Source organism: Hydractinia symbiolongicarpus, chromosome 9 (assembly GCF_029227915.1).
Source record: "Hydractinia symbiolongicarpus strain clone_291-10 chromosome 9, HSymV2.1, whole genome shotgun sequence".
Lineage (NCBI taxonomy): Eukaryota > Metazoa > Cnidaria > Hydrozoa > Anthoathecata > Hydractiniidae > Hydractinia > Hydractinia symbiolongicarpus.
In genome coordinates, this window is record NC_079883.1 from 18,746,502 (window position 1) to 18,818,590 (window position 72,089).

At 33.2% G+C, this 72,089-nt stretch overlaps 3 protein-coding genes across 9 annotated transcripts; 2 read left to right on the forward strand and 1 right to left on the reverse strand.

Annotated features, from left to right (window-relative positions):
* Nucleotides 1–1,186: 1,186 nt before the first annotated feature.
* On the forward strand, nt 1,187–4,449 carry LOC130656804 (uncharacterized). 2 transcript variants are annotated; one of them, XM_057459731.1, is made up of 6 exons: nt 1,187–2,410; nt 2,493–2,698; nt 3,057–3,166; nt 3,240–3,398; nt 3,484–3,594; nt 3,676–4,449. In XM_057459731.1, exons 4-6 carry the CDS (start codon nt 3,260–3,262, stop codon nt 4,023–4,025), a joined length of 600 nt encoding a protein of 199 aa, XP_057315714.1. In that variant the 5' UTR covers nt 1,187–2,410; nt 2,493–2,698; nt 3,057–3,166; nt 3,240–3,259; the 3' UTR covers nt 4,026–4,449. The 2 variants fall into 2 exon arrangements, with proteins under 2 accessions (XP_057315714.1, XP_057315715.1); XM_057459732.1 differs by having other exon boundaries at nt 1,187–2,698.
* Nucleotides 4,450–6,443: 1,994 nt separating this feature from the next.
* On the reverse strand, nt 6,444–7,573 carry LOC130656803 (uncharacterized). The gene is made up of 4 exons (XM_057459730.1): nt 7,497–7,573; nt 7,255–7,402; nt 6,978–7,182; nt 6,444–6,779 (listed from the first exon to the last, which is right to left on the reverse strand). Exons 1-4 carry the CDS (start codon nt 7,571–7,573, stop codon nt 6,454–6,456), a joined length of 756 nt encoding a protein of 251 aa, XP_057315713.1. The 3' UTR covers nt 6,444–6,453.
* Nucleotides 7,574–29,534: 21,961 nt separating this feature from the next.
* On the forward strand, nt 29,535–50,935 carry LOC130657816 (inositol-trisphosphate 3-kinase B-like). 6 transcript variants are annotated; one of them, XM_057460813.1, is made up of 9 exons: nt 42,169–42,523; nt 42,881–43,519; nt 44,276–44,375; nt 45,249–45,465; nt 48,294–48,339; nt 48,555–48,704; nt 49,004–49,105; nt 49,255–49,326; nt 49,720–50,935. In XM_057460813.1, the coding sequence occupies exons 2-9, from the start codon at nt 43,448–43,450 to the stop codon at nt 49,927–49,929; spliced, it is 969 nt and encodes a 322-aa protein (XP_057316796.1). In that variant the 5' UTR covers nt 42,169–42,523; nt 42,881–43,447; the 3' UTR covers nt 49,930–50,935. The 6 variants fall into 6 exon arrangements, with proteins under 6 accessions (XP_057316799.1, XP_057316794.1, XP_057316797.1 ...); XM_057460816.1 differs by lacking the exons at nt 42,169–42,523; nt 42,881–43,519 and adding an exon at nt 29,535–29,585; XM_057460811.1 differs by lacking the exons at nt 42,169–42,523; nt 42,881–43,519 and adding an exon at nt 31,085–31,933.
* Nucleotides 50,936–72,089: the final 21,154 nt, after the last annotated feature.

A 72,089-nucleotide genomic window follows, 5' to 3' on the forward strand; every position in this document is an offset into this window, starting at 1 on the left:
ACAATAAAAGAATAAAATAAATTTCTCTAATTTTTTTGGGATCTTCACTGCTGCCTTCAGCGAAACATCTAAAACAACCTATTTTTCCATTGCCCATCTGCCTAAGTGGATTTCTCCACGGGCTTTATCGACTAGTCTCTTAAATAATAGCCGTAGTCAGTCTGTCTGTTCGTGCGTCTTTTTGTTACGGAAACACGAAATGCGATATATTTTAGAATGCGCACGAATATCAAATGCGATATATTTCTGTCCACTTTGTTGCAACGGGTTAATTTAAAGGACGGGCGACCCCGTGAATTTTACAACAGGCTAACAACGACTAGTCTCTTTAATAATAGCCGTCGTCCGTCTGTCTGTGTCTCCGCGAAAGCCGTGTACCGTGGCGGAAACACGAAATGCGATAAAAGGTCGGGCGACCCCGTGGATTTTTCCACGGGCTAAAGACTAGTCTCTATAATAATAGCCGTAGTCCGTCTGTCTGTGTGTCCGCGAAAGCCGTGTCCCGTAACGGAAACACGAAATTTTTAGAATGCGCACGAATATCAAATGCGATATATTTCTATCCACTTTGTTGCAACGGGTTAATTTAAAGGACGGGCGATCCCGTGGATTTTACCACAGGCTAACGACTAGTCTCTTTAATAATAGCCGTCGTCCGTCTGTCTCTGTGTCCGCGAAAGCCGTGTCCCATAACGGAAACACGAAATCTTTAAAATGCGAATCAAATGCGATATATTTTTGCCGACTTTGTTTTCACCGCTCGCGCGTAGTATACTAATCACGACACCTGATTCTTCAAAAAAACAATCCAAGATTTTCGCGACCAGAAAGAATCCAAGATTTTCGCTTAAAAACAATTCGATATATTTTCGCGGCTGAATGAACGAAGGGCATTTTGATTCTTAAAAAAACAATCCAAGATTTCCGCGACTGAATGAACAAAGGCCATTTTGATTTTAAAAATGGTCGTGCATGGTTAAGCTATAAGAATGCGTGTACCCAAAGGGCCATTCAATTTTTCGTTGGTAAAACTTGGTTTTTTGCACAGAAAATGTCAATATCTTCATCTATTCAACACTTAACTCACTTTAGATTTCCAATTTTGGATTTCCAATCGTTGGAAATCGAATTTTGGATTTTTTCATTTTTGGATTTTTCAATTTTTCAATTTCGAATTTTGGATTTTTTCAATTTTGGATTTTCAATTTTTCAATTTCGAATTTTGAATTTTTTCAATTTTGGATTTTCAATTTTTCAATTTCGAATTTTAGATTTTTTCAATTTTGGATTTTCAATTTTTGGATTTCTGACTTATTTTCAATGTTTAATATATTTTTTCAACTTTCTGTATTCTTTAATTCGACATTTTTTTATTTTTTTGGATTTTCATTTTGTTATATTTTTATCTTGACAGGTATTTCCGTCCCTTCTTTTTTTTCCTCTTCCTGTGTCTCATTTTTTCACCAGACACTGTCTGAACCTATTCTAGCCAAACACTGGGCCTAACACAACAAACAATACTCCACCCCATGGCACACCATATAAGGCGTTAATGTTCTTTGTCTTAAGGCCGTTTCACATTACAGCAATATATAGAAAAATATTGACAGCAATATATTTATGAATAATGATATCAATTGAAAATTATTGAATTCATTATATTGGAAAATATTTCGAATTATTGCAAATTGTCTCTTTAAATGTCTCTTTAAATGTCCATTTAAATTTTGTTGTAATTCAAAATGTCTGAGGAACAGAGAAAAGCGGTTGCTGCGATTATTATTGCTACAACTTTACTTCCGACAAACTTTTCCAAACCTAAGGTTACGCGTAGAATTTGGGTGAAGGAGTGGATGAAAAAACGAAAATCGATCTTATTGTTATTTTGCTCCATCTTTTATCTTCGATCGTATGTTTCATTTACTGTTTATTTCAGACAGACAAATTTCGAATACTTTGCTGATTCGATTTTTCTATTGTTCGGAGAACAATTGAGTCTTCTTACAACAAAAGAATTTCCCTTGCAATATTTTTTAATTCAAACCGTGTTTGAATTAAAAAGTCTTGACAAGTATTGAAAGCGATTGCGTAATGTTTTTTCGAACGTGTCTCAAAAGTTGGTTTCACATTATGTCAATTAATTGAGGCAATATTTTTCAATAGTTATCAATAATTTCCAATATATTGGATTCAATATATTTCTGTAATGTGAAACGGCCTTTAATTGTTGTCGGGAATCCACGCGAATTCTGCCAATAAAAGGCGCATCATGGCACATTGTTCCAACACAACACAGTCTGACGAAGCCATGGATCCAACGTTTACCTTTCGTATTGATGGTGAAAGAGGCATGGATAGGACTTTAAGAAGATCGCAAGTAACAGTAGAACGACTCGCAATGATATTTAAGGTAAAATAATCTGTCATCTAATGTGGCTTACACCCACTAACTGAACTTAACTTTCCTCTGACATACTCAAATTATGTTATAGCTTTAGGCGGATACAGTATACCTTACTGAAGATTTCGGTAGCTCTGAGTTTCCGAACGAGGACGGCACCTTCCAGTGTTTGTCACAGGCTGTCGAAGGAACACTTTACACAGTAGAGGGAGAAAGTATTGTAAATGCGCAGCATATAGATGCTCCATCCCCACAGTTTGGGATTTTTCGAACTCAAGCGAGAAGAAGCGCACCTGGGTAAAACATCTTTTTACATAGTACACATTTTTTTACATAAGAACAAACCATATAAAAACATAAGGCATTGAATAACAATTTAAAACAAGTTAAGAACATTTTGAGTTTTAAATGAGTTTCTAATTCTTAAAAATATTGTTGAAATAATCAAGAGCTCTTTAAGTAATTATTCACTTTGTTGTTCTAAGAGGCGAACGTCTAAAAAAAATTTAGCTTTTTTTTAATGAACCCTTTAATTGTGAGTTATCTGCAATAATTCTGAACATATTTTTGCCAAGCGATAAGTAATTCTCCTTTTAAAAGATTATTTCTTTATATGGTGATTTTGCCTTTTATAGCTTTCTGTTTTTACATGTAGCTACGCTTCTTCCACTACGACAACTTCGGCAACGAGAAAACGAAGTAACGCTTTACCGGAGACATTTTCGTTGAAGCTCATATTGGCGGAACCCAAGGGCGAAAAAATAAGTAATTATTTATGACTAATTATTTGTGAGATTTTTAACGCTAACAGTTGTAAAGCAAATTATATTGTCTTAAGCTGAGAATGATCATGTGAGAATGGTGTATGCACAAATCAACGAAGAGAACGCAAATGTGAGAAGCATAACTAGTGCCGCAATGAACATGTTCAACGATACAAATATAGTACTAGGACAATCAAATCTTCTGAAGTATGAAGATTCACCAGCAACAAGAGGTATAGTCTTACTTTCTCAATTTTCTTTGATAATTTTTCTGAACTATTGTATTGTTTCTATTAAAGAAAAATCTTCTTTCAACAGGCGTGTCGTTTTGGAAATGCAATTCACGGAAAGTATTCTGCGTGTCAACAATCTTTGTACGCTCACACAGTACCTCCAACACTAATTACACAACTGCAACGCCACAGCCAGGTGACATATTGTGACTAAAACTCCTGGGGCTTTTTTATACTGCGACGTTTGGATTTAAAATGTTTTAACTTTAATTTTTAGATGACATCTTAATCAAACTGGAAGAAATAAAGGCGTCTATGAAGTCCATGGTGGCTGTAGAGTGTCGCAGTGAAGATGTAGAAGCGTTGAAGAGATCATTACAAATGCACCGAATAAAAGCCCCTTTGGTTGATGCTTTCCAATGTCTCATTTGCAACGATTTGGCTACACCACCAATCAATTTATCGTCTTGCTGCAGGCAAATTCTTGGTTGTGCGAACTGCATTTTGCAATGGGCAGTAAACGAGGAGCGGTGCCCACACTGTCGTTCCAGTGATATGAACGCTTATACTGTAGAAAGTTTAAATTGTATTTTAGAAGTTCTTAGAAATATTATATTAGATAACTAAAAAATATGTTGTTTTTACTTGATGTTTAAACTTGATAGGTAATAAAATACCTTATTGTATCTAAGAACAAGCGATATAAGAACATAATAGTTACTTCTTTATTGGTCGAAATGTGAAAAGGAGTTTAATCCATTCTTGACTTTACGTGGCTAAAAACATTATGCTTATAAAAAATGTACCTTTTCGGTAAAAAAAAGTCGGCAAAAATAGAAAGTCGGCAAAAAAAAATTAGTAACCTAGCCAAAATTTAGTCACTTTTTGTAAAGAACATAGTAAAATATTTTAAGTTCTAAACTGCGGAAATAAGATCGTCCTTAGGAATTCTAGAAGTTCAGCGCATCTAAAGGCCGTTTCACATTACAGCAATATATAGAAAAATATTGACAGCAATATATTTATGAATAATGATATCAATTGAAAATTATTGAATTCATTATATTAGAAAATATTTCGAATTATTGCAAATTGTCTCTTTAAATGTCTCTTTAAATGTCCATTTAAATTTTGTTGTAATTCAAAATGTCTGAGGAACAGAGAAAAGCGGTTGCTGCGATTATTATTGCTACAACTTTACTTCCGACAAACTTTTCCAAACCTAAGGTTACGCGTAGAATTTGGGTGAAGGAGTGGATGAAAAAACGAAAATCGATCGGTGTTTACGATAACTTAGTGCAAGAACTACGTTTGTATGACGAAGAGAGTTTCCGCAAATACCTGCGAATGAGCCCAGCAGCATCTTCTTTTGTACTTCACTCTCGCTACAATTTAGCTCGGCTGCAATCGCTACAAGTGCCAGTTGTTTTTTGTTTTTGTCCATATATCCTGGGCAACTAACTTTGTATAGAACTTCGTGTTGTGACCACAAATTTATCAAATGTTCAGTTTCACCACTACTCCAAACTTTCTCATGTTTCAAGCCTTTTCTTCCTCGCTTCTGAGGTTTCGCAGAAGTTTCATCTTCTGGATTTTGAAATACGGGGCTGAGTGAAGGTTGAAGTTGCTGTGGCACGCTCTGACCGAATATTTGTGTGTTTTGGCTCAAGATTGACGAGGTTGGTTTTGGTGAGCTCTGAGTGAAGACATGTGCGGCATGTTGCTGTTGCGTCGTAGCTTGAGGAAATAGTATTTGATCATTCGTAGCAAAATCGTGTGGCTGACTTTCAAAATAATAAATGTTATTTTGCTCCATCTTTTATCTTCGATCGTATGTTTCATTTACTGTTTATTTCAGACAGACAAATTTCGAATACTTAGCTGATTCGATTTTTCTATTGTTCGGAGAACAATTGAGTCTTCTCACAACAAAAGAATTTCCCTTGCAATATTTTTTAATTCAAACCGTGTTTGAATTAAAAAGTCTTGACAAGTATTGAAAGCGATTGCGTAATGTTTTTTCGAACGTGTCTCAAAAGTTGGTTTCACATTATGTCAATTAATTGAGGCAATATTTTTCAATAGTTATCAATAATTTCCAATATATTGGATTCAATATATTTCTGTAATGTGAAACGGCCTTAAGGAAAACGTGCATATAAACAGATATTCGCCACTTTGATAGCACATTCGGAATAATTCAGCCGGGCTTGTGTGGTATGCTTTTTTATTATGTCGCAGAAAAACATTCATACAGCTAAAAAATATTTGTTACATTAAAATATGCCTAACCAAACAGACGTCTGGAAAAGGTTGGTTTCCAGACTTCCATTTGGTTTGCAAGTACTTTGAGCATAAACAAAAGTCTGGCTGATTTTCGTTATAATATAATCCCTCATTCTAGCACAAAATAATATCAAAACGATAAACTTTAGGTTTATTTTACCGCAACTTTTTTTGGAAAAAATCCCGCCTTTTTTGAAAATTTTACAAATCCTTAGAACAAAAAAATCTTCCTTTGCAGTTTGAAGTATACAAAATTTTCACTTCATTCGCATGAGTGACTAGATCCAGTGCGTATAGAGTGTATATAATAATAACATACATGTTTTCTTTATACAAGAATGTTTATCTTTTTTTAATGTTGCGATTCGCCTTAATCTATTTTAAACTTTTCAATAATTTCAAGTGTTTGATTCGTTGAACAACTCGTAGTTCATTTTAGTTAACCCCATTATAAAAAACACAAAGCAAAAATTATGTTCTGTGCTAACTCGTGAAATAATGAAGATTTTGAAAAAATAAATCTCTAAATTGACCAGATTCTTGTTGACAAGCATTTTTTCCACATCTTAAAAAATAAAATAGCAGTAAAATTTCAGTCTCGCCATTGTTCTCATTTTTTGCTTACTCTTTCAGCAATTATCAGCATTGTTCTTATAAAAGTGTAAAATATAGTAAATAGCTGTTCTAAAATAATTGTTTCTTAGTAATTTTCTTAACACATGGGAGCAGGGCAGAGGAAGATTGAAATACAAAGAATAATTTTTCACAGTTATAATGTAATCCTTAGTTGTAATGTACGTGTTAAGTTAATAAAATACAGAAGAGCTTCTCGGAAATTGTCAATTGTTTCATTCGCTAGAGATCCCAAAAGGTCAGAAATACTATAGCGGCTTTCAAACTCTCGCATTCTTTCTGATGAAAGGCTTGATGAATTGAAAAGTGGATCGACTCCAAACACGCTATCACTGGCAATCCTCGATTCAGGGTACCACTGCATGTAAAGTAATTTAGCTCCTACTCCATTTGGTACAACTTCTGCCATCAATGATACGATCCCATTACTTCTGGTTTTAATTACTGACGGCACGCCTCTGCCTAAAAAAATAAATTTGGGAATCAAGCAATACGAACCATACGGACAACCTTGTTTGCAGTGCTTATTACATTTTTTTTACAACAATTTCGCTGTAAAACACTAAGGGGTCATTTGAAACCATAATTTTCTGTTAAATAAATTGATTTGGTATAAAGAGAAACAACAATAATTATTTAATTGTTTATGAAGATATATACCTGGAATAGGGTGATTATTCCACGAAGAAATAACAATCTGAAGACCATAACTCGCTACCAAGCAAGAAACAAATAATACACAAAATTTTACGCAGTCGTTTGACATATCTATGATCTCTTCATTTTCCATAAATACAAGAACTGTTTTTAAAGGATAATTTACACGACAGTTTACCTCCACCCAAAATCTTTCAATAGGGAGGTTCTAAAAGGATATAATTAAAAAACAAATATCCCGCGTATTATAATGTCATGATTAATTTTTTTTCTTTCTAACCTGCTTGGATTCTGTTTGTCGATAACATTCTATTGCTTGATTTCCACGAAGCATTGCTAAATGCTCTTGCATTCCAAAGATTAAATAAAATTCTCTACCGCAATCAACTCGCAGTTGATCAGGTATTCCGTATGTTACCAAGGTTTTTCTGAGGAAAAGAAATAACGTATTGTTGGAATATGCTTAAAAAACTGCATTTAAATATATTCACGAAACATTTAAATGCGATAAGAAATTCTCACCTGTATATATTTTCATGTATTTTAACGTTTTTATCATTCAAAAGTTGCGATAAATATTCCATCGATACTTTTTCCATTGTGTATCAAAGAGTAGAGGAACGAGTGAAAAAAGACACACTTGCGAATAAGGTTACGGACTTACATGCGCAACACCCTCCTTCGTGGTGGGTAGACAAGAAAAATTTGTTAGTCTGAACTTTTCTCTAGACTATTGTCTGAAAGAGTGAAAATAAGTGAATGAACTAACATCCGCGACAACCCCCCTTAGTAGTGACTAGACAAAAAAATGTAGGAAATCTAAACAGGTGACCTGCGTAACGTGTGAAATTAAAAAATAATAAAACTCCCAAAATTGAAAAACATAGTAGTCGGGAATTGAAACTTTAAATTGAAGAAATCCAAAATTCAGATTTGAAAAAATCCAATCTAAAAATTAAAAAAAAAAAATCCAAAATCCAAAATTAAAAAATTTAAAATAAATTAAAAAAAAAATGAAAATCCAAAATTCGAAATTGAAAAATTGAAAATCCAAAATTGAAAAAAATCCAAAATTCCAAAATTCGATTTCACCCGTTGTTTCGTTGTTTTGGATCTTTGGGAAAGTTGAAAAAAATACACCTTGTTTCTTTTGGTGGATAAGACAACTAGGTAAGTTTGCAAGAAGCCATCCTTATTCATCAACGTGTGGAACTATGATGTGAACATCACATCACATTCAACGATGTGAACATCACATCACATCCGCAAAGTTTCGCCTCTCATCCCGGAGGTCCGAATGTGAGCTTCTAACTAGTGACGTCAGGCGCATAATTATGCAAAATGGCGAACATGTGAGGTGAAGGCTTAAAAACATGAGGTAAACATTGTCTGGTTTCTTAAATACTGTAGTGATTTTAATAAAATAAACGTTAAATTGTTTTTTCTGAAGATGTTATGAATCGATTTAAGTCAACTTGATTTTTCTCGGGAGGTAAGCTTTAAAGATAGTTTTCTTTTTTAATTTCATTGTCCTGATGGTTACATTGACACCAAGCTATCTATGTAAGCTAGCAGTTGCTACATTTATATTCTTTTATAATATATTGTTTAGAGTTGCACGTTATACAAAATGGACAACATTAGACTTAAGTTTGAAGCATGGTTGGATGAGGAGTTACAAAAAAAAATACAACTCCAATGAAATGTTTAATTTTATTGTGGAGTATTTAAACGGTGAAAGAGAAGGGATTCCAAGGAAAGTGGAAAAGAGGGTAAAAAGGAAACAGTACAGGGTCTTCATTAAATTTACACAATATCCTGTGTGTTCCAACCAAAGAAAAGGTTTGTTTATCAATATTCGACATATATTAGTTATTTTTACATCTATACGAGTCAGTGGGTGGTAGAGTTGGAGGTAAAACAGATAGTGATTGACATATACACTAATGTATGAAAATAAGTCAGGGAAGGGTTTAAATAATAGACTGTTTACTGTAAAAATACACAGTTCAGATGCTCTCTTTCACTAGGCATTATATATATAGGTAAGTTTTACGTAAGTTTTATCTTTGTATAAAGTTGTTTGTCCATACTTTTTCCATTGTGTATCAAAGAGTAGAGGAACGAGTGAAAAAAGACACACTTGCGAATAAGGTTACGGACTTACATGCGCAACACCCTCCTTCGTGGTGGGTAGACAAGAAAAATTTGTTAGTCTGAACTTTTCTCTAGACTATTGTCTGAAAGAGTGAAAATAAGTGAATGAACTAACATCCGCGACAACCCCCCTTAGTAGTGACTAGACAAAAAAATGTAGGAAATCTAAACAGGTGACCTGCGTAACGTGTGAAATTAAAAAATAATAAAACTCCCAAAATTGAAAAACATAGTAGTCAGGAATTGAAACTTTAAATTGAAGAAATCCAAAATTCAGATTTGAAAAAATCCAATCTAAAAATTAAAAAAAAAAAATCCAAAATCCAAAATTAAAAAATTTAAAATAAATTAAAAAAAAAATGAAAATCCAAAATTCGAAATTGAAAAATTGAAAATCCAAAATTGAAAAAAATCCAAAATTCCAAAATTCGATTTCACCCGAATGGAAATTCAAAATTGGAAACACTAAGGTGAGCTAATTGTTAAATAGATAAGGATGTTGACATTTTCTGTGCAAAAAACCAAGTTTTATCAACGAGAAATTGGATGGCCCTTTGGATACACGCATTTATAAGGTTTGTTTGACTTTTTTATCTTCTGAAAGCTTTATATTTTTGTAATATTTGTTTTTTGTTTGTTTTCAGTGTTAGGATAAATATATTGTCACGTTTTTTAGCCACATAGCTAATGTTTGGCTAGGAACGAAGATTTTGAAGGTTAGCTAGCTTAGCTAGAACCTAACTTATTGTTATTCTGTTATTAGACTTTTTTATCCTAGCCAACATTTATTTTTATGTTGAGGCTGTGGCTATTGTTCCAACCCGTGTTGTCCTCCACACCATCTTGGGCAATATTTTTCGCGTTTTGTAAGTTACCTAACTTGGCACTGTGCTAGTCAGACATCGCGCAACCTATAAAAGGCCCGAGAAAAATTAAGTTGACCTAAATTGGCTCATATTCATACGTGATTTACAAATATAAAGTTTATTTTCCTTAATTCGCACTTATAAGTTAATAATGCCTATTCAAAATTCACCTCCAACCCAAGGTAAAACATCCGCAATGTTGTTTTATAAATTTCTTCACCTTGAGTGCTCTGACGTCACCTGTTAGAAGATCGTAAATCATCTTCCGCATTGAAATTTTTACTCAAACTTTAATAGTGAAATTCATTGGTAATGAGTATGTTTACCCCAGTGAAAACATCAGGAAACTTTGAAAATGAATACTAACTTCGGTTGAGAAATCATCATTCAATTGCAATACCGAGAAGCTGTGACGCAAAAAAAGAAAAAAAGAAGCGACAGGGAAAATGTTGTAGAATTTCAATTTGAGCAGGCGAAATACTAGACCAAGCACTGACTCGGATTTCAGTTGGGAGAGCTGTGATGAGGATACTATTCAAGAAGAAGTCGCTTCACGGGTTGCTGTTGCTGTAAGGACGTGGTGCAAGTGTGGAAAGTGTAAGATAATGACGAGCGAAGCGGAGTGTCGTTGCTATTGCGAGTTAGAATCCGCGAATATTTTTAATTTGATCAGTGAGTTTTGATATGTAAACGTATTTGAATTAGATAATAGCACATGAGTTCGATGAATTACGATAAAAATGAAAAAAGGTTCTAACCTTCTTCTTTTTGTTTTTTTCTTTCAAACTCAGTTCTAAAGTCAAAGAACTCGGAAGTAAAATGAGCTTCGTAGATCTTAAAATTCTTTGGAAGCGTATCCTCTCTCTTGATCAGTTTGATCCATATAGTTCGTTGTTTTGGATCTTTGGGAAAGTTGAAAAAAATACACCTTGTTTCTTTTGGTGGATAAGACAACTAGGTAAGTTTGCAAGAAGCCATCCTTATTCATCAACGTGTGGAACTATGATGTGAACATCACATCACATTCAACGATGTGAACATCACATCACATCCGCAAAGTTTCGCCTCTCATCCCGGAGGTCCGAATGTGAGCTTCTAACTAGTGACGTCAGGCGCATAATTATGCAAAATGGCGAACATGTGAGGTGAAGGCTTAAAAACATGAGGTAAACATTGTCTGGTTTCTTAAATACTGTAGTGATTTTAATAAAATAAACGTTAAATTGTTTTTTCTGAAGATGTTATGAATCGATTTAAGTCAACTTGATTTTTCTCGGGAGGTAAGCTTTAAAGATAGTTTTCTTTTTTAATTTCATTGTCCTGATGGTTACATTGACACCAAGCTATCTATGTAAGCTAGCAGTTGCTACATTTATATTCTTTTATAATATATTGTTTAGAGTTGCACGTTATACAAAATGGACAACATTAGACTTAAGTTTGAAGCATGGTTGGATGAGGAGTTACAAAAAAAAATACAACTCCAATGAAATGTTTAATTTTATTGTGGAGTATTTAAACGGTGAAAGAGAAGGGATTCCAAGGAAAGTGGAAAAGAGGGTAAAAAGGAAACAGTACAGGGTCTTCATTAAATTTACACAATATCCTGTGTGTTCCAACCAAAGAAAAGGTTTGTTTATCAATATTCGACATATATTAGTTATTTTTACATCTATACGAGTCAGTGGGTGGTAGAGTTGGAGGTAAAACAGATAGTGATTGACATATACACTAATGTATGAAAATAAGTCAGGGAAGGGTTTAAATAATAGACTGTTTACTGTAAAAATACACAGTTCAGATGCTCTCTTTCACTAGGCATTATATATATAGGTAAGTTTTACGTAAGTTTTATCTTTGTATAAAGTTGTTTGTCCATACTAAAGTATACCTTATTACACGAAATTAACGCTGTGTGGTTATTAACACGGTTAAAAAAAATAACAGGTCATTAATTTAGGCTGTTGCTTGAGAAGACCTAGTTTAAGTGTGTGGAAATTAACGCGGCTAGAGAGAAGTTTTGACAATTTTCATGTGACTAAACATTTTTTATTCAACAACAATTCAATGTAAAAGTTAGTAGAAATGTCTACTCCATAGCATCGAAGGGGTTCAAATGAATATAATTTGTACCCATTTCCCGAGTATTTTCAACGGCGGCGGTAATACCAGCACTTTGCCAACCATTTTTTATAATACTAACTCCTTTCTTTAATTGGAGGAACTCGTACGCCTCGACCATCACTTTGGCATGATACGGTTTCAACGTAGACAACTTAAAATTTACTTTGATTGAAGTAACATCGCGGTTCGGTTCTTCCCGAAGGACTGACATTATCGAAGACGTAAAGTACTTGCTGAAGGCTCTCTTCTCTAAGTTCTTCAAACTACCATTGGTCGTTAAATCTAGAGGTTGTAACAGATGCGTCATGTTTTTAGGGACCATAACGCACTCGATGCTGTGTTGAGACAGTACATCTTTTACTTTCTCAGTAGATTGGGCTTTGAACGCATCCCATATCAAAAGGGTTTTCTGATTTGCTGGCAAAAATTTCGCGTTTTTCACTTATAGGGCACTAAGACTTCCTCAATGAGGCGAATACTTTCTTTTTCGTTACTCCAATGCTTTTCACTGTAAGATAAGCAAAAACCGTCAGGAAAACCGAAGTTTGGGAGTGATCTCTGCGTTTTCCCTTGGTAGATAAGCTGGAATGGGAGGATTTTTCCATCGAGAGATTCACAAACAGTTAATGTTATTCATCTTTTGTCACTAGAACCCGCTCTGGAGATATATTTTTCACCTTTCTTTGCCATTGTTACATTATCGGCCACAACAAACTTATATGGTGTTTGATCGGCATTGATAATCAATTTGTCAGGAATTTTGTAACGTAACACTTTTTCTGAAATTTTGTAAAGAAATGATGACCTGACCTCGTTCCATAAAGAGCGTGTAATCACGGGCCTGGACGTGGTTGCAACTCGCCGTGAAAAATTCATCCGTTGATACAATGATCTAACCCAAGTTCTAGTTACTTCAAAGTTAATGAATTTTCCAAATTTATCAGGGTTTGACTCAATTAATCCCATTAAAACACCTCTAATAACATGTATGTTTATACCAGCACCGGCAGTTCTTAAGGACGTTAACATCGATCGCAGCTTCGTGTCTAGTTCTTCATCTAAAATAAGTGGCCTTCTACGTTTTTTTCCGATTAAAGCTGGCACATCTGATGTTCGTTTTTCTTTCAAAACTTCTCTGTATCTCTTTAGCCACGGGCGAATAGTGCTTTCGCCCAAGCTTGGGTAAAGTTTTTTAAATTTTCTAACTGCGGCTGCAGTACCATGTGTATGTGAGTACTTCGCTATTTCCCTTCCCTTGTTTTTTCCCTTCTTTGTACGTAAATCGTTTTATACTTGGTTGTGCGTTAAGCCTTTCTTGAACAGAGTTGGCTTCCAGTATACTGATGTTTTCAGGTAGATTTTCTTTTACAGACTTGCATGCTTCAGTGGCATCCGTTGGCTTTGTCCGTTTAAAATAATTAAAAAACGACATTTTTCTCAACAACCTGGAAAACCAGACAGAATAAACATGTTCTGTAAATAAATTTTATTCTCGAAATATTCACACTGTATTTCAGGTAGCCAATTACTCCAGGTACACAAGCCACTGTCCTGTTCCCGAGCACTAATCATTACTTGAATGGTATTGTTACCCTGCTCCACAAGACTTTGTGATTGTGAGTGGCCAGCTGAGCCACGAATAAACTTTGTTTCTCCTGGCCATAATATAGCTACAGCAGGGATGACGTTATTGACAAATTCTTTTCCATTATCTGAATGAATTATTTTAGGCAAGGCAAATACTGCCAGAAACCTATCAATAAACCTCTCAGCAGTTTCCTTTGCTGTTTTACTTCTTAGAGGAAAAATGATACAGAGTTTCGAAAAGTGATCCACAATATGTCCAATCCATTTGAAATTCCCGTCAGGTTTTGTTTATATATTTTTAAAAGGGTTAGGGTTAGGGGTTAGGGTTAGGGTTAGGGTTTAGGGTTAGATAACATTGACCAATTAGGAAGTAACAACGGTTTGTGAACTCTGCTTTTATTTGAGCTGTCGTTGCGGGAAGTTATTTTATGATAAATATGTTGCAGTTGCGACAGTATGACGGTGTATGCGCTTCACTTGATTTACAACACACTATATATACCTGTACTGAAGCGGTCCACCTGATCGTGTGGCACAGTTTACGGTTCTTATTAAGCGCTCCACAGAGTGTCCAATGCCGGATCACACCTTGACTTGTGGCTTAACCCGGCGGTGTGACACCGGGTTTACCCGGCTAGTCTCTTTAATAATAGCCGTCGTCTGTCTGTGTGTCCGCGAAAGCCATGATTTTTAAAATGCGCACCAATAAAAAATGCGATATATTTTTGTCCACTTTGTTGCGACTGGTAAATATAAAGGACAGGCGAACCCGTGGATTTTTCCATGGGCTAACGACTAGTATCTATATATATCTCTATCTTCCATCCGGCGATTTTAAAGATTCCGCCCCGCGTGGCGATGGCGGAAATCAACAACATGAAACTTGTGCTTGACAAGAAAATCCAAAATATGTGAGAATAGTTTTTCTCAAACAATTTGTTGTTGTGCAATATTCTTTCACCTCTACCAAATTCTTGTAAATACGATTCTAATGTAGCTAGTGGTGTGATATGTATGACTTTTGTAACATGTGGTATATTTACACCCATACCAAGTGCAGCTGTGGCAAAAATTACTCGAATGTTTTAATTATCTTTCCTAATTTCTTCAATTTTGTCATATTTCATTAGTTTCGTAGTGGGTGCATGAAATTGTGCAAATAATCTGTTGGCCGGAACACAATTTTCACCAACAAACGGATCTTTAATTTTCGAATTGAACAACTTAAATGCATATCCACAGTACTTTAACTTCATATATATAATAGTCATTGGAAATTTTTCTCTAAGTCTGTTGGGTCCTTTGGTCATTGGCAAAAGAATTTCATCAGAACTGGCTTTGCTATAGTTATTTGGCATTCTTTTTCGTACAATTAGTTTTATATTTGGAAGATTTGGACTGCTCTGGACAATTTTGCATGAGGAAATAGATAAACTGTCAGTAATTTTTTCAACCATTGCTAGTGGTGCTGTTGCTGTTAGGGCTAACGCAACTGCTGTTGGGAACAATGCTTTAAGTGTAGCTAAATCGGCAAAGCTTTTACGGAAATCTTCCCCCCTATAAAGAGAAAAATGTGCTTGTTAACTTATATATTATATATATATTTATTTATCACGTCATTATTTTTAACTTGTTTTTTTATAGATTTTTTATAGCTTTATTTTTTACCTAGTTTTTTTTACTTTTTAGATATATTATATCTATTGTATATCTTGAAGGAATAAATTTTTAGAGGAAAAAAAATTGAAGGAATATAATTGTGTGAATAAAAATTAAAATGGAATTTGGCAGATAATTTTTTGTCAAATCCACTGAATTTTCTTTCTGTAAAAATTTCTTCCATTTAAGGTATAACACATACATTTTTAAAATAAATTTTATTTATATGTAGCAACATATTTGTATCCACAGTTATATATTCAGTTTATGAAAAGTGAAAAATATTTATAGCTTGTAGCTGTATATTTATGAGCTGCGTTTTTTTTATTTTGATACATATTTGTATCCACAGTTTTATTCTGTTTATGAAAAGTGAAAAATATTTATAGCTTGTAGCTGTATATTTATGAGCTGCGTTTTTTTTATTTTGATACATATTTGTATCCACAGTTTTATTCTGTTTATGAAAAGTGAAAAATATTTATAGCTTGTGTATATTTATGAGCTGCGTTTTTTTATTATGATGTGTAAGAACTTACCATAACTCTTCTCTACCATAACTCTACTCTACCATAACTAGCTTCATCGATTACACAGGCAGCTACATTTTGGCGGAATATAGGACTTTTTAGCAATCATATGCCTTCTGCACTCAAAATCGACTCGGGATGAGAAAACAATATCTCGATCTTCCCCAATTTCACATTTTCTGTTATTTGGATTTTGTGAGTGATATTTTTGCTAAATAAGCTGATAATTTCACTAGTTTCCTCTCTTTCTGTATTTAAAACGCCAGCCCTAGGGACGAGGTTGGTCTCTATCTATCTCGCTATCTATGTCCTCAGGCGATTTTAAAGATTCCGCCTTCGCTGGCAGAAATCAATAAACAAAAGCGAGAATGTTTCAAACGTATGTATTTAAAAAAAAAAAAAAAAAAAAATCAAGAGGATCTGGACGCTTTGCAGAATTGATGAAGAGGAATGGAATGCTTATAACCAAGTTAGTGGCAAAGAAGACGATGACGACGATACGTGAGAGTCGGAAGAAGGCGAGCCTAAAAAATGTGTTTGATCCGTTTTGTGATTTTGACGATGAGTCCAATTTGTAAATAGAAGTTTTTACATACCATTAGAAAGAAAATTACGTCGTTAAAAAACCTTCTTTTCTTTTTCTATCATAAGAAATATGGGTCACTTTTTTATAAGAACATAAAAAGTAAGTTCAAAATCACGAATCGCGAAAGTTTATGTCGCCAAAACTTTCCAATTTCAGATTTTGCGAAAATTTATCTTGCGAAAATTTTTCAATTTGTAGATTCGCGAAAATTTATCCAAACAATTTCGCGAGTTTTTGGACTCGCGAAAGTTTCTCCGAATAAAGTAGTGAATTATATTATTATAAGAACACTAAACCAATTCATATTTTTTATTTTTAACAAACTTAGACGGTTAACAAATACAATAATAACCGATTACCCCGTGTTGTACCGAAAATATCGCCATCAATCATTGCACCGACCTCGCAAGCTCGGTCGGAACTTAGACCTCGGGCGATATTTTGCAGTACAGCCCGGGGTAATCGGTTATTATTGTACTATTATTAAACTTGTTTGGAAGATATTTTTGATTTTCATCAAATTTGCATGAAAGTTCTTGCATTAGGGAATTTACAAAATTTAAAGATTTTTTTTTTAGAATGCTATAGAAATATAAATACAAATGTAATTTTTATTTATTAATCACTTTGTATGTAATTTAGCTATGGTTTAAAAATACATGTTATTTACAGTGCTAATGGTGAATTTAACTTTAAATTTTCTTGATGTTTAAATTCCTCATTTTCTTTGGTTTCAACGTCTTCCTTAAATATAGTACTGAACTTTATTTTATATAGCTGTCTGTTTTGATTTTTTTCAATTGTTGTTATATTTGGTTAGCATTAGCAATTTGATCAATTTGACTGTGAGCTTTAGTTTGTCCATGACTACTTCTAAGATTCCTAGTTGTTAATTTAATCTCAAAGTTTTAAAAACACATAAGCAAAAAAAAGTTTGCTTGCTTGTTAATATAAGCCTCGAATTTAAAAAGTAGTATTTTTTTTAATTCTGGTTTTAATCTAATTTGACAAAAACATCTGCTTTACAGAATTGCGCTAATGGACCTATGAAGGTCCTTGCTAAGATATTTTCAGTGCGAAAATACTTTATCGTTCAAAATTTCGTCGGTCAAAATTTTTCGTCGGTTATAAAATTTCGTCGGTCAAAACATTTTGTCGGTTATAAAATTTCGCCGGTGAAAAGTGACGAATTTTTTTTCAAATTTCGTCACGAAATTTTTTTTCGCCATGCCTAATTTTCAATGGTGTTCTATCTTGCAGAGAAAAACGGCGTCTAGTAGACATCGCCAGACAGGATGTATAGTCTCTTACAATTTCGAAGAAAATGTCTGAAAAAAACTTTCATTTAAATTTTGCAATCGTCGGAGCTATACTATTTTTAGTTAAGCCATGGAAGGTCATCGCCAAAAATGTCAGCCATTAAGTTAGTGTTCATAATCTGGTCATCACCACGACACAATCAGGGCGGCGAAAAAAACGTACATTATCCGGCCGTCCTGTTTATATACAGGCCGTTTTCGCAATCTAGGCAGAACACAGGGACAAGATGGCGACCAGGCTTCTTCCCTAGCTCATATTTTGAATCTTAATGAAAAATTTCATGCGAACAAATCAAAACAAGTATAGAATAATAGTGTTTTCATAATTAGTACAATTTGGGTTGATTTTCGATTACTTTTATAAGGAGGAGGTAAGCTTTAATGAAGATATTGATTTTATTAATGAAAAAAAAAACACTCATAATAATAATAAAAAAACAAAGCAAAAATTATCCACATGCTTTTTGTAATGAAGGAGGAAAAAGATGTGAGATAACCTTTAGCCATCGTGAACATGTGTCAAGTTACTAATAGGAAAATTGTTAGCTAGCTAGCTAGCAAACAATGTTAGCTAGCTAGCTAGCTTTTCCACACAGTTGGGAAAACTTGATCAAAGCAGCTGTTGTAGAGAATGAATGTCTTTTTACCGGAGGTATTAAACAAGAAGTGCAATTGCTTGGTGATAAATTAAAAATTTCTTGCAATTATAGCCCAAGCAAGTAAAACTTCGACAGGGGTCTTTGGGCACTAGTCAATCATTAAAAGAAGCATAGAATCTGTACCTGCATGGACTCTTTCACAGAGGGCATTTTGAAAAGAGCTCTCCGCAGCTGTTGTAAATACTTGAACGTTAAGAACACTTGCAACTTCCCTATATTCTTCAGATTCCTCAATTGTCTGTCAGCAAGGCTTGCAGTACTCCATGCCTTGCACTAACCCAATGGAGCATTATAGTATCAATGACAACACTGGGCTTTTTTCTTGGTATAAACTTTAAAACTGTCAACCTAGACCACATATCAATGATATAGGATTCAACGACCACTCTAACTCTTGAGGTCCATTGTTACTTTTTCATTAAATTCAGCTCCCATTGGCAAACTGCAGTTTTTTTGTGTGTTTTGTATAATTCGCATTTTTTCTTCTATCATTTTGAACACATCCATATATTCACTTCTCTAAATCTGGGCACCCTTCAATAATGACACTAATTTCATTATTGGTGGATAAGCAAATTGACGATGGAGTTTCAGCAACTTCTGATACAAATGCTCACCATCTAAACTGGATAATTGCACCGCAAATATTTCACTGAAAATTCTGAACCATTTATTGGTATAGGCAATAGTGACCAGAACTCGTATGGTTCAAAACAACGGTCTTCCCAAAGATCTCAGCAGAATCATTCTCAAGATTCAATTTGATTTCGCCTTTTTCATTGCTTTCAAAGATAGCAAAACAGGATATCAGATGTAAAAACATCTGTATGAATGGTTATCTTTTTGCCGGCAAGAGTTGCAGGAATATCAAAAGCTCCTTGTGATTTCAAAATCTCTTCACCTCCAAAACTAAACATTCGATCACTGTGTTGTCTCTGCAGACTAAGCTTTTCACTTTTATTCAGGGATTGGATGTAGTCATCAAGCCATTTTCCTCCACAAACGGTGCTTGAACATGCACAATCTAACACAACATATTTAACAGCTTCATCACCAAGCAGTTGCACTTCTTGTTTAATACCTCCAGTAAAAAGACATTCTCTACAACAGCTGCTTTGGTCAAGTTTTCCCAACTGTGTGGACAATCAGCAATTAAATGTTGATACGATCCATATGATTTGCAGGTTAAAACTTTACCTGCCGCATTTTTTGGATTTATTGCTCTTTTCGTTGTTGTTCTGTTATTGTGAAATGAATTTCCTCGTCCTTGTACTTTTCCTCTTCCTCTGCCTCCTTGGGAAAAGTATTGATCAGTTCTTTCGCCTTTTTCATAGCTATCACTGGCAGTTCCTTTTCTGTCAGCTTTGAACTGATCCCCTTGCCAGAAATATCTTGGTGTATGGTTTGCAAAACATAGCCTGCATCATGCGAATCGATCAGACTTTTAATATCTGCTGACAATGGGATTGTTCACTGGATCTGTGGTGTCTAACTCAAACAGCATATTAGAACTCAAGAAATCCACGAAAAGCTTGGTATTATTAGTGTTCCTGAAAATATTTGTTAGAGCAGACTAAGATCATCACCTCCAATGAATAAACAAAAATATCTCAAAAAAAAGTTATTGATTATGAAATCTCTTAATTTTTTGGGCAGTAAGTTCCATGCCCTGGCTATGTATTGTTTTCATTGAATAAAAACCTCACTTTCTTTCTTCATGCACACCACAGAGATCTGAGGACTAGAACATAAGTCAACCTAAGCAGACAAGTTCATAAATATCAGACACTGATTTGGACATTGCAAAAAAGCAAAAAAGCAAAATTTTCCAATAATTGATTTCTGCCAGCAAAGGCAAAATCTTTAAAATCGCCTGAGAAGATAGAGAGATTGATAGATAGAGACAGCGCAGCTAGGCTGGACGCCCGGAACTTATCCAGGCTAAAGATTTTTTTCTGAGAACGAGGCTAAAATGAGTTTTAAGCCAATAAGAATCCTAGCAGTGCTACAGATTGTTTTATTATCCAATGAACAATACTTTATTTTAAAGTTTATATGCTATCGAAAGTTAAAGCTTGTGCAGTGTAGCATAATGAAGATCGTCTTATAATGCGTCATCTTTGATGTTACGTCATTTCTTTCTGTACAATTTTTCAAGCACGTAGACTAAAGCTATATTCAGCAGAACTAATTAATTATTCATGGTTTTATTTTTATTTATTGAGTTGTATTTTAACATTGCAGGTTAGTTAAGGCCAGGATACACTTGTATAATATCATTAAATATATTCTATAATACAGTTATAATTTTTCTACAATATACTTATAATTTGTTAAAATATCGTTATAATTCATTTAATTTCATAACATTGTTGCCACAACAACGCTAGCAGATCTATTGTCACACAAACAAAAGGCATTCGAAACCAGATCACCAACAATATTGTTAAAATCAAACTTGTTTGATTTTATTCAAATATTATAGCCATGCAGCAAATTATGAGGTTATGACGCACATGTCAGGTGTTAAAATTATACATTATAGCTATATTATATAAAATTATAAGAAATTATAACTCTATTTTAAACATATTTTAAGAAATTATATTGATATTATAAGTTATATTTCAGTGATATTGTACAAGTGTATCAGGCCCTTAATTGAGAATACTCAATGATTTACCCCCATAATTCTCCGTTTTCAAGAGCAACTTCAAATTTTAAAATCTTTTAGGCTAATGGCGGAAATCTTCAAGCCCCTGGGCTTCTTGTTTGTTTATAAATCCGCCTCGTTTGCTAAAATTTTCAGGGATGCTGCATATGCTTTTTCTTCAAAAGCTAAGTTGGTCAAAATACCAAAAAAACCTGTTGTGGTAAATGATTTTGATAAAAAAGTAACATTGTTCGTAATTTATCATTTCTTTGGTTATCCTTGTGTTTTTAATCTCCTTATCCTATTTAAAGCACTCTTTAATGGTACATTTACTAAAAAAAAATTCCAGGACAAATTTGTCAGAGTATTTGAACAATATACTGATAACATTTTTAACAAACAAAAATTATTAAAAAATGTCATAATGATACTCATAAATGTCCCATATTTTGTAAAGAGCATTAAAATCATATCAAGTCTATTTAATAATGCCTAAAAACAATTTTAGGGGTAATAAAATGATAAAATCTTAACAATTTACATAACCAAACTCTACTTCATTATTGCCTTTTTACTTTTTTTGACTGGTATGTTAGACTCATTGAGTAATTATTTGTTAATACTTTTTATGTCAGAGGGAGAATAAAGTTTGTTTTTTAGCATAGGCAAGTGTTAAAATGCTTCTGGACAAGATTTGATAACAAAATAACTAGAAATGGAGTATTTACAAAGAAAAATATCCGATTCAGATTTGTCAAGATATTATTGCTCTACATAGGATTATATTCAGTACTCTTACAGTTAACTGTATTTTTATATAAAATAATTACAAAAAATAGTTATTTGTCTCTTTTTGTTTTGGGGTCACAAGCTGATAAAACCTAACTATTTTGTAGCTTTAAAGTGTTATATTTTTATCAATTTTGTGTCCTGGAAATAAAAAATATGCAAAATTGCTCAGAAAGTTCCTAAAAACATCATATTCGAAGCAAAATATATAACTCATAAAAAAGGAGTTTAGAGCATTTTTTATTAATTTCAGAATTCTGGGCTTGTTAATTTTTTATCAATTTATTGTTCCTGAAACAAACGAAAATAACTATGTTAATATTTGCTGTTATGAAACAGGGATTTCATATTCAGGAACTTCTGACTATAATGCTAAGTATAAAATCAAATTGGTTTTTAACTTATTCTTCATAAACATTTTCTGATAAACTTAAAATAACTGTTACCAATGTCCAAAAATCATCAAAATATGGTCTGATATTTATGAACTTGTCCAAGCATCAGTCTATTTAGTTACAATATAAGAAACTAACCTTATGAGACTAAGGACTAAGCTCTACAAAGAAGAAATTCTCACTTTAAGTGCCTTCATTGTACCACTCAAATTTGCAAGATGCGTTACGATTGAGAGTGCGACCAGGACACTTTTTTCTTTTTTATTTATCTTGAAACACATAGTTTTGTTCTTGGTTAATATATTGTTGTAATTGTTGTCTAGTGATAAACCAGCAAAAAAAATTGTTATGAGAAAGTCTTTTCACATTCTCGTCCCCAGAGTTCTTTGAGATAAACCTGAAAGACCTCCGTGGAAGACAGTGTCTTTTTCAATCACAGATTTGTGAACACCTAAGTCCTAGATTCTCTCCTCGATAACACAACACGTTGTATCAAGCAGCCATCTGGAATGTTTCCAATGTCCTGCACTGGCAATTGTTTCATATGCTGTGTTGTAAATCGGAGGTTCCCTAGAACAGAAAAGGAATAAGTATTCTGCTATTTAATTTTACTTTAGATGTGAATGAAGCAACTGAATTTGAGGATAATTACACAAGTGTAGGGTATTTCTCGCTCCGCCCTTGCTTACTCATATTCACCGAGTTGCTCACATATAGAAGCAAGTGTGTAGTCGGAATATCTCTACTCCCATCTAGCGCAAACAAGTCTTCCCTTCAATTTTAAAAAAAATAAATTAAAAGTGAGAATAAATATCCCCAAGGTAATATCACGCATAACAGTAAAATATACAGGAGAGAGCAAATAAGAATTTTAACTTTGTTATTGTAAAATTCAGCAACTCTCCAACTCCCCCTCCGCAACTACATAAACAAATGCATTAACTTTATGATTATAGTTGTAATAAAAATTTTGCTTTAGTTTTTCAAAAATACATTACACATGATAGGAGAGTTCTTACCACACCCTTTGGTGATTGTAATTTTATGGCATTAACAGTCAGAAATTTTAAGTATTTTGATGATTTCAGCAGCGCATATGCAAGAAATGTTTTATAGAATTTAGCCTGACGCATCTTTTGTTCGAAGCTTTAAACTTTGATCAAAATAACGTATGGGATTATATATTTTCAATGAACCATTAAGGAGATATAAGGTCTTAAAATTTGCTGACGTGAGCAAAGACCAGCCAAACTACCAAAAATTCTAAAACTGTCTATTCTAAAACGGTTTGGTTGACCCACTTTTAAAAAATTGGAGACCAGGAGGTCCCTAGTTACCTACGCAGGAGATGGTGTCAGTTATTTTCACTCTTTTCCAAGTTATGAGGCCTCAGAGTTATAATTGCATTGCAATGGTGTCATAAGTTTAAATTAAGCTATTTATGCTATATAAATTATGTTATTGACGTTTTGACGTTTACTTTTTGTCGATTATCATTTAAGACGTTCATTTTTGAAAAAAACATAACACATGCACTACATTAGAAACGAAGATTTTCGGACGGAAAATTTTTCTGATTTTTTTTGTCCAAAAATTTTTCCGTCTGAAATTTGTGTCTGCCGAAAGTTTTTTTGTTTTGGTTTATCTATTTTTTTTAAAAAACAGACCAGTGCATAGAAATTATATATAGTGTTATCAGAAAATCAATAAATAATGCAGTTTTTGAACTTATTACCGTATTTTCCGGTATATAACCCGCACATTATATAACCTGCAGCTCAGCTTTTTTAGGGAGTTAAAAACTAGATACTATCAGATAGCCTGCACCTTCGTATAACCCGCATAAAATTTCAATCGATGTGTTTTACTTACCCGCACCTTTGCATCGCACCTTTGCATCGCACCTTTGCATAACCCGCATCGTGTTAAGAAAAAAATTCAGCGTATTTTTACTTACTCTAATCATTTTATAAACATGTGCGTGTGTTCTGTTTTTTTCATGATGGGGACAAGTGGGGGACGTTTAAACTCGTGAACCCCAAACACAAGAACCGAGTGTCTGAACTAGCGACTCTCTCAGTCTTAACTTCCTTGTCTCTGATTGCCGAAATAATATCGAATTAAAATTAATTTGACAATACTGTTTTCCTTTTCATTCGTAAACATTAGTTTCAGCCAATAATAACTCTTGATTCCTGCGATTAAACAAACAAATAAAAAAAAAACATGCTATCAGGTTATAAATCTAAAGTAAAATTTATGTTTTTTATGTACATTTAAGTTTTTTTGGCATAAAAATAAACAACATAATAATTATCACGGATTGTCTGTAACAGCGATGTACGGAATGTTCTTTTCTAATGTTTATAGAATTTTGTCTTACTTCCTGCGATTAAACAAACAACAGCATTCATTTTATCATGCACTCTATCAGTGTGCATGATAAAATGAATGGCGGCAATGAGTAGGAGATAGTTGCGTGTGTCTTATCAATTGTTTTTTATATTTATTTTTGATATTTTCAGTGGCCACCTGTTGCTCGAAGGTAGCGAAGATAAAAAAAGAAAATTGTTTTCTATACTTTAATTTTAACATTTTTCAATATTTTTAACAGGAATTAATAATACGGTGTTTTCGTTATTTTCACATTTAACTGAGGCTCTGTCTATAAAGTTTTTTTTAATCAACAAACGGGTAAATATTTTATTATAGATAAAAGTTTTACAAGAGTTAAAAGATTAAAATAATATATATACACAATTCTTTCTCTGTGTATTTACAAAGGTAATGTGTTAAAAATATGTTAACAATTTGCAGCAGGTTAGATAGTAAGTTTAGCAGCATCACATGCAAATTTAAAAGCGTCTATTACGTCAGTTTGTTTTGAATTATTATGTTGGCGGCTACCTCGTATGCACATTAAGGACGATCTTAACACTAAGAATGAAATCTTACAACGAATCCAGATTACTTTTTCGTATCTATTGTCACTTTTCTTTGCAATGCGTTCTGCAACGTGTTTGTGAAACATAGAGCACTCAGGACCTTCACCACCATTTGTCGAGAATATCAATGGAGTGAATGTTCCGTGCTCTATGTTCATTACGAGGTCGTTGTAATTGCGTTTCTTCTCTTTTTCATGCTTTTGAAAAATCTGTTTGTTTGATAGATGAATCCGGGATTGTGCGTTCAGATTTGTGACACGTATGTCTCCATACTCTGCATGCTTGTACGTAGCGTCGTGCTTCATCCCCGGAGATGCCTTTTACGTGTTCTCCATCTAGTGGTTGTAGTGCAGGCTCGAGTTCAACATCGTTATGAACCTTCCTCAACAAATTTGCTTCAAAATCGCAGAGATTGTTATGGCGTATTGTTACGAATCCTCCCTTTTTGCAGTTGAGGGGGTGAGTAACGTTGCAGTTTTCACCACATGGGCATTTACTTGGAAGACCCTGCATACTTTTGTTGTACCTGAGACTTATCGCGTCTCTAAACTCCCCTTTGTTTAGTACAAAACCATGCTCTTCCAGTGGTATAACACTTAACCAGTTGGAGGCTCCCTTTTCTTGCATTTGTTGAACAGCTCTGATAGTAACGTTGGAGAGACTTCCTTCGGTCGTACTAACACATGCTTTCATTATCGATGTTTTGTTGCCGTGAATCTCGCATCTGATGGCTGTTACTTCATCGTCATTTGGGAGTTCATTGCTTTGGAGCATCATTATTGCTGCGAGAGGAGCTGTCAACTTTTTCGATGTGTCGTGTTTGGTTATGGCCTTTTCAGCGTATATTGGTATACTCAATCCCCCTAAAGAGATGAGTAGTGAGAAAAGCTCACGTTCACTACCTGTAAACGACGTCCCGATTAAAGCTGGGAGAAACTTATCGTTAATTACTTCGTCGAGAGGTTTAACAAATTTTTCCATGCCGGGTATTGTTCTAAGGAAATAACTAAACCGGTGAGTCTCGCCGTGAATAAATGCAGCAAATGCTGCTTGTGGTTGAGTTTTCACGTACCATAAATCTCCAAATAAACGCCCCCCATCTTTTAAACGCCTCCCTCTAATAAACGTCCCCCTTAAAATCCGAAATATTTTATAAACGTCCCCTCTTTTAAACGCCCCCCCCTCCCGCCCTCGAGAGAGGCGTTTAATAGAAGCACTTTTAATAAACCCCTTAATAAATCCCTACTGGCAAACGGGTCAACCCCTATTATGTAATAGCTTATGATGCAAGAGAAGGAAGAGAAACCAATTAATGATGAGAATTTTTTTTTAAGATATTACAGGACACTTCCGGTATAAAGACTTTTTTTGGTGAATAAGTTTTGTAAGTGTCCCTTCATTGATGTAGCTGCTCGTCCAACACACATGAAATCCGTTTGGATTTGGTGAAACAATCAAATTTACCAAGAATGACCAAACCAATTTTGCGCTTGCGTTTACTCATCACTGTCACATAAAGTTGAAGGAGACATGATAATTCTATTGGGGCATGCCCAACCAGTTCTGTTTCCCCATCCTTTTCTTTAAAAATTCCAATTGCAAACTTATCATTTTCCAAGCTTCATCTCTACTGTCCTAGCAATCAGTTTTTCATTTAAAACGGGAGTCCAGTTAGCTTTGTAAGCATGATGCCCACATATTAAACTTCTGTATTTTACCCTGTGAAGAAGCTGATATTTACCAAAAGACTCTACTCTAGCCATGTTAAAATCAAAGTCTCCACGTTTACTGGTAAATAAAAAGTTCAATGATTTATTTTCAAAACATTTGAATCTAAAACATGTTCGAATGTTGCAAACGTTAACATTCGAAACTTTCTTTCTCAAAGATGGCTTCACAAGAAACATCCCACAAGGGACAGAAACGTAATACATATTCTATGGAATTTAAAAAACAAGTTTTAACGTTTGCAGAAATAAATTCAAACAGAAGTGCTGCATTGAAATTCAAGATTGAGGTAAAAAGAGTACGAGAATGGTGGTAAAAGGCTTCTTGTGTGGGATACATTTGAAGCTCATATGACCGACGAGGTTAAAGTTTCATTGAAAAAAATGAAAGTCGAAAGTTTAGAAAGATTTACGGTATTCGGCCAATTTTTCCATTTCGTCACACCACATTTTTACTTTGTCGTTGGCATATTTCTCGCGAAACTCATCGCTTCCGATGGCGGCCCTGAGATGACGTTTACCTTCTGCCGTGACCTGTATGGCTGTGTTGGAGAACAACAGTTTCACTTCGTTTAGTTTGCGGCAGTCTTTTAAAATTAACCAGGACTTTTTTCGTTTACAGTTTAACCGAGTTTTTTCCCGTCCAATATAATTGTATCCCACCAAGTTTTTAAATCAGTTATGCTTCCAGCACCTGTGGCATCATCTGCTAGCCAAACTTGTTTAACTTTGGGCAATGACAATTTCAATATGTTTTGTAGAGGTGAAGTTCCTAGCGCGTAGAATGACATGGCTAAGTTATCTCCTTTTTTTGAGAGAAGTTCCTTGCTTCCTGATATTATTAATCGCGTCGGCTCTCAATATAGGTGCTTATCAATATAGGTGCTGTCTATAAATTTGGATCCTGAGACCCCTTTTTAGATCTGAATTGAATATATTTAAACTATGAATGCTTCTATCCTTCTTTTTGTATCATTTCCCGTAATCATTACTTTTGAAATTTGGGTTAAAATTCGTTTGAGACACTTACTCCTACTTTTTGATTTTATAAATCTTGTCCGAAAATTTTTCCGCTGAAATAAAAAATTGTGTCCGAAAGTTTTTCCGCCAAAACATTTTTCGCCGAAAATGTTAGTTCTTAATGTACGATGGCCCCGACAGCTCACTTCTCTTCTTAATAAAAACACTTCTCTTCTTAGTCAAAACACTTCTCTTCTTTCCTCTGAAATCTTCTCTTCCGTTTGAAACACTTCTCTTCCAAAGTGAGAAACACTTCTCTTCCATGAACTCAAAAAAATTCCAGACCCAATTCCGGTCCAGAATATTGATTGAGCTACATTTTGCTTACTCACGTTTTTTAAATAAATGACCGACCCAATCACCTCCAGGTTTTTTGCGTTTTTGATATATAAGGGAGCCGAGAGTGAATAATTAACGTATCCGTTTAAGGCATTTGTTTATCTTTTTTAATATGCACGTTTTTATAGGAATACCAAAATTTTAACCAGGCTTTATTGTTCTAAACAAAATACGTATTGTTTTAATCTAAAATCCTAGCCTGATATTTTTTAAGAAAGATTATAATAAAAAAAAAGCACATGCTTTGCTTGGTTGACACCACCATGATTTTGAGGACGCTCTGTAGCCATTTATTTTGCCATTTATTATGTCTATTGATAAATAAAATTAATTACTCTGCTACTGATCTGAATTTATTGTGATATTATTTTATTCATGCACGGACCTGCTACAATATTTTAATAATAATATTTATATTCGTAAATTGAGCACATGTTAGCCAAGTATACTTCTTGTGAAAAGTGAAAAAATTATACAGACCATGGGTGTAAAATTGCAGACCAGATTTTTAAAATTACTTGTGAAGAGAAAGTTTGGGGCCACATGCAGAAAAGTGTTAAGTGCAGAAGAGAATTGTCAAAATGCAGAAGAGAAGTGTAAGAATACAGAAGAGAACTGTTTGGATCATAGAAGAGAAGTGTTTTTAAATTGGAAGAAAAGTGACCAATAGGGGCCATTGTATTAATGTATGCCTGTCTCAAACATAGCATATTATTATATAAGATAAAAGCAATAATCAATGCATGTATGTACATGACTGTTTTCTTTTTTATAGTTGGTATAAAATGTGTGTGCAAATTTCAATGCTGGACTGTAACATAAGTTTTTGTGTATTATTGAATTGTTTTATGTTGTTTTTGTTGTTGTTGTTTTGTTAAATATAATACAATTGTAATTATAAGGTCAATAAGATTTTAATTATACTCCAAATTTAAAATCAAGCTTTAAATCCCATCAGTTGATTGAATATGAAAAGATAATGGAGTTTTCTACAAGGGTATAGGTGTTTTTATATGCATCATCAAACTGCATTGTGCATGTTTTTATCAGCCGTTCTCTTTAGTTACTGCTCAATACTTTGTTTTTCAAGTTCACTTACAGATTTAAAGTTTTTGGTAAAAATGTTAGAAATAATTTTTTTTTAAATTTTAAACATTTATTTTGGTTACTTTTAGCAAACAATAGTATTGCAACATTTTGTACAGTTGGTTTGGATCCAGATGAAGAAAATAAGGATTTCTCGTTGGAAAATTAAGGTTAAGTTTCCTTGGGCCTCAAACTTTGATTTTTCATTACTGCAATAATAGTTACTTTGTTACTGTTAGTAACTGTTGATGGCAATGTTTGAATTGTGAAACCAAATTTTAAACAAACAAGAAAATTTTTTGTTGTTTCTAAGAGAAGTGACAACAACCTATATTTATCTCCCCAAAACTAAAACTAAACAAACTAAAAGGAGAATATTGCACAACATAACATTCATTGAACCCTTTGATGAAACCTGATCATGCCCCTCTGTAGCATTGCTTAAAAGCTAAAACATGGACACCTAATTAACGATATACATGTATATAGGTGCGCAAAAAAGCGAATACCAACAATCCAGTCCCAACGTCCAAGAAAATTTATATTGACACAGTCCTCTTATTTAGACCTTTAGAGAAAAATATATCAAGCTTATATTGCCAAAAAGACTCTCGTTTTCTGAGTTCTACCTCCGTTTCACAACAGTCAATAAGTTAGAAAGTCCAATCTGAAAGATTGATTAAGAGTCCCTGCTTTTCTCCTCTCAAAATAAGATTTAAAATGACTGTTATAATTATTATACCCTAACCTAAAAGCAGTCTTAGTACTGCCCATATACTGCAAACTGCACGTTTTACAAGGTAACTTACCATATATTAATTTTATAACAAACCTTGTAAAAAAACACTTGTTTTGCTGAGGATTGTTGTGTAAACTCCATGAAACTTTAAGTACAAAACAAAGTAGTTTTTCTTCTCAACAACATATACTATATAATTAATATATATATTTCTTTTTCATAGTTTTCTTCAGTTATTTGCTACAACATGGATATAATTTTATACTGTGGCTTTCACATCATTTTGTTATTAACTTCCCTGCACTATTATTGATAAATTTTGGCTTTAAGTTCTCTGGAACAAATGAATAGACTAACTATAACCACAAAATCTATTCGATGTGAAACAATGTGAAATGAACTAAATCGAAAGAAATGATAAAAGTGTATAATAAGATTCTGGTGACTGTTTTTCCCATGCAGCTTATGCAAAGTACTTTCTCCAAGCTCACAAGGTTTAATAAAGTAGATGTTATTTTCTTATATTTTGTAAGTTGTTTGTCTCAAGACAGGGTAATTCAAACCTTAGTGTTTTATATTCTTGTTGGAAATAAATTACACAAAATAAATGTAAATAAAGCTATGTTATTTCTCTTTTTATTATATTATTTTTTAATTCCCCTAAATTAATAAAAGCAATTTAGAAGATCAAAGCCACTGAAGGAGGTGAATAAATGCAGTAATCAGCATGGCAGTTTAGGATAATTTTAAATTGAAAAGAATTTAATGTAGTTCTATCTTATTTTGTTAAACGTCTATCATACTTGAAAGAAAACTATAAATTCTGTGATTACACAAGAGTGCTTTTTATGTAAATAAATATTGAATAAAGGCTTGTAAAAAGCATTTTGTATGTTAACTTAATATTTGTTCATTTTTATGCACAAGCAAAGTGTAATTCTTTTTCTTTTGATTCTTTTTTCTTAAGCCCTCTAATGTCAAACAAAATGTTCAAGTTTGATATTTTTGAAAAACCAGCTTAATAGGCATATCAATTTGTTTTCTTTGCTGTGGATATCTTATATAAATTAACCATCTGAGATAAATATATTGTTAAATGTTGTTATTAAAATTTATGTCTGATATATTATTTGAGTGTTAGTGATTGTATTTATTTCATTTAAATGTTTTAGTGTGTTTAAAAGACAAAAAACAGAATATTAGAACAGGGTATTATAATGTCTACAATGGTTGTATAGTTAATTATTAATAAGAAAAATTATGAATTTGAATGAAGAACAACAAAAACTTAAACACATCTATCACGGAATAACATCAAACACTGAAAACATATTTAAAAATACGAAGTATATTAAATCTTTGGAAGAAGATATACACACATTTTTGTCGTTCACTCAAGAAATTCCACACATTGTTGTTTCAAGGTCGACTCCAGGCTCTCCAGTTAATATTGCAAGGTTTCAGCAATATAACATGGATGTGAGAAATTCGTATGCTAGTGATGATATTAACACTGAACACATAAAAGCGAGTAGAAAAATTCCTAATTCTGAAACTGTTTTAGATAACAATTTAAATAGAGTGCAACCGAAACTTCAGCGATTAAACTCTGGAGATACTTCCAAGCCGTCTTTATGGAGAATGAATAGGCAGTCTTCACTATGTAGTATTTCTAGCATATGTAGTCTGGACACTAATTGCATGTCAGATTATTCTGATTTTGATTTGGATGAAAGTGCAAGCTCGTTATCAAATGGTGATGATACACCCACCAAAAAGGTACCCTTTTGTATTAAACGATTAACTTTGACAGATGCATACATTATGTTTTTAAACTATTTCAATAAACAGATGTTTTCTTTTATAATAAGGCAATCAAACATAAATTGTCCAGTGAACAATATTATAATGCTGATGAAAGGGAGGGGTATTTCACTGTGAATACACCCTTTCCCAATTTCATAAATTACAATAATTATGACGTCGTCCAAAATTTCATAATGGTTCTATGCTCTTTTAATAAGGATATTCAGATAAAATATCAAATTATCATGACAAAACTGAAGTTTTTAGAGCAATATATTATTCTGGTTGGATTTTATTTTAATTTGAAAAAAATTAATTATTTTGAAATGCATGGAAACTGTTTAAAAATTCAGATAAAAAAAGTTTACCTAGTAAAGTTAAATTAATTGACAGATGTAATTGTTTTCAGTTGTAATGTTTCTATACATTGTTCTGTTGTCATAGTTGCATAGTGTAAACATTTCTCTTTGTTTAAGCCTGTCAAACAACTTAATGAAGTAGTTAAAAAATGATTTATACGTAAAGGGAACCGAGGTATAAAATGATGTTGCACTTACATTATCGAGCCTAAAAAGTTGGTTAACAAGTCTTAAATTTTTTTAAAAAGCTCTTTTCGTTCTCCAGATACTCCCAAGATACTTAAAGCAAGTTGCAGATTCTGAGCTTTTGGGTTATTGGCAAAAAGAGGCCTGAGACGAGCGAACCAGTGTCATTTTCCATCCACCTTTATAATATCTATGTATTGATAAAGTTTGAATGCACATCCCTTAACAGGTTCAAAATTACTAATGACATAAAATTTGCTATTACTTAAATATGACATCATAATTTTATACATCATTAATTATATCTGAAATTCTCTAAATGTGAATATCTTGAGAACAAAATGAGCTTTTTAAAAAATTTAAAAAGAATTGTTAACCAACTTTTAAAGCTCTCTAATATAAATCCAACATCATTTTATACCTTTGGTTCCTTCTAACTCCAAAAACATTCAATGTTGCAGTCATGTTTTCATTTTAATAGAAATGTTAATGCTCAGCACGTACAGTACTGTAAAAAGGTTTGTTACCATTATGTTCATGTACGAGCGTGGTGCACACAAACCACAATAAAATTGTGGTATTTATATATAACAAAAAATCCAAACATTCTACCGTGGCACCACACTAACATTATTATCTCCACGAAGGATTGTGTATCCCACGATTATTTTTGCGAGCTCCACGATTTTTATAGCCAGTATAATTTAATTTTTTTTCTTTTCAAAAAAGTTTTTCATTAAAGCTAATTTGTTTGTTTCAGGTTTTATCAAGTTAAAAAAAGCATATTCATAGTTTTTGCTTGGTGTATACTTTTTTGTCATGGACGCGATTGTATTTTTATGAAATGTGATTTGTCTAGAAAAGTTAAATTTGTCTGCGGTGATAGAAATACTTTTTTAGATTGAATTTTGAAAGTTTAAAAACGAAAAGCGGTATTAGAAATATTTTTTAAATCGCATTTTAAAAGTTTAAGAACGAAAAGCAGCGATAGAAATGTTTATTAAGATCGCATTTTAAAAGTTTGTAAACGAGTAGCGGCGATAGAAGTGCTTTTACGTCGCATTTTAAATTTTATAAACGAAAAGCGGCGATAGAAATGTTTTTTAATATTGCATATTTTAAAAGTTTATAAACGAAAAGCGGCAATAGAAATGCTTTTTTAAATGGCATTATAAAAGTTTAAGAATGAAAAGCGGCGATAGAAATGTTTTTTTACATCGTTTTCATTCACAAAGGAGCTTTATGACAACGAATTAAAACAACAAGTGTTAATTTATTTTTTTGCTGTCGGTTTTTGATTTAATTGATAAACTAATACGGTCTTTGTTGTTTTACAATAGAAGTTATGTATCGAGGACGCCACGGTGTAATGTTTAATTTTCGTTCGTGTAGTCCACGAAGCATGATCGTGAGGTCCGAGATTGTTAAAAAAATACGCATCATGAGCTATCGTGGTTCGTGCGTAACATGAAATAAACACGAGCCACAATGTTACAAACCTTTTCACAGTACTGTAGGGTGATTACTAATCAATTGATTAGCGTATAGTCTGGGGATGCTTGATCCTAGATTTCTTGAGTCAGATTTTCAGTTGCTTATGTTCTTGTGATGGACTCAAAAGTTGTTGTATTATATTCGATAACATGCGTTGTCATTTTTGTTTTTAGGGGAACTTAGCTTGACTCCATCTTCTGTTTTCATAATCTTCCGTTCTAAATTTCCAATTTCTCTTTATTTTTTGCTTGTACGTTCAATTATAATATATTGCAAATGTCATCATGAGCCTAGTCATTTTGACAGATAACGATCGTTTTAAAAAATTCCATTTTTCTGAATAATGAAAGATGAGAAAATTTAATATCATCTTTTAGAATTCAGCCATCAGAAAATACTTTCTATTTTTATTTTTTTTAATTTGGGTTTCACTTTGATGTTTCTTGATGTTAACGGGAATTAAGCTCTAATTTTTTATTTAAAAAAGCAGTAGTCATAACAAAAAAATTGAAATATCTATTTCTTTTCATATAAAAGTGTCATCATCTTTGTAAAAACTTGTGTCTACTACATGTGAAAGCGCTTCGTCATTCTGACCCCATTTCAATTTTAAGAGGATTGAGTTGAGGTAAAATGATGATGTTTTTTAGGTCAAAAAGTGCAATTTGCTGGCAGTGGTAGTACTATTTGTAGCAAGCTTACTTAAATTAGCTAGTTTATTGGCAACTGCTTGAAAACATGCTAAATTGTACTGCTATCAACTATACTAACAGAAGTAGTAATAATAAAATGAAAAAAATTGTTGGTGATGTTGTAGTTTTTTTTCAAAATTCTGACGTGATGATAATAGAAAAACTCAGGTGGTATTTTATCAGATTTCCAGTATGAAAAACTGATGATATAAAAGCATGATATAAAAAGAACTGCTACCTTGCCGAAAGATTCTGGATATTATTTGTTTTCCAAATTGTTTTTACCAGAGTGCTTTAGGAGGCATTTACACTTGTTCTTTCAGTAGCCTTTTTGCTGAAACAGCCAAATGTTTGTCTTTCTCGTATTAAAAAATTCAACACAAGTTCTTTTATTATAGCCATTTTCAAAACTAAGTCATGTCAAAAATAATATATCATTTTCTTTCCTCATTCTTTCCCCAGCGCAATGTTTTTCTTACATCGAGAAAAAGCCTTCAAGAACATGTGCTTTTGTAAGGTGAGGGTAATAAGAATCTATTTTTTTATAATTAAACACACAAAATACAAAATGGGCATTATGTCACCCCTTAATTATTGAGAGACGACAGTGGTCAGTACTTAGTTTACAAAGAAAAAACCATCCCGAAAGTTTTGGCTTCTGTTATACATTATTTTCCAAAAAAGAAAAACCTAGACAATAATCCCCTATATTAAGTTTTGTTTTTTCTAAGCACACATTCCCATTTGATTTAAAAAAATGTATAAAATGAAACAACTGTCGTTGTGCTTTTTTTGCGATATGTCTTTGACAGTATTGAATAAAATAGGTGCGAAATAGAATTGATTGATTGTGAGTTAAAACTGATGTTATGCAAATTATATTTTTAAAGATGTTTTGTGTGAGTTGTGCTTTTAAGCATTTTTTTGTCAACGCAAAGACAAGGTCCTCTAAAATTTCACTACAACCTCTGTGCTGCAACATCAACAAAAAATTTTGTAAAATTATATATGTAAAATTAGTTTTTTAACCTGTAAATTTGTTTCTACTAACTTTAATCTAATTTTACTTTTTAATACCATTATGTTTTATACATGTATATATATACTTTTTTTGTATCTACAATTTTCATTACTTTTTTTATGTGACTCAGTCAGTGGATGGGGAAACAGGACCCATGAAAGAACAGAATCTTTTTGTACCTATATTTACATATTTACTAGTTTTTGAATGGCTATCCTGTATAAATATTAATTATAAATAAATAAATACAGTAGAACAGATATAGTTATAATATTTAATGGAAATATGTAGTTTTGCTAGGGTTTTAAACATAAAAAAGAAAATTATGCTTGTTAGGTTTTGTTTATTTTACCCTTCAAAATGATTGCCATGATGATTTGTATCCCTGCAACATAAGCTTTCACTGTACTACTCTCTACAGCTTTCCAGTGACCATCACATTAGCAACAGTTTTCTTATTGTAGAAAAGTCTTTTTCTTCCTCATCACTCTCATACACCAACACATTCTCAATTTACTCAGTTTTTCCAAAGAAACTTCTGGTTAAAAATTATAGGTTTGAGGGTTGATAAATTAGGTATGTTATCATTTTCATCTTTGTTAGAACTTGAATTGCTTCCAATTAGATCCATTTCTAACAAAACTAACACTATGTTTTCGTAGTTATATATTTGGGAAGAATTGTAACTAGAAAAGAGTATTTCTTCTAGCAAGTTATGTGGCCTGTGTTGTGATTCTTTCACGCAATGCCATGTTGGCAAATCTTTTTTTCTGACATCCTTAAAAAACAGAGAATTTTTAAGAAGTTTGTGTCAACATTACGGATATTTCTCGATCTCTGATTTTAATGAAGTAAAGGTTTTTTTAACTTTAAAAATATTACTACTTATCTGTTCAGAAATTGTCATAGAATAATATAGATATCCCGTTATGAACAAGTGAGTTTATTCTAGGCTACATTTAGAAAAAAGTGCACAATAGTTCAAGACAGCCGTAGCAAAAAGCGAACTTTTAGAAAAAGGAAAGTTGTTACCTTCCTTTTTCCTTTCTTTTACGTTCCTTTTTCTAAATATTTCCCTTTTCTAAAAGATTTTAATTAATCTATTGATTCCATATAGGTCTGTAAAAAGATTAATTACTTTAATTGGCGTGATCTGATTAGTTGATTTCGATTTTCTAATTATCTCCTCAACTAATAAATAGCTGAAGATAATTACGATCATTGCCTGTTGATGACAGCTGTAACTGTCAAAACGTTCATGACATGATAATATCTATATATTATTCAAACAGGTTTTTTGTTTTTTTAAGCACAAATACTTAGAATTATAAAAAAGCATGATCAATAATCATTAAAATATGATTTCATATTGCTGTGCTGCAACAGAATGACTAGTGCCTGGAAAAGCATAGAAAGTCCTAAAAATTGACTTTGTTCTGGAAAAGCAAAAATCAACTTTAATAATAATCCTAGAATAAAATGTCTTTAAATGTCTCTTCTTGTTCTGTGTTCTTTTTGCCAATAATTGGCTGCAAGTTGTTTTTTAAAGTGTTTAACTTTCTATAAGAAGTTGATATTTGCTGATTCTGTTATAACGTGAGCCTTGAGAGCCTTCAACGGAAGGCTCTCAAGGCTCATGTTAGAAAATTAAGAAACCTGTGAACTTAGTGCCACAGGACCGTGTTAAACAGCATGCTATAAATATTTAAAATCGCGATTACTTAAGATTATTGCATGACTAACAGGTGGAAGCTAGTTAGAGATGCATTGAGTTGGTAACAATCTCATGGTACATTGTCTGACTTGTTTGTTTATTGTAATATGATAATCTGTTGCTATAAGTAAATTAGAAAAATGTTTATATTCATTTTGTTGCTGCTAGCAAATGCTTGAATTTTATGATGATAAACTAATAATCTCATTCTTTGTTCAATCAGGTTTTATGTGTTTTTTTTTCAAGTAATGTGTTATAATTAATAAAACTTAGAAAAAAGTTAAATGAGTGATGTATCCTGGTATAAAACAGTATAAAGCATTATATCAATTATTAATTAATTTTTGGGGGGATTAGGGGTGACTTAAAAAGTATGCCCGTTTGGGTGTTGGAGGGGGGGGGGCATGTCAAAAACGTACTAAAGCATAGAAGTGGGTAGGGGGTATAAAACTGACTTTTTTGGAGAGTACATAGAAAAAGAAGATGCAGATATGTCATATATATATATATACTAGTCGATAAGGCCTATGGAAAAATCCACTTTAGACAATTGAAAAATAGGTTGTTTTAGATGTTTTGGTCATGTCAGCAGTGCAGTGCAGATATATGTTGTGACAAATACGGTTTAAACAGTTTTAGTTAATTTGTTTTTCTGTTTGGCTGTAGAATTTCTTAAAAAAGTCAGGGAAAGTCAGGGAATTTGGAGACCCTGTCTGGGGACCCAGGTTTGGGAAACTTACCCAAATTGGTCCTAGGTGGTCCCTAGTTACCCACGTGGTGCAAAATCATTGAGGTCATCACCTTGTTTCCAAGTTATTTGGCCTCAAAGTTTTAAGTGCACTGTAATGGCTTTAGTAATATAAAGTAAGATATTAACGTTAAAGTAGTAATATTGATGTTGTGCCGTAACGTCAGAAAATTTAATTTCAAACATAACTATTTCGGCTACATCAAAGGAAAATGAACACATCTGCTTTGCCTGTTACAGACACACAGACACACTCTCCGTATTATTTTAAGAGATTTATCCACAAAATTTAACTACTAGCCAGTTAGAATTGTCGTGTTAGGGAAAAAAGTAGCTAAATATTTTTTTTATCAGTTTTGTATTGGATATGAGCGACAAAATTATAGTTTTGTTGACTTCCATCTTTTTAAGTTTTTTTACCTTCATAAAAAGCATACTTTACTGGGTTTTTAAGTTCTGTCTTCTGTGTATGCTCTTGCGTTGGATATTTGCAGGCTTCCTTAAAAAAACCTACATGTTTTTTTAAAAAGATCACCCTATTCAGGCCAGGCATATTGGTGACAAGTTGTCCCTAGTTACCTATGCTGGAGGAGACATCAGCTACTTCAACCCATTTCTAAATTATTTGGAATTAATTTGTGCAATGCAATTACCTAGTTTTAAATATAAAAAGTATACCTAAATTAATCTTATTTTGGCATATTCATGTCAATCCATTGGTTTTGTGAGTTAAAAGTTGCAGAACGGTTTGGTATTTTCAGTCTCATACACACTAACCGATTATTATATACCAGTCGCCTGTAAAAAAATCTTCAAGAATTTACCTATCTTAAAGGTTTATTGCATTCGGTATTTAGTGTGTATTTAGTGTTTTATTTGCGAACTGCCAGATAAAACTTAATTATTACGATATAGAAGATTTGAAGATTTATATTGCCTTTATTAACAGAGGCTATACTTTGATTACAACTTCTTGTGTTTAAATGAAGCTGTAACATCCTCGTTGAGTTATGTTATCAAAATGTTATGTTATGGTCATGTTATCAAAACTCAGTAAAAACATGTACATGTCATTTCCCTGTCTATTTGTATTTTGAAGATAAATAATTATAAAGCACATTTAACACATTTCTGCACTGTTCAGAGTTGATTAAAATAATAAAAATTAATAATAGTATGCAACACATGTGAGTAAACAAGTGAACTTGTGTTTTAATGCAATATGTCCGAATTTTGAATGTTTCCTGCAACCTGTTTTGTATATAGAAATTATGTACAATGGATTTCACAATACAATGTGTGTGTGTAAGAGTTATAATTTTTTAATGTGTTGGACATTTTATACTAAATTCTGTTCTTTCTGTTGACTTGCTAAAGTTGCTTTGCAACCCTGTGTTTTAGATGTCTAGAATTGAAATATGTTATATTATGTTTTTATCAAAAAAAGAGAAAAACTTATATATAATAATGTGTTTGTGATCATCCTTATAGTTGATAATAATTGACAGTATTTGTTGTGTCACTTGGTACTGATAATGTTGATTGTTAAAAATCTTTTTTTTTATTCTTAAGGTGCACCAAGTGCTGTTGGTGATCAAATTGTAAAGCAATGTCACTTTCCTTCAACCTTCAACTACAAAATTTAATTGACAACTTTGACCAATTCTATGCTGTTTCTAGTATACATTAAAGCATTGCATGTTTGTGTAGGGTAGGGTAGCAGTAATGTTTAAAAAACTTCAGATAATTTTGATTGTTCATATATACATTCTTTTTCCGTTGGGTAAAGTGACAAGTGTTGAAAGCTTGGTTATGTTTGGAAAATAACGTTTTTGTAATTTGTGGTATAAACTCTGTGTACGGAACATCAAAATCGTTGTTAAGAGGAAATGACTATTTGCTATTAGTGTGTGTATAAATAATTTATTAGGTTCAAGTGTGTGTTATATTAATTATGCGGATTGCTTGACAAGTCCTCAAAAGCTGAATTGCCTGTGGAAGCAGTCAATTTAGATGATTTTTCTGCATTGCGTTTTCTTCATCAATAACTTTTCATTTGAGCTATTTACATTTGTTGTTAAATAAAATCAGACCATAGTAATCTACTGCTGGACAAATATGCGTGGAGAACAAACTCAATGTGTAGATAGGCAATTGTTTACATTTTCCTGCTGTATTCTTTATCCAGCATGTATTTAAGAATATAGATTGGAGATGGACAGTGTTTTTACAATTAATTCGATTGTTTTTGCAATATTTTGCATGCCTTTTTACTTTATGATAATTTTTTTGAATGAATATAAAGAATGAAATAGTTGAAAAGTTATTAATTACCTTGGTATTCATATGATGTGAAAATGACGCTCAAGATTGTCCTTGCTGATGTATTAGACAAAATTACAAATGTTTTAGTAAGTAACTGAAGTTACACTGGCATAATTTTCCCACCAGTCTGTATTTTGTTTTAAAAAAGCCTTATGGGAGTAACGTAATTCTGTTTTTCAATACATCAACATTAAGAATTTGTGATATTTTTCTGTTAGGACTGTTATGAGCTTACTAAATGCGCCATCACTTCGTCTTATGATGGTACTATAAAAGAGAGTATAGTACAATTACTATATGTGTTGTCACTAAAGTTTCTTTATTAACCTGTACACCGCTGCATATGTCACGGTGCAAGATTGCAAGCGTGACACTAGAAATAACTCTTGGCAGAAAACCACACTATTTCTGTTAAATCAAAAATTTTCAATTACAGAAAATTTCCGTAAGACTCTGGGAAATGATTTTAAAGTCATTTTTTGTGGCTTTTTGTTTACCTTTTGTTTTTGTTGAACTTTTTCAAAACCTGTTTGTTTTGTAATTTGAGCGAATAGTCAAATAAAAAAAATGTATTGTAACAGAGAGACGTAACAGAGGGAGTTGTAACAGAAGGATCTAGCGAGAAAACGTCTCTGGTAAAGTTTGAAGAACCCAACGTTGTTAAAATTGTGTATGTTTTTCGTAAAAAATTGAAATACTTGAAAGTCACTACGATGAAGGGTGTTATTATACATGTGAGATAGCTCGTTTATGTTACTTGGTTGCAATTTGTTCATTTAAGTGAATTGATTGTCAATGATTTTGATGGAATATTCATGCTAGGATGTTTCGTAAAAGGAACAAGCAAAATTGTGTAAAAGTGGGAGAAGTTTATGTTAAACATCACTATATGGGAAATTGATTTAACATTCATAACATATATAAAATGGTTGCAGAATGGTTACGCAAATTTAATTTGGAATTTAAATTATGCACTGAATGTGATGAAAATGTTACACACTATTTAGATCATCCATATTAGATAATTTCACAATTGACTGGATGACTGTTAAATATTTTTTGCTAAGTTCTCTCAATTACCTTTAAGTTTTGGAGAATTTCAAAAATGCCTGGTTTATAATGTTATTTAGCGTCCGGCCCACATTCGCTTTTAGTCATATTGTTGTGACCAAAATACTGAAATTTCTTACAAAATTAAATAGCTGTTGATATTATTTGTACTTTGTTGGATATTATGAAGAAGAGAAATGGTTCAATTACCTATTTAATACTGTTGTGTGAAAAAGACAGTTGTGATTTGCATTTACTACTATAATAATCACTATCTCGTTTTTTTTGAGTACTTTCTTCTATCTACAAACTATAAAACTAAACTTAACATCAACATTTTCTTTTCAACTTCTCGCCGTTTGCCAGTCGTCTCTTTTTTGGTTTGTTTTGTGTTGAGGCAATCAATACAAATAATTTAATACTGAGTAAATGGCTTCAAAGCTTATTTAGAATAACTGAATAGAGATATTTTCATAATTTATGTTAAGCATCGACCAAAAGCTGGCTTTATGAGGTGAAAAAACTTATTTCATGATTTAGAGATGTATATCCAAGATGGCAGTGGCTAGAAGCAGTAAAAGAAAACGATCGAATGTTTGTATTTGTTACTTTACTAGCAATATTCTCGTTGCAGCAGGTCAACTCAGCCTAGTTGGAAATTTAACAGCAGCAATTACCATGGATATGATCGCTTTCATACATATATGTGTTTCATGTTTGTACATTTGATTCTCCTTGCGCTTAACATTTTAGCATTTCATCGCTGATGAAATTAAGCCATGGACGTCAGATTTTTTTGTCTCGCCGGGAAAAGATCAAAGCAACCTTCAGTGTTGTCTACCTTGACAAAGTTAGGACGTGCGTCAGGGAAGCTTTCGCTCAACGTTAGAGTTGTCCTTTGGTATTTTTATAACAACTCCTGCATCTTCCACCCTGCATAGTGAAATTAAGTAATCAGATTACTGGCCAGTTAGGTAAACGTGGTTTACTTCACCTTGCATAAAGGAACTACTTTATTATTTTATTGCCATCTTTTAAAAAAAGCAATTTGTCACTTATCTTTTGCTTGGTACGAAGTCATAAATTTTAAAGTAGTGGTTTATAACCTGTCGTATAACATATATCATATAAAATGACATATATTATATGACATATGTCATATGTATGTCATATACATATGCCATATAACATGACTTATAACATATAGTAGTGTTTATAACATGACGGTATAGATAAAGCATCATCTAACTAATCCGTCATTATCACACTGTTTTCTATCTTAACTTCTTTTGTGTTTGCGATTGTGACTGCTTACTCTTTTTTGTTGTTAGTGTACCCACATTTGTGAAGGTATAAAATCAGCGTGAAAATTACTGATTATGTTACATCCCGCAAGTTTATTATACAAGTTTGCAAGTTTTCTTGTCATGTTTGACAAGTTGGTTGACGTAATCTTTCTACCAGCCACGCAATCATGTGCGTATTACACACAACATAGTCATACGTCAAGCTGGAGTCGAGTCCATGTTCGACTTTCTATAATTACAATTTGCAATTGAATGACCAATTATGGGATTAAATTTCGCTATGTTACAATGTTTTTGTGAATGTTGCCTAGTGACGGCTTCCATTCAATGTCAAGTGAAGTACCGTGATCATTTTAGCGTCAATCATGGCTATAATGACGGTTCTAGTTATAATGGCTCAAAACTAGCTCATATTTGTGTTAATTGGAGATTCCTATTACGACTTGTTTCATAATTAAATTGTTAAGGGGAACAATAGCTGACAAAATAACCACTTAAAACAAGTGATTTAAATGAATTGAGTGGAGTCGAGATATTTGTTTAAAATTATTTATCACGATTTAGTTTTCTGTTGTTGTTTTTCTATTTGGCATGGATGTTCATTTTCCTTCGTGTTGTTTAAGTTTATTTTGCTGTTCAAGTGAAGCCTTTATATTTTATGTGGTATGTGTTTTTTCTTTTACTTAATAATATGTACTTAAAGTTTCATAATGACGATAAAAATTTAAGAATGTGATCATTTTAAGTTAAAAGATGATTTAGCTGTCCAAAATGATACATCCTCGTGCTTACTTTTCTATGTGGCTTGTCAATAAATAATGCTCATTTGAGAGAAATTATGTAGTCAGTTAGAAGTCATTTCACCTATACTTTGAGGTGTTTAGGTCGTGTGTCGTTTTTTTTATTTGAGTTTGTCTCTACAAGCTAGTGCCACGTCGTGATAACGATAATGTCAGCTGTTGTGCAAGTAAAAATAATGTATATTATTTAGTTGTGTTTTATAACGTTGACAGTGGAATTATGAAGAATAAAGTTAGAGAGAGAGAGAGAGAGAGAGAGAGAGAGAGAGAGAGAGAGCTGTTTGTTGATATTTTGTTTACATTGTCTTAAAATGAGTAGTTTACATGGTAACGTTAGCGGTTATTAGTGTATTGAAATTTGTGCTTATTTCAGAGTTTGTTTATTCAGAAAACTGAGTTTTGTTTATATGTCCATGAGTTCCTTCTTAGTATGTTCTATTTTGTACTGTCATTCAGAATTTTATGAAGTCGATTGATCATACAGGTTTATTGTAAAATAAATCATTGGTCTTTCGTGTATTCTGTGTTGTTTTGATGTACTTATTTTTATGCTTTTTTCGAAAATTTATCATTATTTCGTCTTCGAAGACAAGTTTTACAAGACGCGTATTTTTTATAGGAGAGTATGTGGGTGAAGCTTCGCAAAGCTGTTCGCTGGTCACCCTTCATGCAAAATTACAAAAAGCAGTATCCGTGGATCCAACTAGCTGGACATGCTGGTGAGTTTCTACCGATGTTTTTAAGCTTCTACTATGCTTTCTTCTTATTTTTTTTAAAATTAGATTTAGGACGCCATAATTGGGGAAGGAAAGGTCGATCAGGGGCTTTTAAAATTGTTATGTAATTTTCAGAGTTGAAGACTGGAAATGTTTATTTGTATTCAATAAATGTTGGTTCAGCTAATCAGTGGAGGATAAAAGCACCCAACTACTAAAATAAACGGGTATTTAATTCGACACGATTAACTCATAAATTATGAAAAACTGTGATTTTTAACGCATTCATCATCGTTTAAGACATCACTTTCCTGTAAGATGATAGCTCTCTTGTGTAGGGATAGTGAACAAACAAAATATAAAGCTGTTTGCCAATCTTTCTCCAGAGGAGGAGTAATGAGCTCGTGTCAACACTTGTTCGAAAGACTGGTGGTTTTTTCCCTCAACTGATTGCACATAATACTTGCATGACTTACACGTTAAAAAGTGTCTGCCATACTTTAAATTAATAGGAGTGGTGGAAGGTGGGCGTGGAGACACAGGTACATGTTGCACGTCGAATGTCAAATTGACTTTGTAGATAATGTTTCGTTTATATTTTTTATAAACGATTATAATTATAAAAGTGGTGTGTATTAGTCGGGCTGACTGTTTTGTATTTGTTCTTACCATTTTGTTGACCGTAAAAATGGCTTTTGTGTACATTTTTTCTTTCAAAGACATTTGTTCTTCGCCTTTAGGCTAGGTGATGGAGTAGAGTTTTTAGCGCTTTTCTAATGAATTTTTTAAACAGTCAATAGCAAAGCAGGTTGACTTTCGTTCAGCACTTCCTACATACTGTTTCATGGGAAATATTATGTGCCTTTTTATTCGCAGGTGGATTTAAATCTGGCGAACAGGGAACCATATTAAAAAAAGCAAGCAAAGCTGAAATCGAGTGTCTACAAAAGTTAATGAAGGATTCTCTAAGTCCCTATGTCCCCGAATTTAAAATGATCGTCAACGAAGATGAACACGATTTCATTCAAATGCAAGACTTGTTGCAAGATTTTGATCAGCCGTCTTTTGTTATGGACTGTAAGATGGGAACAAGGTGAGCATAAGTATAGTAAAAATACTCTTGGGCAGCTAATTGTAGGGAGGGGGGTGTAATAGCAAGGGTGTTAATACACGTTGTTTTTTTTATAAGAACAAAGTTTATAAAAACGGAAGGCTTCAAAACCCTCAAAATTAAGAACATGTTAAGAACATTATGAAGGCTTCGACGCGATTGGACAAAAAAATTAAAGTCAGAAAAAAAGAAGAATATTAAATCACAAATACATTCATTTTCTTAAAATTAACAAAAGACTTAAGACAAATAATCCTATAATATATAAACATAACTTTTATATCACGTTTTACACTTTACAAAATTTTCAGATCAATGTCATTGAAATCATCTATTCCAACTAAATCTGTTGAACCATCCTCGTATTGGACGAGATATCGGACAAGGGAAGAGTTGAAGTACTTGATTTTCCCCTTAAACCATCCATTTTCATATAGACCCATGACATCACGACCTATCATTTCGTCATCTATCGCTCGGTCCTCTTCAAGGCCTTCAAGTTCTTCTTCCTCCACTTCAGTTGTTTCTTTTTCGTCCCTTTCTTTCTGTTGTTTATCAGCTGTCTGCTCTGTTTCTTATGCGGGGAAAAAGGTTAAAAACATTGTAAGAACAGTTTTAGGCTATGATATATAAAAATTAAGAACATTGAAAGGCCATCCCCGATTTTTGTGTTCTTATAAAAAAACAACGTGTAAATGGAAATTGTAGTGATTTTTTTCCAAAAATTGCAAACGGTCAACTCCCCCTCCCTCCCCTACAATTACCTGCGGAAGAGTATGGAAGATGGTTGGTTTAAGGATACTGTAAGGGTATAGACATTATAGACATTATTTCATTATTTCTCAAAAATTATGTTTTTTTCTTTAAAATTATTTATTGAATATAAAAGCAAATTAAATTGTCTATAGGATAATATAAATATGAAATTTAATTTTTTTTCCAGATAGCCATAAATCCACATCTTTGTTTTCACTAAAACGTCCGAAACTCCCCTCCGTTTTATTTTTATTCTGCGTCATATTTATCAATCACTTTAGCATTACCATAGCAAAATACTTTGTCACATTTTTTCGAATAAGCGCGTCGTTCGTTTTTTATTTAAAAATTTGTGAAAAAATGAGTTTTTGCTCACTCCTTTGTATTTTAACCTGTCTTTTTCTTTAAATAATGAAAATATACATAAAATGTAACAACGTCATTTACAGCAGGTATCGATGAGCACTTGTGCAAAGTTTTGTTGAGGTTTACCTTCGTGGAGGGGAGTTTTGGACATTTTAAGTCATGTATACATCGTGAAAAACGAACATCTAAAATTCCTCGTAAAAGAGTTTTTCGCAACCTGACCTTTACAACAATAGCCTATTTAAAGATGTGCAGAAGGTCTTAAGCGAACTACCGAAAACTAATTAAATATTTATATTATGGTAGGGAATATCAAACTCGATATATTTTTTTAAAAAAATTATATTTTTACCATTACACCTTAATTTTTTTAGCAAAGTTATTAAAAGTAAAAATAGAAATACTTCTTTAGTTTCTTCAGGTTTGTTATCTTGTTTATTTTGTAACCTAAGTGTAATATTACCCTATTCGGTCCGGGGTTTTTCGAACATACTATGACCGGGGGGGGGGGGGGCGGATTCCGCTTTTTCTTCAGGTTTGTTATCTTGTTTATTTTGTAACCTAAGTGTAATATTAACCCTATTCGGTCCGGGGTTTTTCGAACATACTATGACCGGGGGGGGGGGGGGCGGATTCCGCCCCCCCCCTCAATAACTTTTCATAGGATTGTTCAAATAGAATCAAACTTGGCACACTTATAGTACGTCATAAAAGGAACAAAATGGCGGCAATAAATTTTTGCTTGCGTCAGCACATTTTCTGTGACGTCATCAGAAGCTTGAAAATTGTTAAAAATGCCACTTTCTGCTTAAAATATAATTACTTTTGTTCTAGAACGAATTTTTACATTCTGTTTGAAGTTTCTGAAAGCTAAATAAATTTTTTTTAACATATCTTCCGGTTTTCACATGGATCGAATAAAAAATTGCCAAAAATTGTCCGAAAATCCGTTTTTTTCCGACTTTCGGGTAAAATCCGACAAAATCGGGAAGTCGGATTAGTCACGTGTCAAAATTATTCAAAATGATTCTTCTTGATGAAACAAAGTTGTGTTGCAAGTTTCAAGTTCTAAGGATAATCCTAACAGGAGTTATTATATTTTCCCCATTATAAGGATTTCATAGAGATTTTAGGGGTAGTTTCGAGTAATGGCCATTACCAAAGCCTCTGAAAGGTATGCGACCTAAAAATTTAGCATGCAGGTGTCTAATAGATAAATGTTGAAACTCAGTAAGTATCATAGCCATATAAGAAAGCAATCAGGAGTTAAAAAAAAAACCGTCAGGGGGGGCGGAATCCGCCCCCCCCCCCCCCCGGACCGAATAGGGTTAAACCAAGTTGTCCAAAAATACAACTACAAATCGGAAATTCCCAACTTGGTTGAACTGCGAGTATCTTATTTATTCACTCGCCTCGTGGTGTTCAAAATGGCGGAACAAAAGCGTGACGAGCTCAGAAAACGTTTTGAAGATTGGTTAGAAAAAAAATAAATAATAACTCGAAATAGTTAACTTGGTTTACTATAATACGCGCAGGACTACTTGGTTTGAAGCAACTTGACTTTTGGTCAACTTGGTTTAAAATTCAACTCGATTTACAACATTTACAAAAAGGTGAACAGCCTCTTGTAATAACTGTACTGAAAGAAATATGAATAAAAAAAACTAACTATTTTCTGATATTTTTAGAACGTATTTAGAAGAAGAAGTTAACAAAGTAGGCAAACCCAGAAAGGTGATTTGTTATTAATTTTCTTTCATTTTTTTATTGTTCAGTTACTTCTGCTGAACTTAGCATCTAGATTGAGGATAATTGCTATATGTTATATGTTGGTATATGCGAAATTTTGTTTTAAAATTGTTTCTTTGATTGTTAAACTATTAACTCTGTATTCCTCCACACCAGTACTGCACTTTCACGTTCCATGCATTTAATCCTTTATATTGCAGGATTTATATTTAAAAATGATTGCTGTGGATCCTTCAGAACCTACTGATTATGAGAACGAAACACGTAGTTGTACGAAACCACGATACATGCAATGGAGAGAACAGCTTAGTTCAACAGCCACGCTCGGTTTTCGGATAGAAGGTATTAAGGTGAGAAATATATGTTATGACGTTTAGTGACGTGGTCATACAAACATCATTTACGAAGGCATGGGCTATGACATGGTTTTTAGTCAATTTAATCCAACAGCCTTTGGGAACTTTCGTGTTAACACAATAGGTTTTATCAATTCCAAGTAAAATTCTTCTGCCATAGTTATAATTGCACGTCATGCTCAGTAGTTGGAGTTAGACTCGTGCCATCATTATTTTATCAGTTTCGGCATTTTGTTCTTACTTATTGTTAGCTATGCATAGGTTTGAAATAGTTTTTTTTACTTTCTGTTCAGAGGGGTGAGAATAATCCGGATAAAGATTTTAAGAAAATTAAAACTGAAGAAGATATCGCGTCAGTCTTCAATAGATTTGTTGGAAATAGCAAAAACTTAAGGGTGAGAGATATTTTATTTATTTCAAATTGTTTGTAGTAAATTTGTTTGAATATTCATTGAACCAGCGCTGTTTGAGGTTGCTGTTGTTTCAATCTTTAATCTACTTGTCATTGAGATTATTTTCAGTAATGTTTTCTTTCTTCTTTCAGGATAAATATATTCAAAGACTAAAAGTCATCAAGGCTTCTCTGTCGTCATCCAATTTCTTTAAAACGCACGAGGTAAGCACGTGTCATGTCATGTGATTTCGCAGGCTCGTTTGAAATCTAAAATTACGGGCTGCAATTATTTTTGATGCGTGGATAAGAACATTTTAATCAGTCTTAATCCAACCAGATCCAATTTCTATCTACTGTAGGAATGCGGAGATCATTTTGATAATTTCTTGTGCGCAATCAAATTATTTTCTGTATCATTGAGGATATTAAACTGTCAGTAGGTCAAAGAAACATGTGGGCCTAAAACATTTCTCCATGTTACTACGCTCTGTATACGTTGAATGCAGAGGCGTTTGTTTGATTAGGTTGCTAATCCGTTTTTAAGGCATTGTCTTATGAAGCAGCGCAATCATTAAAGAAGGAAGCTAGCCACTAATGCGTGGTGATTATTTTTAGGTCATTGGTAGCTCCTTATTGTTTATTCATGATGCTAAAGGATCGTGTGGAATATGGTTAATAGACTTCGGTAAAACAATGCCGTTAAAAAATGGCACTAACATTAATCACTACAGTGACTGGATGCTTGGCAACCACGAAGATGGTTACCTTACCGGATTGGACAACATGATAAATATTTGGACTAACATGGATTGCGAGAAAACGTAATAAGACAGACAGCGATAATTGACACATGGCGCTCTTATTGTCACAAGTCAAAAAGATGGTGTGACTGTTCTTACGTGGAGAAAACACGACAGCCAGTAGCCGTCATTAAATGATACTACGTTTTTAAACGTCGCCTGAAACAGATGCTATTACTTCGGGATATATCTGCCGGTCCTTTGAAGGGCGATGATGACTCATGGAAAGTTTCAAATCCAAAGAGTACACGAGAGAAATACAAGCTGCTGGCGAAATACGAATGTTGTAATAAACGTAATATTTTAGTGTCTCATAAACATACTAGAAAAAGGGGGAAATTTGTTATTTGAATGTTATCACTTTCTTGTTGTGTGGAGACGAATAATAATTTACGTGTAATTACTGCTTCTTTCTTCAGTGACAAAATTTCCAACATAAACATATTAAACTCACTTAATTTAAGCTTAATTAATGCTGAGTAATACAGTAATTGTTAGATAATTACTCGCGAAGGATTTTGTTACATAATATATATTTTTTTAAAGTAACTGGTTTTTCACTCAATATAAGGGTAGAGAAACGTACTTCTTTTTTATGTTTTATCATTTTATTGCTTTTAGCTGTTTTTAGATATGATACCCCAGCATGTGCTCCGTATTTTAGACCTAAATGTTCTTTTTTAGAGTAAAAAAACTTGTTTTATTTTGTCAGCAAAACAAAAACATTTAGGTCCAAAATTAATCTTTATTTTTTTCTACTTCAATAACTTTTTTAGGTGAATTGAAAATAAACAAAAATAAACAAAACGCATTTGCTTGCGGTTTAAAGAGCTTACTCCCACCCCTCTAGCACAAAATTTGTTTTAGTTCAATTTTAGAGTATAATTTTATTTTGCTTTTTTGCTCATTAGATTTGTACTTTTAAGCTTTATCTCGCTTACTAACGAAGAATGTATATTTTGTAATTAAAAAACTGTAATGATGTAGATATTAAAACAACTTGTGTATAAGAAGATAAACACCAAACTCTATTTACCTTATATGGTTAATGTTTTCACTTTGTGTTATATTAATTCAGAGTTCCCTGTTGTAAAAAAATGTAGTTAATATATCTTAGTAAAAGCACCAAGAACTGTCCCGCATTATTTTTGTATGATTGCGCCACTGTTGGATTTGTTCAACCAAACCATTGTATTGATTTATTTGTCTTAATTAATTGCCTCGAACGGACTCATTTGTTTTAATAATTATTTTATTTTTTTGACTACCTGAAACGAACTTGTTCATTCGTTTGACTCACTTGCCTTGATCGTTTGCGTAGAATTCAAGTTCACTTGTTTATCTTGAAAGGATGTATAAACTGATATTCTATTTGCTTTTGTCGGTAACCTGCTTTGTTTGATTGATAAATGATTTTGACCTGGAAAAAGAAATGTATGTTTAAAACTACTTTTTTACCAGCATTTGATATCTAGGAATGCAACTATTAATATTTGCTAGGCAAACGACAAAAAGAATAAAAAAACAACTTCAAGGTTTTGGAATATTTAAGTTAAAATGGTGAGTTCGTTTCTTTAAATCATCTATATTCTTTCAGGTTTTCCCGCGAATCATCACTTCACTTTAGATTTTTATTTTGAAATGTGTCGCTGAATAATCTTCCTTTCATGTTCATAGTAAAATTTGTATGTACTCGGAAACTTTATTATTCTCTTTGAACAAGTTATTCCCTCGTTTGAGATTAAGATTTGACTTCCTACTGTGTAAACATGCGGACACATTGTGATGTTATATCCCGTTACGGAGAATCCTACGTTTGACGTAAAAGCCGCAGAAACTTCATTTTATTAAGAACAAGAAGCCCAAGGGCTTGAAGATTTCCGCCATTAGCCTAAAATACTTTAAAATTTGAAGTAGACCTTGAAAACGGAAAGATATGGGGTAAACAAAAATCATCGAGTATTCTCAATTATTATTGTAACTAACCTGCAATGTTATAATACAACTCAATAAATAAATAAAAAATTTTTACATAGATATATAAAGTATAATTCTGGAAATTCTAGAATACAAATGTTATGTGTAAACTTCACGATTCCAATATAAAAACTTCTGAACGATCTCGATAATTAATCCAGCAATAAATACATATCAGCATTTGAATATTTCAGTATTTAGGCCTTCAAAATTTACTCTCTCGTTGAAAACTTGCCGATGGTACATGGTTTGATAACAGCCGATCTAGAAAAGAAAGTACGTTTTAGAAATGAGAAACAAGAATACAATTTGGATGTTGCAGGGAGTTGTCTGGTAGAGCACAGACCCTAATGGGGTCTGCATAGCTTAAAATGAGCATTAAATACTCTAGGAGTATCTAAGCCATGGCTCCTCCTGGAAATAATAGACAGGGTATATCCCTTGATATTTGTAAGGCTAGCCATATAAAATATACAGATATATATGCTAATTATCTATGCAGAATAATTGCATATGCAGTGCGTACAGTATAATTCGCCGTTCCCGTAATTCTCAAAATTAGCAATGCGTTATGGTAGTTGTATTCATTAATATCAAAACAAACGCTAAGACGCTCTGACAGTACTGTAAAAATGGCCAACAACAACAACAGCAACAAGGAAAATATTCAAACTTTAAATAAGGATGTTGATTCTGACTCTCGCTTTTTTCAAAGCTCTAGCAAGGGGTTCAGACCTGCCTTTCGTGAGCTTTCTGGAGAAGAACTTGTTGTTGGAGAGGAAGGAACTATAAATAACAGCATTAAACTATGGAGCAGAGATCTGTCTTTGCTGTCTGCTTTGTCACACAGGTTTATGCAAGACTATTTAATCGATGGCACTATAGCTCTTGACAATCGTAGTAGAGGTGCCTTGAAGCACAAAATTCTCGGATTCCAGTTGTTTAAAGAAAATTATGTCAAGGGAGTTCGTGTTAAACCCAATGTGAAAGGAAATTATACACTTTTCATTGTAAAGTGCTATGGAGCTGTTTCTATGAAAAGAGCCAAATACGATGTATATGTACACCTAAACCAAAGCACTAAAGAAATTTTATATGCAACATGCAAATGTAAATCTGGCGTAGGCGGCTGCTGTAAACATGTAGCTGCAACTTTATATCAGCTAGTAGACTATAAGGAACTTAATTTAAAAGAGGTTCCAGGTGATAAATACGATGGCCCCTATGGCTCACTTCGCTTCCAATTTAAAAACACTCTTCTATGATCCAAACAGTTCTCTTTTGTATTCTCACACTTCTCTTCTGCATTTTGACACTTCTCTTCTGCACTTAAGACTTCTCTGCACGTGGCCTTAAACTTTTTTTTCGCAAAAATTTAAAATCTGGTCCGTAATTTAACACCTATGTTTTGTATATATTTTTTCACTTTTCGCAAGAAGTATTCTTGGCAAACACGTGCTCAATTTACGGACAGCTTATTGTAGCAGGTCCCGTAGCATGTGCATGAATAAAATAATATCACTAATCAATTCAGATTAGTAGCAGAGTTATTAATTTTATCAATGGACACAATAAATGGCAAAATAAATGGCTGCCCTGTTGTCATTTATTTAAAACCAGCTCAATCAATATTCCAGACCAGAATTAGGTCTGGGAATTTTTTGAGTTCATGGAAGAGAAGTGTTTCAAACTTTGGAAGAGAAGTGTTTCGAACGGTAGAGAAGATTTCGGAGGAATAAAGAGAAGTGTTTTGACTAAGAAGAAAAGTGTTTTTTATTAAGAAGAGAAGTGAGCCATAGGGGCCATCGTAAATAAAACTTGCACTGATGCTCTTCAAAAATGGCATGTTCCTGGAGAGGCATCAAATAATGAAGCTATACTCTTTTCTGAATTAACATTTGAAAAAGCTAATTTTAAAAAAGATAGTACCAAATCAAGAAAGAGGCCGATTGTTGCTGGAAAGCGTGATTATTGTTCTATGCCTACATCTACCGAAGACCAAAACAGTATAAAAAAATTAGGTGAACGTCTAGCCGATATAAGACAGGGGATATGCATGGAAAATTTGTTGATGGGTAATTATTATAAGCCGTGTGACTTTTATACTACATCTCGAAAAGAAGTTGTTGATATAGTTATCGAGGCAACTGATAATATTCATGACAGGCTTATCTTAAATGAAATTTTTGAAAAGTTTCAACTAAATGCAATTAATAATGATGGGCTGCAAGAAGAAGAAAAAATGTTTATCGATAATCACCTGCTTATTACTGCTGAAAATTCTGCTGCAATAGAACATGAAACAATTGGCCAATCATCTTCTAACAGTTTTTTTTGTTGCCCATATATTTAAACCACGTAATTTTATATGCAAAAAATCATACCAAGTAATAAGGATTCGACTAATATTACTTGTTGACATGTTGAACCGCACACCAAGATCTTCAATAGGAAAACCACATCTTAATCTTGTTAGAACTAGAAAAAATTCTTCCCGGGGTTCTAGGCTTCTAATCTTTCCCCTTTTTGGGCCATTGGATGGTTCCTTGGAATCCGATCCCCAATAAAATAGCAATGGAGCATCAGGCATAAGGTATTCTTGAAATAACGCCTCAAAAAGTTTATAGCTTTCAAATCTGGTATAAATTTAAAGTGAGTTTTATTATGCTTGAACCTGTAAAGGTATTTTGCTGTGTCATATTTTTTAACTGTATATTTTTTCAACTAATATATTTTCAATATCATTTTTCTGTTTTTTTATTTTCTCCAGTTTTGTTTTTAAAAGTTCTATTTCCATGGCATGTTGCTCTTCTAATGTCGGTTCAACTTCGTGTGAACTTTCTTGTTCCCTTGTGGATCGAATAGGTGAAAATAACTCTGGTAAAAGTCCAAGACTAGTACGAGTGTTTCTTGGTTTTTAAGGGGCTAGCAATGCGACCTTTGGAACAATAGTTGGCACTTTATTCATATATGTCTTTTTACACCCTTCAAAGTGGGCTGAGCAAACCCTATGTGAGCTTGTTGGCTTAAAGTCTTTTCTGCTAATTTTAGCTAGCCACTGTTCAAGGTCTTGTCTTTAGAAATGATGTAAAAACTAAGGTCTTTGTTTCGTTTTGAATTGTTAAGACAGTGAGGAACACAGAATGTTATCCCCCCACTCTTGTTCGAGCCAATGTCGGTTGTATTAGCTGCTTGTACATAGGTAGAAGAAACAGAACTAGAATTTCCAGTGATACTGCCAGTTGTAGAGTATTCAAAAATATTGTTTCTATTATATATAGTTGTAGAATTCAGTGGATTTCCTTCGTTACTTTCTGTGATATTCAATACTGCAGCCATAATTGTTTACATCTAATTTTCGGCGATGAATACAACTGCCATAATGCATTGCGAATGCGCTCATACAACTACTTATACGATAGATATTTTTTTTACATAATTTTCCACACTTTTCTTCGTTATTTCATAGCTACCTATATTTATATAGATTCACCGATTATTAAACAACAATGTGTTCACTATTATGATTTAGAGAAAAAACATGGAAAAGACTGTACAGTTAGCTGTAAAGGACACAAAGAAGCTTTTAAAGGCTGATTATACTAAGCGTAGGGTCTAATTATCCTGTATCGGCTAACTATACATTCTGTTACAGGCTAATCATCAGTTCACCCTGACTGTTCGGTGGAAGCAACAATAAACTTTTGTCACGTTTCGACAACTTTTCTGCAAAAAATCCTGTGCGAATATATATCTTTTTATCTGATAGAAGTTAGCCTCTTTTTCCCATAAGAACAGGAGTTGGGTGTCCAGATGGAAATATTACGCAAAACAGGAGAAAGCTTGTTTGTTGCTGGCTCTTTAGGAAAAAAAGGCACTCTAATCAAAGCACTATTTTATGTAGCTAGCTGGATAGTTATAAGCAACTTCACGACTATAAAAGTTGAGATAGCTAGCTAGCCAGCACACTTTTCTCACTTAGCTATATGTAAAATAATTCTTACCTGATAAAATACACGAATTTAGAGAATAGTGTTTAGCTTCCCAGCTACATCAATAACGCTACAACATACGACCAACCATACTAACAAGGAACGAACAACAAAATTTTAGTCATGGCCATACACAGAATGTTCTGACCACACGAAGAGTACACAGACTCTGTTCAGATTGGTCATTAAATTGGCAAAGATTAAAATGAAGCATCTTCATTGGCTTTCGCGAAAATTTTAGCCTGGACACAAACTTAGCAGCATCCAGGCTCTGGGCTGTCTCTATCTATCTCTCTATCTCCCCAGGCGATTTTAAAGATTCCACCTTCGCCGGCGCAAATCAATTAAGTGATTCTTAAAATGTCAGTTTTTTAACATTGTTGAGTTGGTCACTGAAAAAGTTTCAATTCGCACAAACATAAACATGTATAATTAAAAAGATATAACAAAATATACTAAAAAGAGTTGAAAGTAATGGATGTTAAAACTGGAGTCAGTAAGCACTGATACATGGCGACACAAATTGCAGCAGCGGGTAATATCGGATTTCAAATTGTATTAATTACCCAATATAACCGACAAGTCATCAACCCGTAGAAAATTCACTGTAATTCGTCTGTGTCCCGTTACAAAGTGCGTTGTTTAGCAGCACTCAGTTTTGACTGACAAACAGAAAACGGCTATTATTATAGAGATTGAAACCCCCTTATTTTAGAAACTTGTTATGTTTGAGTTTCAAGGTGTTCTATGCAGGCTGCCCAAATAAAAATACACAATCTTAATAGCAAGGCAGGGTTGCACGCATGTGCAAGCGAACCAGACAGACAGGATTATGTCGAATGAACTGAAAAATAAATCTATAAATTTTATGATTAGAAATTTTGTTACCTCGTGGCCATATAGATTAGATGTACATACATGAATTTGGAAAAAATATCTGGGTAATATTTAAACGTCACTTTGCTATCATAACCGTTAGAATGTATACCTCATTTGTAAAAAGACTTTATTTGTTGCTCACTAAGTTTTATTTTGCATATTTTTGTTGTGCTTCTAGTTAAAATGGCGTCCTGAAAATGTTTTTCAGAATGCAGATTTTCTTACTTGCAGGTTTTTTGAAGCACGACGTAGATTTAAATCCTTGATATTTTATTGAGTCATATATCAAGTGTCTTTTATCGTGGACCCAAGAAGACTTTTTTTACACTGAATTTTGTTTAGCAAAAGAAATCGAGACCTATCGCGTTAATTAAATTCTCCTTATTAAACTGTAACATAAATATCAAGGACGTTAAAAAAGCTACTAGTTAATTGAAAACCTGTAATTAAAATTTAAAAAATTGCAATACAAAGCTCACACACACACGCATTCGTTCTCCTTTTCTTTTGTAGACGCAAAAAAATTTGTATCGTCCTGATACATTTCACCTAAAATGATTAAGGGAGGTTGAAGGGCAGCTAATATTGTAGACGTCTTGAAAGAAAATAGTTGTCAATAAACACATTCTTAAGATAATATGTTCATCAAATTTTTAATTTTTAACTTCCTTTTTCGCGTTATATTAATGGTTTTTATAAATCAGTTGTGCTGAATCGCGTTAATTAAACTCTTTTCAATAGCATATTTATTTCATTGTGCGTTTTCGAGTTTTAAAAGTCGGAGAAATATAGCGGCATTTCCGATGTTAGCAAGATAATTGGAAATGGAGTTTCGTTTCGGCTCTGCGAGGGAGGGAGAGTGTATGGGGAGCATGCGTAGTAGGGTAAGGGCGGGGTATAAAAGAAGACTGAATAATGCGGTCTTTCTGGATTTGACTCAGATGTACATATGTACGGTAAATTTTAGTCATGACTTCCGAACAGGGTTTATCAAATTTTTCTGGCGTTGTTGATCAACACACACTGAATACGATCAATGAATCGATCAGGCAATCCGAACCAAGAAGATGCAACATGTCACAGCAAAGCAGGATGAAAGGCTGGATGGGTTGACATCAAACCTAGAAAGGAAAAGAAAAAAAGAGAAAAAAAAAAACAAGAAAGGAAACGAAAAAATGCACGAGGTTTAGAGAATATGGAAAGGATACAGAGACAGTTAAACGATGGGAAAATAAACAAAGCTAAAGAAACACTGGAGACGGATCATAATTGGGAATACGAGAGCCAAGAGAGTGTAGTTGCCGGAAAAATAGAAAGGTGTTTGCCTTTTTTTAAATGTGTCCTAGCTGCATTTTCGTTTGTGTTGAATGTAGTCGAAAACGGTTATCAGCTACTTTTCAAATCAACTCCACCTCAATTTTACACCAAAAACAATACATCTAGCCTAAAGAACAAAGTTTTTGTAGAAATTGATAAAAAAATAATTGTATCAAAGAAGTGGCCGAATCCCCATACTGTGTTAATCTTTAACTGTTGCAGAAGGAGAAAAACCTAGATTGGTTTTAGATTTAAGACATGTCAACGAACATTTACAATAAAAAAGTTTCGATACGAAAATTTAAAAACACTTGGAAATTTATTTCAAACATGCCTGTGCAGCAAAAATTTTGTATAATTTTGGAATTTGATCAGCTAAATAATTTTCCTCTCTGGGGAGCCAAGTTGGTTTAAGAGTAACATTAAATGTCTAAATCACTTGGGACTTGTCGGTTATATTGGGTAATTAATACAATTTGAAATCCGATATTACCCGCTGCTGCAATTTGTGTCGCCATGTATCAGTGCTTACTGACTCCAGTTTTAACATCCATTACTTTCAACTCTTTTTAGTATATTTTGTTATATCTTTTTAATTATACATGTTTATGTTTGTGCGAATTGAAACTTTTTCAGTGACCAACTCAACAATGTTAAAAAACTGACATTTTAAGAATCACTTAATTGATTTGCGCCGGCGAAGGTGGAATCTTTAAAATCGCCTGGGGAGATAGAGAGATAGATAGAGACAGCCCAGAGCCTGGATGCTGCTAAGTTTGTGTCCAGGCTAAAATTTTCGCGAAAGCCAATGAAGATGCTTCATTTTAATCTTTGCCAATTTAATGACCAATCTGAACAGAGTCTGTGTACTCTTCGTGTGGTCAGAACATTCTGTGTATGGCCATGACTAAAATTTTGTTGTTCGTTCCTTGTTAGTATGGTTGGTCGTATGTTGTAGCGTTATTGATGTAGCTGGGAAGCTAAACACTATTCTCTAAATTCGTGTATTTTATCAGGTAAGAATTATTTTACATATAGCTAAGTGAGAAAAGTGTGCTGGCTAGCTAGCTATCTCAACTTTTATAGTCGTGAAGTTGCTTATAACTATCCAGCTAGCTACATAAAATAGTGCTTTGATTAGAGTGCCTTTTTTTCCTAAAGAGCCAGCAACAAACAAGCTTTCTCCTGTTTTGCGTAATATTTCCATCTGGACACCCAACTCCTGTTCTTATGGGAAAAAGAGGCTAACTTCTATCAGATAAAAAGATATATATTCGCACAGGATTTTTTGCAGAAAAGTTGTCGAAACGTGACAAAAGTTTATTGTTGCTTCCACCGAACAGTCAGGGTGAACTGATGATTAGCCTGTAACAGAATGTATAGTTAGCCGATACAGGATAATTAGACCCTACGCTTAGTATAATCAGCCTTTAAAAGCTTCTTTGTGTCCTTTACAGCTAACTGTACAGTCTTTTCCATGTTTTTTCTCTAAATCATAATAGTGAACACATTGTTGTTTAATAATCGGTGAATCTATATAAATATAGGTAGCTATGAAATAACGAAGAAAAGTGTGGAAAATTATGTAAAAAAAATATCTATCGTATAAGTAGTTGTATGAGCGCATTCGCAATGCATTATGGCAGTTGTATTCATCGCCGAAAATTAGATGTAAACAATTATGGCTGCAGTATTGAATATCACAGAAAGTAACGAAGGAAATCCACTGAATTCTACAACTATATATAATAGAAACAATATTTTTGAATACTCTACAACTGGCAGTATCACTGGAACTTCTAGTTCTGTTTCTTCTACCTATGTACAAGCAGCTAATACAACCGACATTGGCTCGAACAAGAGTGGGGGGATAACATTCTGTGTTCCTCACTGTCTTAACAATTCAAAACGAAACAAAGACCTTAGTTTTTACATCATTTCTAAAGACAAGACCTTGAACAGTGGCTAGCTAAAATTAGCAGAAAAGACTTTAAGCCAACAAGCTCACATAGGGTTTGCTCAGCCCACTTTGAAGGGTGTAAAAAGACATATATGAATAAAGTGCCAACTATTGTTCCAAAGGTCGCATTGCTAGCCCCTTAAAAACCAAGAAACACTCGTACTAGTCTTGGACTTTTACCAGAGTTATTTTCACCTATTCGATCCACAAGGGAACAAGAAAGTTCACACGAAGTTGAACCGACATTAGAAGAGCAACATGCCATGGAAATAGAACTTTTAAAAACAAAACTGGAGAAAATAAAAAAACAGAAAAATGATATTGAAAATATATTAGTTGAAAAAATATACAGTTAAAAAATATGACACAGCAAAATACCTTTACAGGTTCAAGCATAATAAAACTCACTTTAAATTTATACCAGATTTGAAAGCTATAAACTTTTTGAGGCGTTATTTCAAGAATACCTTATGCCTGATGCTCCATTGCTATTTTATTGGGGATCGGATTCCAAGGAACCATCCAATGGCCCAAAAAGGGGAAAGATTAGAAGCCTAGAACCCCGGGAAGAATTTTTTCTAGTTCTAACAAGATTAAGATGTGGTTTTCCTATTGAAGATCTTGGTGTGCGGTTCAACATGTCAACAAGTAATATTAGTCGAATCCTTATTACTTGGTATGATTTTTTGCATATAAAATTACGTGGTTTAAATATATGGGCAACAAAAAAAACTGTTAGAAGATGATTGGCCAATTGTTTCATGTTCTATTGCAGCAGAATTTTCAGCAGTAATAAGCAGGTGATTATCGATAAACATTTTTTCTTCTTCTTGCAGCCCATCATTATTAATTGCATTTAGTTGAAACTTTTCAAAAATTTCATTTAAGATAAGCCTGTCAGGAATATTATCAGTTGCCTCGATAACTATATCAACAACTTCTTTTCGAGATGTAGTATAAAAGTCACACGGCTTATAATAATTACCCATCAACAAATTTTCCATGCATATCCCCTGTCTTATATCGGCTAGACGTTCACCTAATTTTTTTATACTGTTTTGGTCTTCGGTAGATGTAGGCATAGAACAATAATCACGCTTTCCAGCAACAATCGGCCTCTTTCTTGATTTGGTACTATCTTTTTTAAAATTAGCTTTTTCAAATGTTAATTCAGAAAAGAGTATAGCTTCATTATTTGATGCCTCTCCAGGAACATGCCATTTTTGAAGAGCATCAGTGCAAGTTTTATTTACGATGGCCCCTATGGCTCACTTCTCTTCTTAATAAAAAACACTTTTCTTCTTAGTCAAAACACTTCTCTTTATTCCTCCGAAATCTTCTCTACCGTTCGAAACACTTCTCTTCCAAAGTTTGAAACACTTCTCTTCCATGAACTCAAAAAATTCCCAGACCTAATTCTGGTCTGGAATATTGATTGAGCTGGTTTTAAATAAATGACAACAGGGCAGCCATTTATTTTGCCATTTATTGTGTCCATTGATAAAATTAATAACTCTGCTACTAATCTGAATTGATTAGTGATATTATTTTATTCATGCACATGCTACGGGACCTGCTACAATAAGCTGTCCGTAAATTGAGCACGTGTTTGCCAAGAATACTTCTTGCGAAAAGTGAAAAAATATATACAAAACATAGGTGTTAAATTACGGACCAGATTTTAAATTTTTGCGAAAAAAAAGTTTAAGGCCACGTGCAGAGAAGTCTTAAGTGCAGAAGAGAAGTGTCAAAATGCAGAAGAGAAGTGTGAGAATACAAAAGAGAACTGTTTGGATCATAGAAGAGTGTTTTTAAATTGGAAGCGAAGTGAGCCATAGGGGCCATCGTATTTATCACCTGGAACCTCTTTTAAATTAAGTTCCTTATAGTCTACTAGCTGATATAAAGTTGCAGCTACATGTTTACAGCAGCCGCCTACGCCAGATTTACATTTGCATGTTGCATATAAAATTTCTTTAGTGCTTTGGTTTAGGTGTACATATACATCGTATTTGGCTCTTTTCATAGAAACAGCTCCATAGCACTTTACAATGAAAAGTGTATAATTTCCTTTCACATTGGGTTTAACACGAACTCCCTTGACATAATTTTCTTTAAACAACTGGAATCCGAGAGTTTTGTGCTTCAAGGCACCTCTACTACGATTGTCAAGAGCTATAGTGCCATCGATTAAATAGTCTTGCATAAACCTGTGTGACAAAGCAGACAGCAAAGACAGATCTCTGCTCCATAGTTTAATGCTGTTATTTATAGTTCCTTCCTCTCCAACAACAAGTTCTTCTCCAGAAAGCTCACGAAAGGCAGGTCTGAACCCCTTGCTAGAGCTTTGAAAAAAGCGAGAGTCAGAATCAACATCCTTATTTAAAGTTTGAATATTTTCCTTGTTGCTGTTGTTGTTGTTGGCCATTTTTACAGTACTGTCAGAGCGTCTTAGCGTTTGTTTTGATATTAATGAATACAACTACCATAACGCATTGCTAATTTTGAGAATTACGGGAACGGCGAATTATACTGTACGCACTGCATATGCAATTATTCTGCATAGATAATTAGCATATATATCTGTATATTTTATATGGCTAGCCTTACAAATATCAAGGGATATACCCTGTCTATTATTTCCAGGAGGAGCCATGGCTTAGATACTCCTAGAGTATTTAATGCTCATTTTAAGCTATACAGACCCCATTAGGGTCTGTGCTCTACCAGACAACTCCCTGCAACATCCAAATTGTATTCTTGTTTCTCATTTCTAAAACGTACTTTCTTTTCTAGATCGGCTGTTATCAAACCATGTACCATCGGCAAGTTTTCAACGAGAGAGTAAATTTTGAAGGCCTAAATACTGAAATATTCAAATGCTGATATGTATTTATTGCTGAATTAATTAACAATGAACTACATCATCACTCAAATCGTGAAGTTTACACATAACAAATTATATATTATATACAAAAAATTGTCAGGTCCTCAGATCGAGCTACTAACAATGTAAATATATCTCTCTTGTTTTTTTCAAATTAAGAGTGTTAAGCATAACTTTGTGCTGATAAAAAACATTTTATATAGTTGCGTATAAATAAAACCGTGTAAACCAATAAAACAAACATTTTCGTTCCCAGACCTCTTCGAGATAAACCTTAAAATATACTTTCCAGGTTTGCCTTAAGGACTATGGGGACTAGAACGATAAATAAGGTTAATTGAGTTCACTGAATTCAAAAACATATCGATGAAAAAATGCACGTTAACGGAAAATAGTTTCAATAAAATAATCCAAAGTTGTGATTGCAAGGTTTAGATGGAATATTTCGTAAGCAAAGTAATCAAAGATTCTGGGCCAGCGGAAATTACCGCCATTTAAAAGCAGGTGAGCCTGACACCTGTTGGGAATGCCTAGGTATCTACAACCCTCTATCCAGGACTTCTTTTTCGCATTCTAACTTGCGTGCTGATGTAAAATTTTCTAGACAAGTTCACAAAAATAACTTTATTCTTTCATGTCTGTAAAAATAATTCGTTACCGTAAAAAAGCAACTTACTGGCCTTGGAACTTACAACTCACTTAACTCACGACTAGAAGTTTTCACATGCCCCAAATGCAAAGGCAAGATATTAGAATGTTTTGATACCCTTGCGTTTGCATAATATAACTTTTACACATTTTATTTATGTTTGTTTATGTTTTCTTTCATTTTTTTGGTCAAGTGTGAAGGTCTTGCGTTTGTGTCAGATTTTTAAAATTAACATTGCCCATGCGATGTTGTTTGCGTTTGCACTTACTTCGCATATGTAAATCAGACTTTACAGGTACGAAAGGAAAAATATACCCTTTTGAAATAATGCTAAAGTGATCTTTCCTTTAGTCCACGCCCCTTTAAGTACAGGCCCAAACTTGACTAAAATCTCCCCAAAACACAGCCACATAGTCGATAACTATCTATATCTGTCCTGAACAATCTACAACTCAATACCGTTCTCAACTTGGTCATCGTTATGTTCGTGTTTTCGCCGCCGTTTCAACAGATAAGCAAGTAACGTAACACAGATAACAAAAGTAACGGCTGTCGAACGATACAATAGTACGTCGCGTACGACGTCGTAAACGATAGACGTGTGAGCCACTTTTCATTAAGAAATAGGCCCACCGCTACACTGGTCGGAATGCCTGCTAAATAGAATCATGAATTTTTTTAAATTGAAAAGGGAGCTTAGTATTTCTCTTTCGGAACAAAGACCCTACCGTCGATAATGTAAGAAAGAGATAAGAGGCCACAGGCATGTTTTAAAGAATGAAAGGTTGAAAATTGCGGCAGCCTGCACGAATACTGTGATGGATTTGATAATAAAAATGACAATCAATGTTGCATGTTCTAAACATAGTTAAAAAAAAATGCATGACACAAAATCTTTTCTTTTTTGGCTTTTACCGAGATATAAGAACACGAGCCTCAATTCATTCTACAAAAATAGATATGTAATGTCTTGTGACACAAACAATAAAAAATAATTAAAAGGATAGAAATTTGCGTGTCGGTGGTAATGTTCAAATGTGCCATAGGTCAGAGTTTAAGAGTCATTGAAGCCTTCCTTGCTACTAATATCATAGTTATCCAATGTGAATTCAAAAAAGACGAAATATGTATCTGCTGCGAAATGCACCAATCCATAGAAAACAATAACGGTAAATAAGTAGCGCTTCATCTTCGTCCTACACTTGCGAGAAATCATGTAAGAATGACTTGCTGCAAAGTGTTGTGATACGACGTCATACAATTTTTATGAGGAGAATTCCCGTAGATCAGCTTGGCTGTGCTCGCGAGCGGCTACAATGATTCAAAACATCGTATCCGTTTCTGAACTGTTTTTCAAATTTCAACAACTTCCATTTTTTTGTCAAAATATGTAATATCTCAACTTTGTCAGAAGGAGACAAATAAAAACAATCGAGCCTAAAAAGGGCGACAAAAATAATCAGTCTCATCTAAAACACAGACGTTCATAAATGTTCACAATGAAATTTGCGAAAGCGTTGGAACATGACTTCTCAGTCAAAGTTTTCGCTGTGAGCATTCCGTATAAGTTTTGTGTTAAGCAAATTGTCAACAACATTCGCACGGTCGATTTCATCGTGTGCCTCTCCAAACATACTTCTAGAACTTTCTTTCCAGCGTCTGCATTGTGATTTATGTCGGATTCACTTGGCATGTTATATACCACCTCGTTCAAAGCATTCGACTTCTTATAACGCAAATCAAAGCACACAGCACTAAGCGCTTTGTAAAACTCCTTCCTTGGTGAAATAGAAAGTGAAGTAAATAGAAACAATATGCGATTGTTTCTCTAAACAGAATGTTGCTTTTGGAAGATCTAAAACTTATAGTGCTGCAAATTATGGCAAGTGTGTACACAATTTTGGATACTATACAATACAATAATGTGTTGTTTTAGGGGAATATAATTAGATATTTTTCAAACGAAGCGGCCAATGAAGCGTTTCTTGTATAAAATACTAATGTTGTTTTGGAAGAATACAATGACATATATTTTGCACAGATCGGCATATGAAGCGTACTTTTGTATTAAACATTGACTATAATAAGTTGTTTTGAATGAATCAGCACTAAAGATACATTATACTGTATATCTCTAGATCGTTTTCCTAAAAAATATGACTCGTTTTCTTGACAAAATATTCACTAGAATGTGCTGTTTCTGGAGCATCTTTTGGAGGATGTCAAAATTATGTTGATTTGCGACATATATCTTACATTTTATACTATTTAAAACGTTCTCCCTAAAAACAATTATTAAAACTTATGAAGCTGTTTATGAAGAATAGAATTAGATACTTTTTCGCATTCCACGGCTTAGATACCATATTTGACTGTCCTAAGGTAATTTTTGACAAAAACAATAAAATTAACGTTAAGTTTAAAGATATATCGCTGCAAAGACCACAATGTAGCGACAAATTATGTAAAATATATCGAGAATTGCCACTACAATATATTGTTTTGGGAGAACCAACAACAAATATGCGAAACTTAACAAGATAACCACTATATATCTCGTAATTAAAACTGTTTTAAGCACTCGATTAAAAGAAACACAGGGAAAATACAATTTGATACTAAGGCAATGAACAGACTATGAGTCGTTTCTTTTACGTTTGTGCAAGAAAACTGGAATATATTGACTTGGGAGAACTATGCTAAGAACTTTAGAGTATGTTCGCACATTACACAGGCGGTAGACTCTCTTCTCTCTCTCTCTAGTTCTCTTGAGCAAAACATTACTTATAATGTGTTGTTTTAAAACAACGTAATCGTTTTATATTGCACTGAGTGGCTTCTGAATCGTTTCCTTAACAAACTATTCCCTAGTAGTTACTTAAACCTTTGAAAGAATCCACTTCGAAAGACTGTTTAAAATAACAAATATGCGAAAATTATCAAGATTCACCACATATATCTCGTATACTTAAAACTACTTTTAAAAAATGTTGTTTTGGGGGAATCAACAACGAATATGAGAAAATTATCAAGAATCAAGACATATATGACTTATACTTAAAACTATTCTAATCGCCCTCTTAAAATAAACAAATATAATGTAACTTATACTCGTAGTAATCGAGGCAAGGTACGTATGCGCCTGATAGCTGATGCTTGAATGGAATTCTCCCACCCAATTTTACTCACAAGTCAATTCTACTCGTACGTAGATGACCCGTCCACCCTTTCCTGTAATTTGAGGAAGTTACTTAAAAAGTGATAATAAGACTGGCTGAGTCACATAGAATCTGATACTTATCTATACCGTTTCTTCCAGAAAAATAGACGAGTTTGGCTCGGGGTAAATCTCAGCAAGATAATAAGTCCTAAAAATGCTTACACAAGCTAAGAATAATTGTGGTACTATTAAGAAGTATAGACGGAAATTACCTAAGAAAATTGTAGTTTTTTTAACCTGAATTGTGTTGTAATTATATAATTTTGAGTATATTAGGAATTGTAAATACATACGAATACCGAAGATGACTCCACCAGAATACCGAAGATGACTCCACTCACTAAATTTTATTTCTCAAATAGCGTACTAAGTCTTAAAGAAATTACGTAGACAATACGGCTCTTATTTTCGGTTGAACAAAGTGAATAAGAAAATAATTTCTAAAAATATGTTGTTCTGGAAGAATAAACAACAAATATGCGAAAATTATCAAGACTCACAACATATATTTCGTATATTTAAAACTACTTTTAAAAAATGTTGTTTTGGGGAAATAAACAACAAACATGCTAAAATTATCAAGAATTACAACATAAATCTTGTTAACTTAAACTCATTTAATCGTCTCTTGGAAAAACCCAAATATAATTACTAAAATATGTTGTTTTAGTAGAATCAACAACAAATATGCGAAAATTACTAAGATTCACCACATATATCTCGTATACTTAAAACTCATTTAATCGTCTCTTGGAAAACCCCAAATATAATTACTAAAATATGTTGTTTTAGCAGAATCAACAACAAATATGCAAAAACTATCGAGAATCAGATCATATATCTCGTATACTTAAAGCTCTCTTAATCGCTCTCTTAAGATAAACAAATATAATTACTAGTATATGTTGTTTCGGGAGAGTCTACCAACAAATATGCGCACGTTATCAAGATTCACCAGATATATCTCGTATGCTTTACTATAATATGTTGTTTCGGGAGAATCTAGCAACAAATATGCGAAAATTATCAAGTTTCACCACATATATCTCGTATACATTACTATAATATGTTGTTTCTGGAGAATCTAGCAACAAATATGCACACGTTATCAAGATTCACCACATATATCTCGTATACATTACTATAATATGTTGTTTCGGGGGAATCTAGTAACAAATATGCGCACGTTATCAAGATTCACCACATATATCTCGTATACATTACTATAATATGTTGTTTCGGGAGAATCTAGCAACAAATATGCGCACATTATCAAGATTCACCACATATATCTCGTATACATTACTAAAAATATGTTGTTTCGGGAGAATCTAGCAACAAATATGCGAAAATTATCAAGATTCACCACATATATCTCGTATACATTGCTATAATATGTTGTTTCGGGAGAATCTAGTAACAAATATGCGCACGTTATCAAGATTCACCACATATATCTCGTATACATTACTATAATATGTTGTTTCGGGAGAATCTAGCAACAAATATGCGCACATTATCAAGATTCACCACATATATCTCGTATACATTACTATAATATGTTGTTTCGGGAGAATCTAGCAACAAATATGCGAAAATTATCAAGATTCACCACATATATCTCGTATACATTACTATAATATGTTGTTTCTGGAGAATCTAGCAACAAATATGCGCACGTTATCAAGATTCACCACATATATCTCGTATACATTACTATAATATGTTGTTTCGGGAGAATCTAGCAACAAATATGCGAAAATTATCAAGATTCACCACATATATCTCGTATACATTACTATAGTATGTTGTTTCTGGAGAACCTAGCAACAAATATGCGCACGTTATCAAGATTCACCACATATATCTCGTATACATTACTATAACATGTTGTTTCTGGAGAATCTAGCAACAAATATGCGCACGTTATCAAGATTCACCACATATATCTCGTATACATTACTATAATATGTTGTTTCGGGAGAATCTAGCAACAAATATGCGAAAATTATCAAGATTCACCACATATATCTCGTATACATTACTATAATATGTTGTTTCTGGAGAATCTAGCAACAAATATGCGCACGTTGTCAAGATTCACCAGATATATCTCGTATACATTACTATAATATGTTGTTTTGGGAGAATCTAGCAACAAATATCTGTCAAGATATGTAAGCGATGAAGAAAAACAGTTATACTTGTTGTGAATAATTTTTGAACTTTAAAGTCGAAGTAAGTTTAAAAAAAACTCAATGAGACGAAGTTATTACAAAATCATTAAAATGTTAAAAGGAATAATCATTGTGTAATATATAATTTTTGTTAGCTTGGTATGTAATTGCTTGTCACGAACACGAACTTTATTCCGAGCTTCTATCTTTTTATTATAATAAACAAATGCGAAAGAAGCATGTGTTTGGTTGATATATACATACAAAAACAAATGATTTACGCTAATCAGGTTAATTACCTGAAGATCTCTTCCAAAGCAGTCTGGCTTAAAGTGCTTGGAACATATGTAGAATCCTGAATTTTTAGGCAAGAGACCAGTTCTTCTGATGTTATGTAACTATTTTTTTCGAATCTCGTTTTTCTTTTCTGCTCTCGGAATTTTGAAAAAAACTACAACATCGTCAGCATTTCCTTTGCTTTATTATTACTGCTTCGGTTTGTTCAGTTGATGACAGCACAATTTAGCATGTTTTCAAGCAATTAAACTCGAACAAGAAACCCTGCGGCTTTAAGATTTCCGTAATTAGCCTGAGAGATTTTGAAATTTAAAGTAGACCTTCAAAACGGAGAATTATGGGTAAACAAATCACGAGTATCACGATTCTTAACTATTTTTGTAACTAACCTGTAATATTAAAATACAACTCAATAAAAAAAAAAAAAAATTTTACATAGCTATATGAAGTATTCTAAAATAACAGTTAAAACTTTAACTGGATATTTTTAAAAGTGATCAGGAAAATTTTGGAAATTCCAGAATACAAAAATCTTGCTATGTAAAAACTTGACGATTCAATTATAATAACTTCTGAACGAGCTCAATTTGAATGATGAAATAGTTAATTGTTTAATAATTCAGCAATAAATACATATTAACATTTCAGTATTTAGGCCTTCAAAATTTACTCTCTTGTTGAAAATTTTTTGAAAATGGTGATGGTGCATGGCTGGATAACAGCTGATCTGCAAAAGAAAGTACGTTTAAAAAATAAGAAACAAGAATACAATTTAACCATAAACTGCATTAAAACCAGGTTGTTTAAATATTGTCTCTTTTTTAACCTCTCTTTGCCTCTTTGATTTAAAAAGGAAATTTAATACAAAGATACAAATCCATGCGATGTGATGCACAGGTATATTTCGTGAGATTTTTAAAAATCAAGTCATTTCTAAGAAATCTTAGAAAAATATTTTGTGATAATTTGGGTTGATCTTAAGAAAGATTTTTTAGCAAATTAAGCACAAGGAGAACTGACAATTAGCCAGTAACAGAATAGTTAGCCGTTTTCAATGGCGCCATAGCTTGGTGGTTATAACTCTGGCACTTTGTGCGGGAGAACGGGATTCGATTCTCCTTGGCGACAATTCAATATTATGCTACCATAGCCCCGGACTAGGACTCCCTCTCTAAGATATGACCTTTCCTGAAAATAATAGACAGGATTTGTAAGGCTAGCCATGTAAAATATACAGACATTCTATTTATCTATGCAGAATAATATATGCGGTGCGTACAGTATAATTAGTCGCTTATACAGCTACTTATACGATATATATCTTTTTACTTAAATTTTCACTTTTCCTCGTTATCGATTTCCCCATAGCCATCTATATTTATATAGATCAACATAAAGTTGTGCTTCAATTAAAACCAAGAAAAAGAACAAGAAACGATTTCGCAAAAAAGATATAATTTTACTGCAGCTAGCAGTACATATGTCGTCTATATTATTAAACAACAAAACTATTCTGATTTCAAGAAAAAACATGGAAAAGACGCAGTTAGCTGTAAAGAACACAAAGACGCTTTTAACAGCTAATTATACTAGGCGTAGCATTTAATTATCCTGCACCAGCTAACTATATATTGTTACAGGTTAATTATCAGTTCACCGACTGCTCAGTGCAAGCATCAATAAACTTTTGTCACGTTTCGACAACTTTTCTGCAAAAAATATAAAAAAAATCCTGTGCGAATATATATATCTTTTTATCTGATAGAAGTAGTCCCAAAAAGTGGCCTTTTGAAGTTATTTTTAGCCCTCTTTTTCCCATAAGAACAGGAGTTGAGTGTCCAGTCATGGAAGAACTACGCAAGACAGGATAAAGGTTTTTTGTTGCTTGCTCTTTAAGAAAAAAAGGCACTCTAATCAAAGCACTTTTTGTGTAGCTAGCTCCATAGCTAGCTAGCAAGTAAGTAATTTCATGAAAGGGTATGTCAGCACCAATCAAAAGGAGATCCAAGTCAGCACCGAAAATTGAGATAGCTAGCTAGCCAGCACACCTTTCTCACTTAGCTATATATAAAAAAATTCTTACCTGATAAAATACACGAATTTAAAAAATAGTGCTTAGCTCCCCATCAATAAAGCTACTACGACCAAACCTAAGAGACCAGCAAGGGGCGACCAACAAAATGTAAGCACTTTTAGTCATGGCCGCACACGGAATGTTCTGGCCACACGAAGAGTACACTCTCTGTACAGATTGGTCATTTAATTGACAGAGATTAAAATAAAGCATCTTCATTGGCTTTCGCAAAAATGGAATTTTCCGAGCGCTTAACCTGGACAAAAACTTACAGCGTCCGGGCTTTGTGCTGTCTCTCTCTATCTATCTCCCATCAGGCGATTTTAAAGATTCCGCCCCGCACAGCGGCGACGGAAATCAATAATAGAACTTGTTTGAGTAAATTTACAAATAATACTTCTACCACCACAAGCGAAGTACATTTTCTGAACTAAAAAACGTCATAATTTCAACTCGGTCCAATCCTTTTAAAATCGTTAAAGGGGTCAGAATAACGAAGCGATTTCACGCGTAGTAATCACAACTTTTTACTAAGTTAGTGAAACTTTTATATGAAAAGGAATGGTATTTCATTTGTTTTATGGCTACTGTTTTTCTAAATGAAAAATTAGAGCTTACTTCCCTTTTAAGCACCATTAAAATCATTCTAAGGAGATATATGTGGCGAATCTGCATAATTTTCGCATAGTTGTTGCTAGATTCTCCTGGTAATGACAACTATTCGGAAATATTTTAGGCAGAGCTTTTTGGATTTCC

Bases quoted from the DNA above. Each gene is read 5' to 3' on its own strand.
- LOC130656804 (XM_057459732.1), top strand. From the start codon at position 3,260: ATGGTGTATGCACAAATCAACGAAGAGAACGCAAATGTGAGAAGCATA. The intron at 3,399-3,483 runs GTATAGTCTTAC...TTCTTTCAACAG, and splicing joins AGATTCACCAGCAACAAGAG to GCGTGTCGTTTTGGAAATGC. The intron at 3,595-3,675 runs GTGACATATTGT...TTTAATTTTTAG, and splicing joins AACTGCAACGCCACAGCCAG to ATGACATCTTAATCAAACTG.
- LOC130656803 (XM_057459730.1), bottom strand. From the start codon at position 7,573: ATGGAAAAAGTATCGATGGAATATTTATCGCAACTTTTGAATGATAAA. The intron at 7,183-7,254 runs GTTAGAAAGAAA...ATATCCTTTTAG, and splicing joins GACAAACAGAATCCAAGCAG to AACCTCCCTATTGAAAGATT. The intron at 6,780-6,977 runs GTATATATCTTC...TTATTTTTTTAG, and splicing joins GAATAATCACCCTATTCCAG to GCAGAGGCGTGCCGTCAGTA.
- LOC130657816 (XM_057460811.1), top strand. From the start codon at position 31,415: ATGAATTTGAATGAAGAACAACAAAAACTTAAACACATCTATCACGGA. The intron at 44,376-45,248 runs GTGAGTTTCTAC...TTTTATTCGCAG, and splicing joins CCAACTAGCTGGACATGCTG to GTGGATTTAAATCTGGCGAA. The intron at 48,705-49,003 runs GTGAGAAATATA...CTTTCTGTTCAG, and splicing joins TTCGGATAGAAGGTATTAAG to AGGGGTGAGAATAATCCGGA.